The sequence below is a fragment of the Vigna unguiculata genome, chromosome 7, assembly GCF_037176805.1.
Source record: "Vigna unguiculata cultivar grain cowpea cultivar isolate G323 ecotype 2 chromosome 7, ASM3717680v1, whole genome shotgun sequence".
Classification (NCBI taxonomy): Eukaryota; Viridiplantae; Streptophyta; class Magnoliopsida; order Fabales; family Fabaceae; genus Vigna; species Vigna unguiculata.
The window spans coordinates 24,581,522-24,653,610 of NC_140798.1; the positions used below are offsets into that span (position 1 = coordinate 24,581,522).

At 33.1% G+C, this 72,089-nt stretch overlaps 3 protein-coding genes and 3 pseudogenes across 3 annotated transcripts; 5 read left to right on the forward strand and 1 right to left on the reverse strand.

The window, feature by feature from the left end:
- The first annotated feature begins 3,531 nt into the window (after positions 1-3,531).
- LOC146884697 (autophagy-related protein 9-like) lies at positions 3,532-8,057 on the forward strand. Its single transcript, XM_085675374.1, has 10 exons — positions 3,532-4,082; positions 4,167-4,487; positions 5,466-5,688; positions 5,904-6,083; positions 6,184-6,393; positions 6,496-6,573; positions 6,677-6,747; positions 6,840-6,950; positions 7,025-7,688; positions 7,785-8,057. Exons 1-10 carry the CDS (start codon positions 3,532-3,534, stop codon positions 7,935-7,937), a joined length of 2,562 nt encoding a protein of 853 aa, XP_085531500.1. The 3' UTR covers positions 7,938-8,057.
- Positions 8,058-9,899: 1,842 nt separating this feature from the next.
- LOC114191237 (uncharacterized) lies at positions 9,900-12,383 on the forward strand. The gene is made up of 10 exons (XM_028080411.2): positions 9,900-10,040; positions 10,129-10,396; positions 10,491-10,566; positions 10,635-10,746; positions 10,836-10,909; positions 11,044-11,115; positions 11,495-11,618; positions 11,697-11,867; positions 12,142-12,201; positions 12,288-12,383. The coding sequence occupies exons 1-10, from the start codon at positions 9,900-9,902 to the stop codon at positions 12,381-12,383; spliced, it is 1,194 nt and encodes a 397-aa protein (XP_027936212.2).
- A 4,869-nt stretch (positions 12,384-17,252) lies between these two features.
- LOC114191238 (uncharacterized) lies at positions 17,253-22,155 on the forward strand (annotated as a pseudogene).
- A 3,937-nt stretch (positions 22,156-26,092) lies between these two features.
- Positions 26,093-30,459, forward strand: LOC114191983 (Tetratricopeptide repeat (TPR)-like superfamily protein). The gene is made up of 2 exons (XM_028081472.2): positions 26,093-27,836; positions 29,876-30,459. The coding sequence occupies exons 1-2, from the start codon at positions 26,212-26,214 to the stop codon at positions 30,084-30,086; spliced, it is 1,836 nt and encodes a 611-aa protein (XP_027937273.1). The 5' UTR covers positions 26,093-26,211; the 3' UTR covers positions 30,087-30,459.
- Positions 30,460-31,704: 1,245 nt separating this feature from the next.
- Positions 31,705-33,541, reverse strand: LOC114190880 (RING-H2 finger protein ATL16 pseudogene; annotated as a pseudogene).
- Positions 33,542-33,626: 85 nt separating this feature from the next.
- On the forward strand, positions 33,627-41,157 carry LOC114191239 (uncharacterized; annotated as a pseudogene).
- The last annotated feature ends 30,932 nt before the right edge of the window (positions 41,158-72,089 follow it).

Below are 72,089 nucleotides of genomic sequence, written 5' to 3' on the forward strand. Positions count from 1 at the left end.
TTTAAACTATTTCAAATTGTTTTTCAATTTAGTATTTATTTTTTAAATATTATATTATTGTAAATATCTATATCATTATCTAATAATAATTTAAAATATAATCACTGTAAACAATTATTAGTATTTAACACTAGAGAAACAAACAAAATATTATGAGAAAGTATATATTGTGTTAGGTTAAGAAAAAGAGAAGTTCTTTAGGTTAAGAAAAATATGATAAAAAATGTGGAAAATTAAAAAAAAAATCTAAAAATTTATTAATAATTTCATCGATGCAGAAATAATTTTTTTTTTATAAATGGAATTATAGAATTAGGAAATTTTATTTTATTTATTATTTTAATATTTTTATTTTAATTATTTATTTTATTATATTACAAAAATAATTACTTATATTAAAATTAACTGAATATATTTTTATTTTAATTGATTAGATACATTAAGATTTAATTATATTATGTATGAATTAAAAACTGTCGTCTCCTTTCTTTGCATTTTTGAATGGAAGGTCGATTTCGGTGTTTATTCTTTTCGTTTGTTGTGCTTTCTTTGTAATTTCTTATTAACAGTACATCTTTGCAGATCAGTATGTAGAAACAAACAAAAAACTGAAATTAAGAAAAAATATCTTGAAATGTTATAGATTTCTTTAAATCTTTAGGATTTGTCCGTAAATATTAATAATCTATATATTAATATTTGTTACCTTGTTTTGAATACAATGTTTAAATTATTGATATACAACTATATTTATAAATGCTTTTACAGAATAATAATGTATTTAATGTTTAATTACCTATTTAAGAAGATATTAACGGTATGAATTGTAATTTTTTTTTAACTACGTTATTTTGCTGTCATCACCGTCTAGATTTAAACTTATTTTAATATAATACACTACTTTATTCTGAAACTAAAAATATTGAAACTAAATATAATTTTAAACTAAAAACAGCTTGTAATTTTCAAATAAAATATAAACCTTCCAACAAAAAATAAGTTTGGAGGAGAAATAAATGAAATTAGAAGTTGTTATCATCTTCCCTTAGAAGTCGAATTTATGATTTATAATGCTTAAAATTAAAATAACTTTAAAGTATAAATTATTAATAATAAGATAATTGTTAAAATAGAATATTATATATATATATATATATAACAATATATAAAAAGATTTTCTCTTCACATTTCAAAATAAATATATTCTATTTTATTTTGTATAAATATAATTTTATTTTATATATTAACTTAATCAGTGACAGATCTCGACTAATATTTATGAGGGAGCCAAAATAATATACTTAAAATTTATATATTTAACATTTTTGTTACTCATTCACTTAAAACTAATACATAGTTATAACTATAATAGAAAATACACATTTCTAAATGATTGTTATTCGTTTTTTCATATTCTTGAACTTATCAAATAATTGAATCATAACTAAATCTTTTAGTTATTTTATGTTCAATGTAAATAATCATATTATATGTAAAATATTCATTTTCCATTTTACTAATGTGCACATATCAATTCAAAAGTCATCACAAACTTTTATTTCATCATTGTTATGCTTATGCGATGAGCAATCTTATTGTCTTGTTCTCATCTTCCCTTCTTTTTTATCAATTTGAAAAAAATTAATTTATTCTTTTATTTTTTATCAATATACCTATCTATAAAACAAGTTTAAGACCAATTTTTTTATTATAATATAATAAAAAATTGAGAGACATAATTACTAAAAAAATTATAATAATTGAGTTACAATTAAAAATCCTCTATAAAAATCACATAATACATTACTTGCTCTTCTATATTCATAAAAATGAATATACAAAAGGGTAATGAGATAAAAAAAAATAGGGCTAAATATTAAACAATTATTGCACTACCAAGTGAGACAAGATAAATTTATTATCTTTAAGAATGAGAGAAGATATGAAAAAAAAGATGACAGAAATAATGAATTTCTGTTTAACTTCTTTTTTATTCAATAACAAAAAATATCTGGTAAAGATGAGAGATGCGTACAACGTAACAAAAAACTCAAAAAAAAATGTGAAGAGAAAATAAAAAGTATCTTAACAATTTTATTTTATTGTATTTAATTTTATATTGTACTATTTATTAACATTAAATGTTGTACTTTATAAAAGAAATAAAAAAATACTTAATTTAATTTTCATTTATTTCCGGTGTATCATTATCTAATTTAAAGTGATAAATATAATTTAAAAATTAAAAAATATATAATTTTAAAAAATTAAAAAAGTTTGGGGGACCGTGGCCCTTGCCTGGTCCATCGTGGCTCCGCCACTGAACTTAATAATATTACAATATCATCACCTATTAATATAATATTAAGTGTATGTAAAAAATTGCATACACACAAACGCTATCGTGCCTGTGTTTATGTAGTATATATATATATATATATATATATATATATATATATATATTAATTGAATTTAGAGAAACCGTTTCCGTTAAAAAGCAGATTACCGAATAATATTATCAAAATTATCGTAATATTTTTGAAATTTATTCATCTACTTCATAAATATTTTATATAAATTAATTAATATTATAAATGCATACCAATTGGAAACTGAAGAGAAGAGGAAAAAGAGGTAATAGAAAAATTAACATATATTTGTTATAAAACTATTGCCACTTCAATTTGTTTAACCAACAAAAAACAATCCATCTTTGTTTGTTTAATTGCTTCTCCCCTTTCAAATTCTTCACAACCATTGACATTTTTGGCCTTTTTTTCAAACTCTGTTTCTGATCATCCTGACTTATTAATTTTCCATTATTATTTTTGCAAAAGCATATTTTAATGCGGTTGTTTTAATATTTTATAAGGTTGAGTTGATGTACTTTTGTTTCACAACAAAATTTGGTGGTGTTGCCGAGGTGTAGTCATGTTTCATTCATCATAGGTAGTTGTGTTAGTGTGATCATGCTGTTGCTCCGGTGCAATGCCGATAATGCAGTGTTTGTTATATATAGTATGACACCGCCACTCCCTATTCTGAATTTTCGTTGTTTTTTTTTATTTGCAAACATTAAAATCTCACTGTTTTTTATCCAATAAAGGGAAGATTTAGTTGTGGTTATACTTGGTTACCGAAGTTGAATTTTGTTATCCGCGTCTGCCTCTTGAAATTTGGAGTGGATATGATTGTATACAATTAGAGTTCACTGCAGTAGCAGTAGGATATATTGTGTCTCATTATATGTATATATATTAGCATGATGTCTCTTTAAAATTCCTTCATTTGGAAGGACTACTCCTCTGCCCTCCTTGGGCTTGTGAGAAGCTGATAATGAATTGTGATGGTAATGGTGGATATGATGCTTGTGGTGATCTGAATTTTAGCTTTTATCATATAAGATGGACCGAGTACATTGGTAGAAACACCAAGCTTTCATATGAAATACTTTCTCTTAATATCTCTTTCTAGACTGGAAGGCTAATATTGATTATGTTGTGTTTGTAGAAAGTCCCATCTGTCTCAAGAATGTTGAACTGGCTAAGAAATATAAGTGCTTCTAATGTATTCAATTGGAAGCGTCAAGGTGTTCAGGATGTTTCACCAGATATTGAAATGACGGATTATAGAAGAATTCCAAATACATATAGTGAGAACCCTTCAGGCCTAGTTAATGATGAGAGCATTAATGTTCAACCCATTGCCGATTTGGATTTCTTCTTTGAAAGAATTTACAGCTATTACTGTGAGAAAGGGCTTTGGTGTATCATCCTAAGGTGGATTGCTGAACTTCTGAGTTTAGGGTTCATCATATGCTTTTCAGGATTTATCTTTCTATATGTTGACTGGAATGGACTCCGTAATGCCAAGTGTGGGATGGCTGCAGTTGAATCTGGAAGAGAACCTTGTGATCTTGCTAAAGAAGCAATTCATCAACACCCTTTAATCCCATTAACAGTACACAGAGCTATTATTGTTGGATACCTGGGAGTATTTTTTGTCTATTGGATATTTTGCTTATTGAAATTCTTCCTTCAATTGAAGGATACACTGAAAATCCATCTGTTTTACTACAACAGGTCAATATGATAAACCAGTTAGATGTATTGATAGATTTTGCATGATTACTTTTTCTGCCATAATTTACCTTGATCTTCTTGCAGTCTCTGTGTAACAGATCATGAAATTCAAACCATGTCCTGGCCTACCATTCTTGAAAAGATTGTTCATTTGCAAAAGTCACAACAACTCTGTGTGGTAAAGAATCTTTCTGCTCATGACATTGTGATGAGGTTGATGCGAAAGGAGAACTATTTGATTGCGATGATCAACAAGGGTGTGCTTACTTTCCCCATTTCTAAATGGGTTCCAGGTGCTGGATCAACAGTCAAATATGGTACTGATGGAACTCAATATCGTCTAATACTACCCAGAACGCTTGAGTTGGCTTTAGATTGGTGCATCCTGCAAAGCATGTTTGACAGGTATGTTAATTATAGTACAAATGCCTTTTCATGCATAATCATTACATTCAGCATCACTTGATCCTGAAACTTGTAAAGGCAAGGTCTTTTCCGAGGTGTAGTTATTGTATTTTTTGGTTTTTCAAAACATCTCTTAAATGACAGTATTGATATCTTAACTTCTTATGGATTTTTAGAAGCTCTGACAGTAAACTTTTTGTTTCCAAGGTATTGAATCTTCATTAAATACTGGTTTTATTTTTTAGCTCCTTCTTGATACATGTTTGCATTCTTATAGGCTTTATTTAGAATAGTTGAGCAGTTTTACTAGAATGTCATTTCTCTAAAGTAATTGGGACTCAACCAGTTTAAAAGCAGTTCGACTGTATTCAAGGCTAAAAAGTTCAGTTTGTTTTAGTTATTTGAAAATATATTTCTTCCATTTTGTTTTAGTTACTATTTAAATTTCATCTCAATATTTAACAAAAAGCCTTACTCTTTTAGTCCCTCACTGTGGACAATAGTGGCTACATAGTTCCTACATTGCATATTTTGAGTAAAAGCAAATTGAACTTAATTAGAAATTAGTTTAAAGAAGACATGATCTGAATCTCCAAGGTAAGGATCATAGCTAGAACATTAAAGCTTAAGACTTAAGTTTTATAAGAAATCTCTATTAGATACTGATTTGATGACAGTCTTAAATTTAAGATTTTGGATGATAAAAATTTTGGTTAGGCTATAATTGCATTAAAATATATAAATAAAAATTAAAAAAATATGAATTTCGTGAGATCTTTGTGTTGGAACAAAATTTGAAAAAAAGTTTTAAAAGTGATGTGGTATGATAAGATTAATATAAAATAAAATAGGAGCTCATGATATGGTATGATCCTTTCATTGAAGATAATCTAAGCAAAGACAGGCTTAAGCCTAATATTGATTATACTGTTATGTTTTTGATGTTGGTTTCCTCCCTTGAATTTATTTTGTATGCAGAAACTTTTGTGTCAGAATGAGTTTTGTGTCAGATTCAAAGACACTAAAAAGAAGACTTATGGTAGTTGGTATTGCAATGTTGGTACTTTCTCCATTTCTTATCATGTTCATGCTGTCACATCTCTTTCTGAGGTATGCTGAGCAAATTTATAATCAACCAAGCACAATATCATCCCGAAGATGGTCAAATTTGTCACGATGGGTCTTTAGGGAATTCAATGAGGTGCTGTTTTCTATCCTTGCAATACACATAAAAGAATGGAATTATCGAAGAAATCTATGTATCGAAGAGTGACTAAACTATGTTGTATAGGACATGTTGGAAATTCTCTGTCTATGTTTTCTCCTGTAGTTTCACGCTAAAATTATTATATGTATTGACCATTAATATTTGAAGTTAGTGCATAATTCCGAGCTCAGAAGTAACGTGTTTTGTAGGTTGATCATCTGTTCAAGCATCGGACTAATAGTGGTGTATCTCATGCTTCTATCTATATGAAGCAATTCCCTTCACCAATGATATCTATCATTGAAAAATTCATCTCATTTGTATCGGGTGGCTTTGTTGCGATTCTGATCATCCTTGCTTTTTTAGAAGAGTCTCTGCTGGAGGGTCATGTAATATCTTTTTCATTCTTCTGTCAAAGAATAATTTATAAATATGTGATTACAGTCATTAATAATATTTTTTCTTTTTTTAAACACAAAATCAATGCAGATATTGGGTCGGAACTTGTTATGGTATGCTGCTATTTTTGGAGCTATAACTGCTCTTAAACGGGTTGCATTTACAGAGAACGAGGTTTTAGTCACTGATCCCGAAGGAGCAATGTCAATGGTAGTTGACCATACACATTATATGCCCAAAAGATGGCGGGGTAAAGAAAGTACTGAAATGGTCCGTCATGAGTTTAAAACCTTGTTCCAGGTACTCAGGACCATTCTCTGTTGCCATTCTCTTCATTATAAAAAAAATAGGTTTGAGATACTACGATACTACTTATGCTGATATTGTTTTTGTTGGTGCCAGTATAGTGGGATGATGTTACTTGAGGAGATGGCTTCAATTTTCGTTACTCCATTCTTGCTTTTGTTTGTGGTCCCAGAGGTTAAACATAATAATTTTCTCTGTTATTGATTGCAGAAGAATGGAATTATATCTTAATTTATACACCATTCAAGTTTTTTTTTTTCTTTTTTTCATTTCGCAGCGGGCTGATGATATCCTGCAGTTTATTGAAAACTTTACTGTATACGTTGAAGGTGTTGGTGATGTTTGCAGGTTGGCATGCAACTATGGTTTCATGATTTAATAATAATTTCTCTAGGGCAAGCAAACCATATTAATTATGTTTTATTCTGCGATTTTACCAGCTTCAGTGTCTTCAATTTTCAAGAGTATGGAAATAAGAGTTATGGCTCTCCATCTAATGTGCCTCGTAGCCAGAGAAGTTCCCAGGGAAAGTTGGAGAAATCATTTTTGAGGTATACAGTCATAAGATTGATCTTTTAAGAGTTCTATTACAATCTATTTTGTTTAAGTTTTGTTGTCATTGCAGCTTCCATAATAGTTACCCTTTTTGGGAACCAAATAATGAAGGAAAACAGTTTCTGCAAAATCTGAGAAGATTCAGAGACAAAAAATTAGCAGAGCATGTAAAGAGACATGGATTTGTCCCCATCAGACCATGGAGAGATGACAACAACATGGGAAGGAATGGAGACAAAAACAGTTTTACATCCAAGGAAATGTCACATGGTACTTTTGTGACCGGCAATCACTTGGGTTCATTGTTGGTAACTGAATCCAGCAATCGAAACAATCATCCCTATCTTCTAGATTGGTACTACATTTCCCAACCTCGTTATGCAACTCCTGGACACGTTTCAACAAATCGTTTCGAAGCAACTAAGCATCATTCCCATTCAATCTTGGAAGAAAATGAACATGAGTATTACCAACACATGAACGAGTTTTGCAATGAACGTGGTGCTTCCTATCTAGGTGCTTCCACATCATCTTTCATCTTCCGGGAAAGCCTAATTGAGGATTCACATTCCATTGATGTGTCTCGCACTACCAAGAGTCGTTGGTGGGATAGAAGTCAACCTCGGAATGAAGATAGTCACAAAAGCTTTCTGGAACCACCAGATTTCAATGACCAAAGAACACATAATTACCACGATAGATTCTCCGACAGAGGGTCAGAAGATCAAGGTCAGGAACACTTGTGTCAGGGTCAACATGATCACACAAGTTTTTCGGAGCCACAAGATTTCTATCACCAAACAACTTACAATTTTCACGATAAATTTTCTGATGAGGGGCAATACTTGTACGGGGGAGATTATCACGAGCTACCTAGTATGGCAGAAGCAGATAATTTAGATGCAGGAAAATTGAATCTTCGTTTTGGTGAGTCCACCCCAAAAAGTCCCACTGTAAATCCAAGCCTGCATGCAGCCTTTTGAGTAAAATGACTTTGCCCTTCCTTATTTTTTTTAGCTGCTTCTTGTTTCTGGAATGCAAGAGTTCCCATGTCTAACCATCATTTTCTTTTCTTCATTATTTGTGTGGAAATGGAAACTATTCTTTGCTGTTAATAGACACCTCAGATGTCTATAATTTTTTTACTTTAAATTTCTTATAAAGTTAGGATTTCCTTGATTATTACATTTAGGATTCATGTAAATTGCTATAATATTCAGTATTATTTTATTATCTTATATTTTCTTTGTTACTTTTTCCACCTAACAATTCCAAAGAATTCTCGTATGAACTTTATTTATCTCTAATTTAACATACAGTATAAGTTGGATTGAAAAAGAAAAAAGGATTTTGTTCAGAGCATTTCAATGGGAATCACTTAACATGTTTTTTGTGTAGTTTTGTCATGGAAGTGATTGATGTTATAATTCTTATACTTAAACTTTAGCACAATTCTTATACTAAAACTTTAGCACAGTTTTTACGATTCTTAAAAATTGTGAAATGAATTAAATATTTCTTACATCGTAATTTTTAGTGGCCAGAATTTTTTAGTGTTAAAATATAAACAAGAATTGTACTTTGTTCAACGTATAAAATATGCCACAGGATTTGCTGCAGCATATATAGTTTAAATTTGTTTAGAGATAAAAAAAAATGGACTAATTGAAAATTTTTTAATAACAAAAAATGTTATATCCTGGTTTGGTCTTGATAATTCTATAGTTTATTTCATACCCTTAAAAAATTATTTCTCTTTCTAAAATGATTTTTGGTTTTGTCTCTCAATTCAATTTTAAAATAAAAAAGTAGAAATCTGTGAATTTTTGGGTACATGATGAGATGTAATTTAGAATTGTTACTTAATTTTCTGTTAATACATAAGTTATTCATGAATGTCATTAAAACAAAAAAGTAATTTTTAATAATAAATTAATACGCACCAAAAATTAAAATTTACTAATTTTAAGTAGAAATACAATTTAAGTCTTTAAGCTTGAAACTACATTATCTGCTATAAATATAAGAACCCAAACTAGTAGGGATAATACTCTTCTACCCATGCTTAATTTCTCGACACGTGTCCATTAGGTTGGTTTTTTGGTCATTTTATAGATTTTCCGGATTCAGCTTTAACGTCCAAAGCTTTGCCGCCTGTTACTACAACTGAGTTGAAATCTTTCATTTTAAGTCAGACTGTATTCTTCGGTAGCTTCCATTACACTCTTCCATTTATTCATTTTGTAATTTCATTTCATTGTTTCAGTGGCTTTTCTCTCTCACAGTCTATCATTTCTCTCTTCTATCTTCCTCAAAGTGTATCACTGCATATTTCAGTTATGAAGTTGGTGCTTGGGTTGCGTTTTGCTTGATTAGGTGATGTTTTTCTTTTTCCTTGGTTTATATTTGGTTTGGTTCATTGTGAGTTCCGTTTTTTTTTCATTCAACATTCTTTGATAATGTTTGTCGATGCTGGTTCGTCAAACTGTAGGATTCAAATTTTTCTACGTCATCTATACCTTTGTGTTTTCTGTGCTTCATCATTTTTTTTCTTTTATTCTTCGTTGCCCTAGGTTTTCCTTTAGTTTATATGAAGTTGAACTTTAGTTGTAATTTTTTTTGTTGTTTATAAATCTGTCTTCTTTCTTCATATTTGTTAAAGTTTGCGTTTGCTGTTTATATTATGGTTACTTGATGATGTAATTTTTTTGTTTTTATTTTCGTTCGCCATAAAGGTCGTCTACTTTGTTGTATTTCCAGTATAGTTATGATTGTTTGGTTTTTTCTTGACCATTATGCTTTGTTCTCCGTTAAAGTTTTCGTTTTTATGAGTATCCTGTAGGTTATTATTGAAGTCTAGGTTTTCATTGTGTGATACTTGAATGTATTTGTATTGATGATATGTTTTTTTTTTTTTTTGATATTGTCATTTTTCCTAGGTTCTAATGGCAAAGAAGTTGGATATGATTAAAGATATTGATGGCAGGAGGGAGACCCTAAAACTTGGTGTGAGAGTGCTTGATTTGTGGTATATTCATAACCGTGAATCCAATGTGCACCTTGAAATGATTTTGATTGACCAAATGGTAATAATAATGTATTTTTTCTTTTATCCTTGATTGTGTTTGAGAATCTTGTATTTATTGGTTGTTGGTTTTGCATATCGTTTGTCAGGGGGACAAGATACATTGCATAGTTAAGAAGGACGAATTTGATATCTGGGATGGTAAGTTGAAGGAAGGCGATACATATCTCATGCACAATTTCAAAATTGTGAAAAATGATGGTCAATATAGAGTGTGTGACCATCCTTTTAAATTGTTGTTTATCGGAGCCACCTCTGTCCGTCCCCAAGCTATTGCAAATGTACCCAATAGTTTTTACCAATTTCGAAGCATAAAAGTGGTAGTGGCTGTTAATTTCTCTCCGGATTTGTTGATTGGTATGTACAATTAGAATGATCTTATTTGCTTTATTTAGGCAAGTATGATGTTGTAATTATTCTTGCTTTTAATTTGTAATCTTTATGATTTCAGATTTGATTGGTTGGGTAGATAACGTCAAAACTAAGGCACAATCTAAAAATGTTATTTTTAGTTTGATGGATATGAGGTAATGACGTTATAATGATTATTTTTATAGGACATATTATTTATTTTAACCAAATTCTTCATATGTAGTGGTGGTGTGGTTTCTTGTACGTTATGGGATGAATATTGCAAGAAAGTTTTAGAAAGGTATAATGACAATCCAAATACCGACAAGTTGGTTATGATTCTTACTCAAGCCAAGGTTAAAGCAGCTACAGGTACTTATGTCGTTATTTTATTATTTTGTCAAAAGATCTTTATTTTGTTCCTGATTAATTTTGGTTTGAATAGGGGAATGGCCAGTCTGTGTCCAATACATGGAATGGGACCAAATTACTTATGGATGATGATATTCCCGAAATTATGCAATTCAAATAACAGTTAAATGAGTAATTATCGTATCTTTGTTTCAAATTTTTGTAAAATATGTACATGATTAGGTATAAGTCATATAATAATTCAATTGTAAAGAATTGTTTTATGATTACTTATATTTCAGAATCTCTGCTGATGAATTAACAATTATGAGTCAATCTGGTACTCAGTCCTCCCAATACAGTGATGCTGAAAGGTTTGTTTATAAATGTTTAGTGAAGAGCATATATGAAATTCCATTGATAAAAAAGTTATGTTTATAAACAAACGTATCTATTGTTTTGATTATATAGTAGTTTTTTCGATATTTGACTAAATTATTTTTCCGTGCAGGAAATTATATGTGTAACTGTGGTGACAACCACTAAGTTTACTCTTGATAACGATGGGTGGTACTACTTGGTTTGTAATCATTGCAACAAAAGAACTAATGAAATTGGTCCTTTCAAATGCACCTATTGTGATCAAGAAAACAACATTTCCATGTTCAAGTTCGTATTTTATTTTATATTCATTCAACTTCATATGATCATGTTTTTGTATTTTATTTGTTATAATATTCCAAATGTTTGTAGGTATAAACTTCAGTTGCAAGTTTGTGATGATGCGTTTAATTGTGCTAACTTTGTGGTGTGGGATCAAGAATGTAGAAACATTATTGGTATTTCCGCTGAAGAATTGCAAAAGAAAATGATCAAGGTTAATACTGTCAGCATCAGTCTCATTAGTTGCTTTGTCATTGATATTAAATTGTTTTTATTTTCATTTTTTAATTAGGTGGGTGAAGATGATCCCAAGTGCTTTCCTGATGACTTGGATGTAATGTTAGGTTGTACTCTCGCTTTCAAAGTTCGAACCCAACCAAGGAATAGATGTGTCTTTGTCATTAAAGTGTCTGACTTACTTGAAATAATCAATTACATTAAGAAGCTTATACAACCCGTACAAGTAACTATTTTCAATAATATTTCTTTGCTATACTTCATATTTGCCTTTAAATTATACACTTTATTCAATATGCTATTATTCTAATTATTTTGTATTTCATAGCTTGCTGAGTGCAGTCATAAGAACAAATTGATGTAGGAGGTGATACTTCCAGTGGCATGGTAAGTCCTTTTAAATCTGTCTTTAATTTGTTCTATGTATTGATTGATTTTGTAATTTTCCATCTTCATAAAGTATATTTTAATATTATTGTTTGTCGATGTTATTTGGTTAGATTGCTGACTTTCGTTCAAAAGGGGTTTGTAATTTAGCAGCAGACACTGATCATGACTTGGTAATTATTTTTGTATTTATTCAATTGTTTATTTTGCATTTTTTTTAAGTTATAATAATATACTTGTAATTTATAAATTGATGCAGATGAGTTTGAGTGGAACAACTGACAATGATCCTGATATTTCTTCTTTGGGTACTCCATCAAAGAGAATCCTTCCAAATAGTGGTGTATCTGTATAATCGTCTCAGGACATAGAGTCTGGTGAACTATCAGCTACCAAGCCCATGAAGACTATCAAGCAAGAGATCGAGTGATTGGACTATGTGTTTTGGTTTTTTGTAATTTGATGAATTAATAATTTCATCACTTTTGATAAATGTATGTTAATTATCGTAACGACTGATAAACTGCTTTATTTTTAATCAATCATAGAATGTTAGAAGAACTTTTGTTGTATTTACTTTCGTATTCCACATAATCTTATTATCATTTAAGTCACATTATTAGTGCAATTTTATCGTTCTTTTTTTATTAAGATTAAAGATAACATTTTTTTATTAAAATTAAGGATAACTTTTGATTAATAGAATTGTGATGTAATCATCATTTACATGATATAATTTACGTGACAAACAGTTAGTTTAATTGGTTTAATTATGATACTTGGAATGTACTATAAACAATAACACTAATTGGAAACAAAATAAGTAATGTACTATAAACAATAATGTAACTGAAAACAAAATATATAATGTACTATAAACAATAAGCTTCATTGGAAACAAAATAAGTTTTAACTTAGCCATTACTTCTAAATTCCATAACCATCCATGCAGAAGTACTCAAAAACATATATAATCCTCTAACATACTGTTACATAACAGTTTAAACTTAATCCTTCCTAACATTAATAATATTTGATCGATTTATATCGACCCCAAAAGTTATGACATCTCCGGCTTGGAATCCATTTTCAGCACAAAATTTCTTCCATCCACAACTTAAAAAGCATTCGTATGTCCTTTTCTTGGCCCATCTTACGGTGCATGACCACGAACAACCATTGGTATTGTGAATTTCATGATATTTCTTGTTCTTTACCAACGCTCTTGAAGCAAACTCGAAATCCAAATACTGAAAAATTAAATTAGAATCTATTAAAAAATTGAATAAACGACATAAAGGAAAATATAGAACATTAAAAAATCATACTAGTGAAGAAGAATGAACATCATAGTCGGTTAAAGTCTTGATCGTTGTGTAGTAAAACTCACTTTCTAAAGCATCGTCCTCATTTATGGTAGTTTCATCTTTGATCAATGGTTTGGAATAAATTATTTTATTTCCTATCAAAGAGAATATCCTAAACAAGAATTTGCGATCCCCTATAAAATTGAGACGCAATACCTGATCCTCACGTAGATCATAATTGGTTACCATTTTTTCTAATCCATGTCTAGCAAATATCCTTCCTGTGTAAGATCCCTCAATGAAAACTTCATAATTCTTGCCCACGGGGTCTATCATTTTAACTTTTTGGTACATGTTAGGATTTGAGGAGTCAAATATTGGTCCCCAGAAATGGGAAAAGGCATCATCGAAAATTATAGATCCCTGATTCACAATTGGAATATGAATTATGATCAAATTAATCTAAGTACAAAATTTTGTCAAATGAAAATTAGTAAAAATCAACAATTTATAAATGTTTACCGGTTGTAGTGGAAAATCTACGCAGAAACAGGTGAAGAACTTTACTGATCTCACAGGTTTAGGAAACTGAGTTTGTTCATTAGGAATATGGTAATTAATTTCAGTCTAATCCCAGTCGAAAACCCTAGAATGAAACAAGTTTCCTCCTACATAGCGGACATTTATAAAATATAGAAGCCTTAAGTTATACATTTTTGCTAAAAGAAAACCTGCAGGGAATTTTCTTTTAGCCAATAATGCTTCATTCAGTTGTATCTCGAATACATTTCCTTCTGGATCTATAAATCTGCAGCATTGCACACCAATTTCCTTCTCCCAATAAACAAAAAAGGGTTTCTCAAAAGCAACATAGTGCTGCGAAGTATCAATTACAATATACAAAATGTATCAACATTACATTTGACAACCATATTCCGAATACAAATTGACAACCTTATTCAGACCAAATTCGAAGAATATTAACATTATAAGTAATTATTTTTGGGGAATTTGTTAATAGCCGACAAACAATAACACATGAATGAAAAAAAAGGACATTAATTTATAATCTAACAACATAAATCGAAGATCAAACTTAAAAACCATATAAACTGAGCGCAAAAATGATGTTGAACAAGAAATCACTAAAAATACTGGAAATGACTTACCTTGATGGGATTAAGAACCGAAAGCCAACACGGGTGGAAGTTGTTAAGGCTTAGAGAAGAATACGAAGCCATTGCAATGCGAAGCTTGCAGAAGTTTTAGAGTCTGATTTTGGAAGTTTTGCTTGAAAGCTAAACGACATACATATATATAATAAAAAAAAACCCGACATCTTATGTAGATTCTCATCATTATTGTATATCAACTCCGAATCTGAACGGCCAATATATATTTTCTATCGATATAGTAATGTATATATATATATATATATATATATATACACACACATATATATATATATACATATATATATATATATATATATGTATGTATATATATATATATATATATGTATATATATATACATATATATATATATATATATATGTATGTATATATATATATACATATATATATATATATACATACATATATATATATATATATATATATATATATATTAGCATTTTCAATTGACGGCACTCAATAGGGTTGCATTAAATTAAGACGAATGTAATAAATGACATAATATATTATATATTACACTACAATGTACTTTTACTTTATAATCACGCTACTATACTCATTGCATGAACAACTTTTCATTAATTAGACAAGACATATTATTGAAAACCGTATAGAAGGGAAATTAATGGACTTTCATTCGTGCTATTATTGCTGCATACACAATGAACATAATTCATCGACAAAAACATATTCAAGTACCTTGAAACATAAGATTAATGGCAATGTAACGGATAAAAGCTATTCAATACAAGAACTCCAAACTTGCTATGAATCACAATCTCATTTACAAGATGCATACAGGTATGACTTTTTTAACTATTGATTTTTTCCAAAATGAATAATATATTATTGCTTCATTAATGAAGACTTTGATATTCAGTACATTGTAATATTTGTAATATTATTTTTCAAATACAGTTACTTCATATCAATTATCTTAATAATGGAGGACGAAAAGTCTTCCTACATTTCTTCTGCAAATGCACGATAAAAAAGGAAAACGATACTCAAAGAGAAGAGGATTAACAAGGAAAATAATCAACAATGCACACCGTTATTCAGCAATCAAGCCAAAAGAAGGATGTTTACCCCTTTTTGTGATGTGACAACTAATATTCTCAATCAAGAAAGTAGACAAAATTGTTATGTAGAATCAAATGAAGGAAATAGTCATACATATGCAGATCATACCATTTCACTGCGACATAATTTGTTACACAAGTTTCATATAGTTGGTTCAAAGGAGACAAATCAAAATCATCCCTACTTGTATAGAGGAACGTCTTCTCAGCATAATGCAATACCTGAGGCTAATTCTTCTATCAGTGAACTTCTTGAAGAAAATGCTAATACATTCTCTGATGATGTTACTGAAGCTATCATTGTCATATTATAACAAATAGAACTCAAATTTTTTGGTTAACTTAATTAATCATTATATATGTTTGGAATAATATTTGTAACGTCAATCATCAAGTTTGGTGTATGAATGTAGATGAAATTATTGCTACTGTTATGGCAACTGAGTATCCTAGTAGTTCACCAGACAGATATGATATCTAATTCTATATGAACATGTTATTACATTCCATGATTAAATTAAATTGTTGATGACCTTCTTAATGTTTCACTATTTATGCAGATATAGGTGATCCAGTTTTCATATGTAGACATTGTAAAGCACAAATGTGGTACCAAGAAAAAATAGACAAACATGCACACTATGCTAATCCAAAGTTTCAATTGTGTTGTGGTAATGGAAAAATTCAGTTTCCCCTTTTGAATGATCCCCCAATTGTGATGCAAAAACTGCTATTTGAATCCAATTCAATAGAGTTTAGAAATTTTCAACAGCATATCAGAACATATAATATGATGTTTGCATTTACATCACTGTTAGGACTTTGGCAAGTGTACCAAGTCGCGCAAGTAGTAACCGGTAAGTTCGGGATATCGTTTCCCAAGAAACTTGTGTATACTAATTAATTGCGTAATTAGTGACTAATTTAAACTAATGAATAAATCCATATTTTGAGTTTCAATGTATGAAATTAAACTTTGCATAAATAATTAAAATTGAACTTTGGAAGTTAAAGGCACTTAGTGAATGGAAAAGATTAGAAATGATATGACTTGATATTGTCGGGGCTAGAATTCACCAACTATGCTCTCATGCAACTACAATTTAACATCCTCTTCATTAATATGCTAATGCCAACCCAGAATATTACTCAAACCCTAATTCCTTAATAGATTGAGCCTAAATTTCCTTATTAAAAGTCAATTCCTTGAACTCTTAATAAGCAAATTTGCTTTATGCACAAAGGTTTAAGACAACCAATGGGTCAAGCCCCATTCCTAGGTACAAGCTCCATTGAGTTTTCTTATTTCAAATCTAGGTTTCAAAAGATATTTCCACACCCAATGAACCAAAAATCATGCAAGAGATGGCTAAATCAATGCAAGCTTTAAGTGAAGAAATAAGAAGACTAGCAATTAATGAAAGAGTCATATATATAATCAAAACATTTGCATTTACACAAGAGTTTCGTGGCTACATCTAACCCCAACAAAAATGGGTTTAGCTCTCCATTGCCATGGAGAGCTCAAGCTTAAAAATGGAAGAAAAGGAAGAGAAAGAGATACAAAGAGGAAGATGGAGTTGTTCCCACAAGCCCTAGCACTCCTCCAAGCTCTCCAAATGTGTTCTTCGTGCCTCCAAAATGCGAAAGATCTGTTTCCCTTTGCAAAAACAGAAGAAAAAGAGCCAACTTGCCACATCAGCGAACACTGGCGCTTGGCGGAAGGGTCTCACCGCCAGGCGCAAGCCACCAAACAGGGGGCAAACTTTCACGCTACCGCCCGACGGTGACCAAGTGCCGCCAGGCGGTGACCAACAGTGGCGCCTGGCTGGCGCTTTTCTGGCGCTTGGCGCTGGCGGCCCGTTGCGCTTGGCGCTGTCTCTATGTCGCTGGGTGCTTCCTGTTGATATTTTTGCTCTTCTCCTTGCTATTCCGGGTCACTCATTTGTCTGGACTTTTGGAGCAAAGCTTCCAATCTACAAAAAAGACACAAAAAAATGGGGATTAATGGTATATTTAGATCAATGTGACCCACAATGTATTTATTTACAAAAGTAAGGTAAAATTGAGGATTAAGTAGGTTAAAAGCTTTGGAAGAGATGATTTTGCTAATGAAATATACCTTGGATAATGGTAAAAATTAACATTATCAATCACCTGGAGCCAAAATTGATAACAGTTACAACAACGAACATGGTCCTCCTAATTTACGAATACAAGGCCAAGCTTGTCATAGAATTGGAAGTCTTTTACCACCTGTTGGAGAAGTACCAAGATTTGCCCAACTCTACATCTACGACACTGAAAATGAAATTCACAACAGAATGCAATCATTAAGGTAATTGTACTTAACCAATATACTTCAATCGAAAACTTATACAACTTAAGGCAATTTCAAATTATTTTTTTGTTTCAGGAATGACAACAAGGTTGATATCGAAATTGTAAAGAAGCTAACGAACATGTTAGATGAACACAATGTTCATGCAAAATCTTTTAGGATGGCAAGAGATCGCTATCGAGAGAAAGAATTTACGAATCTGAAACTAAGACTTATTGCTGATAGAACTAAGGATGGAAGGATATACAATACTCCTAATGTTTCATAAGTAGCAGCCTTAATTGTTGGTGACGTTGACAATGCTTCTCCAAGGAATATTATAATGGAAAACAGAAGTGGAAGGCTGCAAAGAATTAATAAGTTGCACACCAGTTACCTAGGATTTCAATATCCTTTACTATTTCCATATGGTGAAGATGGATATAGACATGATGTTAGGCATCGTGATATCAGTACTGGGAACAATACAAAGAGGAACCACCTAACAATCAGAGAATGGTTTTGTTTCAGAATTCAGACAAGACAAAATGAAGCCCAAACAATACTTAGATCAAAGAGATTGTTTCAACAATTTGTGGTTGACAGTTATACTATGATAGAATTTGAACGATTGTCCTTTATTAGGAATAACCAATCAGAGCTTAGAGTGGATAAGTACAATAATCTTTGTCAAACAAGTTCAAATATGCATGAAGAAGGATCAACCAAGGGCAAAAGAGTTGTTCTACCATCGACTTTCGTTGGAGGCACAAGATTTATGAATCAATTATATTTTGTAGTTATGTTGGTTTTCCAGATCTGTTTCTAACTTTCACATGCAATCCCAAATGGCCTGAGATTCGCAGGATACTGTGTAACCTAAACTTGACACCATCTGATAGGCCAGACTTGATCTCAAGGGTATTCCGAATTAAATTCGATCAACTTCTTACAGACTTAACCAAAAATCATTTCCTTGGAAAGGTTATTGCATGTGAGGATTACAATAAAACTTCAAACCTCCTATATATTAATAATTCCTAATTACATGTTATAACTTTTATAGGTTTTCAATGCAGATATGTACACTATTGAATTCCAAAAACGTGGTCTGCCACATGCACATCTACTTCTCTTCTTGCATTCCAGTTGCAAATATCCAACTACGGAAGATATTGATAGGGTTATTTCAGCTGAAATACCATGTCCTAAACAAGAGCCAAAACTTTATGAATGTGTGAAAGATCATATGATTCATGGGCCATGTGGATTAGCAAACAAATCTCTGCCTTGCATGAAAAATGGAAAGTGCTTTAGGTTTTATCCAAAGATGTTTCAAGAGACAACTACTATTTCTGAAGATGGATTCCTACACTACCGCAGACGCAATAATTCAATATCTATTGTCAAGAATGACATTTGCTTATACAACCGTTCAGTAGTTCCATACAACTCCAAGTTGTTGCTTAAGTATCAAACTCATATTAATGTTGAATGGTGCAATAGAAGTACCTCGATAAAATACTTATTCAAATACATTAACAAGGGTTATGACAGAATTACAACAGCTATAATGGATAACAACAACCAATCTTTCGCTTCACATCAAGCTGTAGATGAAATCAAGCAGTATGTTGACTGTAGATATATACCTCCCAGTGAAGCATGTTGGAGAATATTTTCATTTCCTATTCACGGAAGAAATCCAGCTGTAGAAAGGCTAATTTTTCATCTTCTTGGTGAGCAGTCAGTCTACTTCAAGGATGACGACTATATTGACAATATACTAGGAAAACCTACAGTTGCAGAATCTATGTTTACAAGCTGGATGGAATGCAATAAAACGCATGAAGCTGCAAGGAGTTTAACATACCCACTTTTGTTTCAAAGTTTGTATATGTAAAAAAGGATAGATGCTGGAAACCAAGGAAAAAGGGCAACACAATTGGAAGACTGATTTGGGTGCCACCAATAGCAGGTGAACTTTTCTATCTTAGGAGAATGCTAACAGTAATCAAAGGGCCATCATGTTACGAAGACATTAGGACAGTCAACAACATAGTGTATCCAACTTTTAGAGATGCCTGTCAAGCTTCTGGATTCTTAGCAGATGATAATGAATACATAGAAGCTATAACAGAAGCCAAAGATTGGGGATCTGGTCACTTCCTAAGGAAACTATTTGTAGCTATGTTAGTTTGTGATAGTCTTAATAGACCAGATCAAGTATGGGAAAAGACGTGACATTGGTTGTCTGATGGTATACTGCATAGAGAAAGAATAACAGCTGCAAATCCAGGTATATTTAAAATACTACCCAAAGTAATTTTTTCATTGAACACCAAAATACATGTTAGTAATTCTGATATTATTTATGCAGAATTGCAACTTAGCAATGACACCTTGGAAAATTTAACTTTATTTGAAATTGAAGACCTTCTTCTGAAAAATAGGAGAAGTTTGAAATAGTTTCCTCCAATGCCTTATCCTGATGCTTTTGCAACAACTAATTGTGGTAATAGATTGATATACTCTGAACTAGATTATAACGTGGTGGAACAACATAATCTATTTGAAAGAAACTACAATTCAATGACAGGTGAATAGTTCAAATATAATTTTATAGTAGATGATGAATGAAATAATTACAATAACCTGTGTTACAATAATTATATCCACCATTAACTTATTTCATGTTGTAGTTGAACAAAAGAACATATTTGAAAAGGTAAATGAGGCTGTTATGAAGAACAATGGTGGAATGTTTTTCTTGTATGGATATGGGGGCACATGAAAAACTTTTATGTGGTCAACATTATCATCAGCACTGCGATCAAAGGGAAAAATCATGCTGATAGTGGCATCAAGCAAAATAGCATCACTTTTGTTACCCGGTGGACGAACAACACATTCTAAATTTAGAATTTCGATTCCTATACTTGAAAATTCCATCTGTAACATTGAACAAGGTTCTGATGCTGCCCACCTATTAAGAGTAGCTCATCTTATAATATGGGATGAAGCACCAATGGTACACAAATTTTGTTTTGAAGCCTTGGATAGAATATTGAAAGACATTATGAAAGATGATCTAACATGTAATTCAGTTTTTGGAGGAAAAGTGGTTGTATTTGGAGGTGACTTTAGACAGATTCTACCTGTCATTCCTAGAGGAACTCGATCAGATATTGTCCATGCTACAATTAATGCGTCATACCTATGGAATCACTATCAGGTATTGACATTGTCCAAGAACATGAGACTTATGCAATCAGGACTCCCAAAATCTACAGCAACAGAAATTCAACAATTCTCTGATTGAATTGTTAAACTTAGAGATGGAAAGTTGTGTAAACCAAATGATGGAGTGGTTGAAATTGAAATACCACATGAATTTCTGATAACATAATTCAATGATCCTTTTCAAGCAATTGTGGATTCCACTTATCCAGAACTAATTCAAAATTACAGTGATGAAAAGTATTTAAAGAGCAGAGCAATATTGGCCAGTAGAATCGAGACTGATGATGAAATCAATGACTACATTTTGTCATTGATCCCAAGTAAAGCATTTGTTATTCGCCTAACTCCATTATCTACTATAATACATGCAACAAAAAAAACATAACACTAATACTATTTTACAGGAGAACCGAAAGAATATCTTAGTGCAGATTCCATTGATAAATCTGACAATCTCACAAATGATGACATGGATATCATTACACCAGAATTTCTAAACTCATTGACTATTTCAACATTGCCAAGCCATAACATCAAACTCAAAATTGGATCACCCATTATGTTATTAAGAAATCTGGATCAGTCTGAGGGTCTGTGCAACAAAACTAGATTAATTATTATAAGATTGGCAAATCATGTCATTGGTGCAAGACCTATTACAACGAACAACAATTGAAATGAAGTATATATACCCAGAATGTCTATGTCCCCATCCCAGTCTCCATGGCCATTCAAGCTAATTAGAAGGCAATTTTTAATTATATTATCTTATGTCATGACAATAAATAAATCTCAGGGACAATCATTAGGTTCGGTAGGATTATACCTACCGACACCAGTATTTAACCATGGTCAGTTATATGTTGCAGTTTCTAGGGTTCAGAGTAAATCAGGATTAAAGATATTAATCCGTGATAAAGAAAAAGACCTTTGTCTCATACAACAAATGTTGTCTTCAAGGAAGTCTTCCAGAATGTATAACAAGAAGCAACCTATATCTTAATGATTGTATTATGTCTCAACATTATATAGTATATGCACCTCTCTATATCTATTGCAGATCTACAATAACCATACATATTACATCTCAACAAATATAAAAAAATAAAAAAATACACAATTTTTATACAACATTGTTGCTCTTGCATTTTTTAAAACAAAAAAAAGACATATCGTTAATTATTAAGAATGAAAATGTCGAATGAAATCAAAACGAAAAATTACATGTTCTTGCTGCTTACACTACAGTTGCTGTATTCTTGCTTTCCCCTTTTCGTTCTCTCAATCTTCATCTGTTAAATGATATAAAACAATGATACCCAAAAAAGATTCTCCATCATTTAAAACAGCACCAACCAACAACGCAACAATGAAAATTACTATTTTGAACCTAATGACACCTAATTAATTTCTATATACAACACCACTATTTGAATACCCGTATTAATACTACTAATACGCATGCCAAAATGTCGTACACTTGGATATTCGAACCATATTCTGCATCAAAGACATTGCTCTTAAAAATGGTCATTTACGAAAGCCACATTCAAATAACATTATGAGATTAAAAAATGTAATATTCAACTTATATTGACATGTAATCTAAGTAAACCATTACAGATTCATTTGTCAAAATACATTACGTTTGTTGTTATAATGAATCGATTCATCTATCTATTCATCATTGATCACTTCATCTATATATTCTCTATAACATTCTAATCAATTATCGTAACGCCTCATTATTATAATAAAATAATTTAATTATTTCATTTTTAAAAAATCAATACTTTTTATACAACATTTGACAAACAAAAATCCAACCATTACGTCTCACAAACGAAATTATGATCGATTACTATACATCAAAAATTCCAAATTTCAGAAACCCATTACTTCATCCACCAAATTAAACATATCCATACATATCAAACCAAAACTGCAAACATAATTAAAAGTACTTGCGCCACACTTGCACCAAAATGTTACCACATAAGTATATATTTAGCGTTACCAATCTAAAGTCAAAAAACACCCTAAATTTTCTTAATTATTATTGTTCTGTCGTCATCTTTCTGAACTTCCAACTTGATAGAGTCTCCCACGCATAAGTTATTTTCACTGACAAATCTCTTACATCCAGATCCCAAATAACATTCAGATTTTGATCTTGCAGCCCATCTAATTGAACATTCCCAACTGTTTCCATTGCCATTTGATAGAATATACTCCTTCTTAGACCTCGACAATGCAGATCCAACAAAAGAAGCATTAAGATACTGAAAACAACAATTCAAAATGTTAACAAATTAACTGAACAATAAAATGCATACTCAAAAACAATACTGCCATTAAAGATATACATAATAGTAGCAGCGACGATGCACCAACATCATAATCAGTCAAACACTTAACCAACGAATAATCTGCACCAGGGTCAGCAACATCTGAACCAACATTGCCACTACCAGAACAGGACACACCATTTCTGCTATAATCAATCTCCATTCCTTCTAACGAAAACAGCCTATACAAGAAAACATTCTTCGAAACATAATTCAGATGCAAGTACACTTCATCTTTCAAATTATAGTACTTAAACATCTTTCCAATACCACCACGAAAAACTGTTGTACCATTTGCTTTCACATCAAACTTAAACTTAAAAGTTTTATAACAAGGATCTATGAACTGCATCTTTTCACCATAAATTACTTTCTTCTCCCAGAATAAATGAAAATATGCATCCAAGCAAATCATAGACTGCATTCCGAGAAACAGTAAATATTAGATTGGAATAAAAATGTACTAGAAGACAAAAGAATTTAATAAGGTTGGAAAGTTAACCTCTGTGGGACATAACTTCACCCGAAATGAAGACAAGAACTTGGACCACACTAAATCTTCCTTTGCAATGTAACTATTACCTAAACCAGGGTATTCGATCTCAGTCCAGTTTGTGTCGAAAATTCTGATTCGGAAATATCTATCACCACAGAACAAAGTACATATATAATGCAATTCATCCAGTTCGTAGAAATCTTCAAAATGATATGGAACTCGAAATATCCCCTTCCTAATCAAATCGTCATCGAACTCTAAGTTCATAACATTTCCCATTGGATCGGTGAAATAGTTCGTTCCAATAACCAACTTCTTTCCCCATTCAACCATAAAACCTTCTTCAAAATCTCCAAAGCCCTGTAATGCCCGTACGTGCAAGAACACATCCATATACAACATGCATGTCAGAAAAATTAACCAAACTATGCATCAATGACATTATCACAACCATTAAAAACACAACGAAAGAATTCATCAAACCAATAGAAGGTATTGAAAAACATATATATAACCAATATTCATAACGCATATGAACAGCAAAAGTTCAAAATTACTTACGTCACTCGAAGTTAGCAAGCAGATGGAGTTCTAGAATAAGTTCTTGAAGCTGTATCTGCAGGAAGACGACATCTTCTTCCACAAAAGAACCAGCCGACCAAAGAACAAAAAAATTCTAACGGAGAAGCTCAAACTGAAAAATAAACCTATTGCTTTTTCAATTATATCAAAGTATTTGAAAATATAAAACTGTTCCTGAAAATATCTGACCATGTATTAATTACTGATTAAAATATATTTAAAATATATTTGACAAAGCATTAATTAATGACTAAAATATATATTAAACTATTTCGCAAAAGAGAAAAAAAATCTCGTGCATACACGAATCTGATGCTAGTTGAGATAAAACATGTAAGGTTAAAATACCTTTTTAGTCCCAATTTTCGTCAAGTTTTTTCAAATAAGTCCTAATTTTGGTTTTGTGTTCAAATAGGTCCAAATTTTCGTCAATTTTGTTTAATTGGGTCCTTTTTTGTTAACACCGTTTAAATCATTAACGACCATGAATAGTGACTGCCACGTGTCATTTCGTGATTTTTTTGAATTTTTTTTTTATTTTTATTTTTATTTTTGAATTTTTTTTTAAATTTTTTTAAAATTTTTTATAAATGTACACGTGTCAACCCAAGAGTGTGCCACATGTCACTTTGTGGTTTTTTTGAATTTTTTATTTTATTTTTTTGAATTATTTTTGAATTTTTTTGAATTTTTTTTTAAAATGTCCACGTGTCAATCTAGTAGTGTGCCACGTGTCAAAGTTAATATTCTATATTCAATTTGGTCCCTATATTTGTTATTTTTGTTCAATTAGGTCCTAATTTTTTTTAAGATTAACCAATTTGGTCCCTATAGAAGATATGACCAAATTTAATTTTTATATCAAAGTTATAATGATGTGAATTTTAATATATTAAATAAAGATATTTAATAAAAAATATGAATTTTAATATAAAAATTAAATTTGGTTTTAATTTGGAGAGGGACCAAATTGGTTAATGTTAACAAAATTTGGGACCTAATTGAACAAAAATAACAAATATAGGGACCAAATTGAATTTAGAAGACTTTGACACGTGACACGCTACTAGGTTGACACGTGGACATTTAAAAAAAATTTAATTTTTTTTTAATAAAATTCAAAAAAAATTCAAAAAAACCACGAAATAACACGTGACACACTCCTAGGTTGACACGTGTAGATTTAAAAAAAATTAACAAAATTTAAAAAAAAAATTGAAAAAAATTGAAAAAAATAAAAATAAAAATAAAAAAAATTCAAAAAAACCACGAAGTGACACGTGACAGTCACTGTTCATGGCCGTTAATGATTTAAACGGTGTTAGCAAAAAAGGACTCAATTGAACAAAATTGACGAAAATTAGAACCTATTTGAACACAAAACCAAAATTAGGACTTGTTTGAAAAAACTTGACGAAAATCGAGACCAAAAAGGTATTTTAACCAACATGTAATAATAAGAAGATACGAGAAAACGACGACGTTTGCAATGTTTTCTTCCCCTTCGTTTCCTTTTACAGTCTCGCTTTCTCTCTCTTCCCTTCAATGGAGGGTTTTACGAAGGTTTAACCCAAACTTGAAGTGATCGAGAAAGCTCCACAATTCACCAAGATGAGAAAACTTTGGCATTCGCTGTCTCACCTCGCTTGTCGGAGATCAATTTCTTCCTTCTCCAAGTCGTACGCTTGCGATGCACCCTTCAATCGCTGCACCAAAACCCACGAGTTACTCCTTCAACCCAACAAATTTGTCACCACCCCATTTCGAAACATGGGCACCCTGGTGCAGAAAACATCTCCAGTCCCCTCTAGGCAGCGCAAAATCATGGAAAAATCGCAGCTTGAGGAGACTTTTGAGTCCGCAGAAACCACCGAGGAAATGCTCAAGGCGTTCAGTAACATGGAAGCAGTTTTCGACGAGAGAGAGCTTGGTTTGGCTTCTTTGAAAATTGGCCTTAAACTTGATCACGAGGGTGAGGATCCTGAGAAAGCTCTTTCCTTTGCTAACAGAGCTTTGAAAGCTTTGGATATAGATAATTCCAACCCTTCTCTACCTGTTGCCATGTGTTTGCAGTTGTTGGGGTCTGTTAATTTTAGGTTGAAAAGGTTTAGTGATAGTTTAGGATATCTTAATAGGGCCAATAGGGTGTTGGGTAGGTTGCAGGATGAGGGTTTTGGTGTTGATGATGTTAGGCCTGTGCTGCATGCTGTGCAGCTTGAATTGTCCAATGTTAAGAATGCCATGGGAAGGAGGGAGGAGGCTCTTGAGAATCTTAGGAAGTGTTTGGAGATTAAGGAGATGACTTTTGAGGAGGATAGTGGGGAGTTGGGTAAGGCCAACCGTGAATTGGCTGAGGCTTATGTTGCGGTTTTGAACTTCAAGGAGGCGCTTCCTTATTGTTTGAAGGCGTTGGAGATTCATACGAAAGGGTTGGGGCAGAACTCAGTGGAGGTTGCCCACGATAGGAAGCTTCTTGGAATTGTGTATAGCGGGTTGGAGGAGCACGAGAAGGCGCTGGAGCAGAATGTTTTGGCTCAGAGAATTTTGAAGAATTGGAATCTCAATGCAGATTTGTTGCGCGCTGAGATTGATGCTGCAAATATGATGATTGCTCTGGGGAGGTATGATGAGGCTGTTGGTACTTTGAACGGTGTTGTGAATCAGACGGAGAAGGATAGTGAGACTCGAGCACTTGTGCTTGTGTCAATGGCGAAAGCACTGTGTAATCAAGAGAAGTTTGCGGAGTGCAAGAGGTGTTTGGAGGTTTCCCTTGGGATTCTTGACAAAAGAGAACGGATTTCACCTGTGGAAGTAGCCGAGGCATACTCGGAGATATCAATGCAGTATGAAACCATGAATGAGTTTGAAACTGCAATTTTGTTGCTGAAGAGAACACTAGCTTTGCTTGAGAAGCAGCCACAAGAGCAGCACTCGGAGGGGAGTGTTTCCGCAAGAATAGGTTGGTTACTGTTGTTGACAGGTAAGGTGCAGAAGGCTATTCCTTACCTAGAAAGTGCTGCTGAAAGATTGAAAGATAGCTTTGGTCCCAAGCATTTTGGAGTGGGTTATATCTACAACAACTTGGGGGCAGCGTATTTAGAGTTGGATAGACCCCAGTCAGCAGCACAAATGTTTGCAGTAGCAAAGGATATCATGGATGTATCTCTTGGTCCACATCATACAGATACAATTGAGGCATGCCAGAATCTTTCAAAGGCTTATGGCGAGATGGGAAGGTATGGATGGTTTTATTGTTTTAACTTCATACGTTGATATCATTTCTCTTTATTTGTTGATTATAAGAACAATTTGTTTTTTTGCACACCTATTATGGTTGTTATAATTGGTTCGGAATAGGTTAAGTAGGCTTTATTCAAAAACTGCTTTTAGGTAGTACCTAGTACCTAGGATTATTTGTCTTTTGCTCTTTCCTTTCTCGTCATCGTGTGACATATATTTGTCGAAAGACATGAGCACGTATGGGAGACAATTTTAAGATCTGTTCTCTATTTCTTTCTTTTCTGAAGTTGGTATTAGAGTATTATTTCCTTGCAAGATTTGTTGGATTTATTGTGTCACTTGCTATCAAATCATTCACAAACACCTAGTTTCATGCTCGAGATGTTCAGTCTTTGGCATGAGACCATGTGTTGAAGATCTTATATTAATTAGATATATGACTAAATTATAATATATCGGTGGATGCAAACTTTATCTTACAATCAGTTTTGTAAGGCTGAGTACACTTTAAGTCCCCTTTCTAAGAATATTATATGATGTTCTATGTCTTATGATATCTTCTTTGGTCTATCTAAACCCCAAACACACTTCGTTTGAGCATATACCCATCACTGTGCTATCCAGATTCCGTAAGAAAGAACTATTGTTTGGGACTTGTGAAATTCCTGGATGGCTGATTCTCAAAAATTCTCCTTTAATGATTTATTACTGAGAAGAGTTTGTGATGATTAATAAGTCTTGTGTTTTCACATTATGTTTATTGACAGCTTTCTTATTAGAATTGTCAGCCCTCAGTCCTTTACTTTGTGTCTGGCACCCACCCTGTTATTTTTCATCAAACTACATTTTATACTTCATTGGGCCCTCAAAATTTGTAACCACTATCCTGTGTTGTTTAATTAGCATATGATTCTGATTTGGGGCTGCATAGAGTTCTATTCGTCAAATATGAGGTAGAATGTAATTGAGTGGAAAGATGATATCCTCGAGGTTGGATCTTGAATGAAAGAGATTATGTCCTTCCATATAAGTTTTTCTTCTGTTTTGAACTTTCAGCCTAACACATTTCATGATTGAGCTTGGTCAATTTGAGCTCCATTGCCAATGTTATTTTATTTACAGTTTACAGAATTTTATTTTTGAAGTTGTTATATAATGATCATATACAGGGAATGTACGTTAGAATCATATCTATGTGGTGCAATTGTTGTTGTTTGATGAGCACACATTGGATGGTGATAGAATATAAATGCCTTTAGGGGAATCTATTTTTGCCACCGTGCTATTCCATATTTCTGCTAGTAAATTCAAAATGTCATGTTATTTGAAAAGATTGAGAAGTTAATTTCTTTTGGTAAGCTAGCTTTTATGCACAAAAGTTTCTTGGGTGGTTCAGTTGGATTTTGCTGTTTATTAAATTTAACCCAACCACCATGACTCTAGTTTAAAGGTTCTTTCACATAGCTTAAGAACAACAATAAATATACCACTTTATGAAACAATTTTATTAAAGTAATCTAACTTTTTCAATAAATGCATTATTTTAATGGAGATAGAGAAAATAATTAACTTGATGGAAAATTAGGATTAAAAAAAATTACTACTTCATTGGAATGTGAAAACATTAGTCAATTTGAGAAGTTTTTAAATGGCTAGAATTGCAGTCGTTGTGAGACGGAGTAATATGATTTTAGCTGTCCTACCTGATTACCTAAGATGCTTGACATTGTTTCGTTTTGTTCATTCATGGATATATTTTACCTAGGGAACTGATATTGTATATATAGAATTACGACAATTTTAGGAATTGGGAGGAAATGTGATTGTATTTGAACTTAGTTTTTCTTAGTTCTCAGCTTATCTATTATTGATATTAAATGTAACAATACCCTCCTATTAGGTCAATGGAATGCACAAGCTTGTTCCAGTAACTAATTTTTCTCTGTTGTTCCTCTCGGGTATCTAATACATCATACATATCTGACCAAAGGGATAAGTTCATACTTTTCTTAACAGCTGATTCCTGGAATTGCAGTTATGCCCTTGCAATTGAATTTCAACAGCAAGCCATTGATGCTTGGGAAAGCCACGGAGCAAGTGCAGAAGATGAACTTAGAGAAGCTCACCGGCTTCTTGAGCAATTGAAAAATAAGGCCCATGGTCCCTCTGCAAATGAGCTTCCAATGAAGGCTTTGCCGTTAGGGAAAACACCTGCAATAACCAGGGACTCCAAGCTGAAATCATGACATAAATCCTCAGCAGTTTAGAAGACTTCCCTTTTCAAACTGCAATTCCTTATCTGTTTACCAGTTTTGAGGCTTCCTCACAGATTTGTGGGGTAATTACTGAAATTAAGTAGTAGTTATACCCCAATCATATATATTTTGGATTTGCCATTATAAGATTTAGATTTTATTTTTCTTTTAAATTCTAAGTCAGTATTCAGTTGTTTGTCACTAATAATATGGAAATTCCTCTTCAAATAATGCACTCCACTCCCTAGTTGTTTTATAATGTTACTAGTGTAGTGTTCATGACTTATATTGGTTTTAGTTTGGAGTGAAGTTAAATTTGAATTGATGGTATTTAGTTGGATTGATTCGATTTGGAGTTTGAATATTTTTGTATTGATATGTTGATTGGTTCAAGTTATTGGATTGTGATAAAAGAAATATATTGACTTTTTTAAAGTTTTTATCTTTACTTATTGGTTGTTTATATACTTTTTAATTTTGTTTCAGTGTACGGTAAAAGTATCTCTTGTTCTTATAATAATTTTTTTTCCTGTAGTTATTACTTCATAGATTTTTTTTTTTAATATGATAAAATGTTATATAATAAATATGGCAAAATTAAGATATTTGGTATTCAATCTTAAAATGTTTTAATTAGAAGTTTGAAAATATTTGATCTAAATCATCTTCTTGGTTGAAGTTGAAGTATGATAATCAAATAAATTCTATTTAGTTTAGTTTGAATATAGAGATGAAACATCAAAACATGTCTGTTGCTATAAATAGTTTAATTTATCGAATCAAATTGATTTGATGAATACCCTTTTAGAAGGGTCTAGTGTCACTTGCGTTTAGAATATTGATTCCTATTTCTTCTACATTGCTGAATTGCGCCGTGGTTTCAACTTTCAAACGAGGACGATCTTAACATAGAATATGCACGAAGGATATACTAAAATGGACGAAATATTAAACATCAATAGGGTGTTTTTTTTACTCAACGTGTCATAATTTAAAATGGACGAAGCATTAAATAATGAAGAACAATATGGACAGTGACGTTTATGGAGATTGTTTATAGCTCTCTCAGAAGGTAAGTTTTACAGATGGTGAATAAGTAATTCCAAAACATATTGTAAATAGCAAAGCTTCATGTAACCATCCATGAGTACAATTTAGTTATTTTGTATCAGTATCCTTATAACAGTACAGTTGCAGTTTTTTTATTATTGGCTGCAACATTCCTGAAAAGTTGTGACATTACAAAAGATCAGTAACGAATAGCCACGGGGAGATAGTGGTTAGGAGCTGAAGACCAACCACAGTGTTGAAAATGAAGCCATTTAATGCTGTATCATGCAGTTGCCCTCTGTTCATATGATTGCAATGAGGCAAAAAGGTAGTATTAGTCATAATTTCCAGAAAAGACATTTCTCAGGCTGCTACTTATGCTTGCTCATTGCATGGGACCCTATACTCTCTGGCTTCCAATAAATAGCTTCTACTTATAGCACATGCTTGCTTGTTCTACCCCCATACACATTCTCTGGACCCAAATACAATACACCCAAATCAAATAAAGTAAATGAAATAATGAGCATCATAGCATGCAGAAAAGAAGGACCCGGAATTATAACTCTCAACTACTAGTTTACCCAGTGAAAAGAATAAGTATGAAACTCATACACTGCTAACAATCATTTACATTCATCTCAGAGTAAAACCAAACTTTAGAAAAGGAAAATACCCACGCCTTGCAATTTAAGCAAGGTACTAATTACTAATCCTAAAAGCAAAGCTTTTTACTTTTCTTTTTCACAACAATTCCACTGTCAGACTCACTAAGTCACTATCATTGCAAAAGTCACTCTACACACAGCATTTGCTTGCTTCTGCCAATTCTCACCACTGAGATTCAAAGATCTTTGCTTCATTTGGATGATGAGTAAGCCAACCCAAACTTGAAGATCTCCATTTTGATGACTGAAAGTAGAAAAAGACACAAACTCCAATTCTGATGCAAGAACAACATATTTTTATAACTGCATCTAGGTGTTGTCCACAAAACAAAAGAGATGAAAAAAATGAAAATCTTCTCACACTAAACATCATTCTCCAGAGGAAGAACTGCATTTTTGGACCCCTTTCCATAACAAAATGGGAAGAATGCTCTTCTACATCTGCTGTTATAGTACTCACTGGCACTAGCCTCATTCTGGTGCCTGTTTCGTTGTATTGTGACTTGAGCATCCAAGTATGTCTGTCTATCATGTGCTGAATCCATTGAGAAAGATCTTCTAATTGGCTGAATGAGAAACTGGTCATCTTTCTTTCTGATATCAATACACTCATCTCCCATGATGGAAACATGGTGGCACTTCCATGGTTTCAAGTGCTCCACCTTCCTTGTAGAGTGGTTTCTATGTGCCAAGCTTCCCCTTGAGTCATTCCTCTCTTGTTGTACCTGTGGAAGCATTGCTCCAGGCTCTCCCCCCAGTTCAATAACCACAAAATCTTCATCACTACCCATATTGGAGAGCAACTGAGAATCCTGAGGAGAAGAACTTGGAGCTATGATATGATCCAACGGACAGTGTGTGTTGCCTGAAATGCTTGATCTGCAAAGTGGGCAATTGGAATTGGCCTGAAGCCACACGTCAATGCAGTCCAAATGAAAGGCATGGTTGCAATTGGGAAGAACTTTTAGCACATCACGTTCCTTAAACTCAGCCAAACAAACCACACAGCCATACACACTTTGATCCTCACCTTCTTCTCCTTTTATGAACTGAAAAGTTGGGATTTCTCTGATGATAGACTCATCTAGCCCTCGGTTCCACATAGCAGGAGAGAATGCTATGAAGGGATCCTCATTGTGTCGTATTCTCAGGAGGGAAATCCATCTCATTGGGTTAACTTGACGCCAGTTTGAGCAGTATTTGGTTAAGAAAGTGAAGTAGCTGAGGAGCAGCAAAACAGTGGCCAAGATACTGAGCACAACAATGACAAATATTGGAAAAGCATAGTCTGAGGAAGAAGGTTGTGGTTGGTGTTGAAGTGTTTCAGCCAGGGCTTTCATAGGTGGGAGAGCTTCATATCCAAGCTTGTTGTTGTAGGAGTGATTCTTGTTCAGTGCCATAAGCAAAGATGTGAATAAGAGATGAGGAATGACTACATAAATAGGTTTGACTAACGTGGTTACCTTTTTTTTTATTTCGTTGAATGTAGTTTAGGATCAAAGATTAATGTTATCTGTTAATCTGTCACACCATATTGATACAAGTAAAGAAAAAAAATATTGTTGTTAAAGGTAAAAAAGTCATGCTAGCAAGTGAATTACATAAATAAGAGAAATGATAATATTATAATAGTAGATAATAGGAGTCAAAGAAGAGTTGAGGAAAGTGTAAAAGCTATGAAAGAAGAAATGGATTAGTTGTAAGTATCAGGCTAAGAAACATTTGGTGATTAATGAGAAGGCAAAGAAACAAGTTGTGACATGAAGAGAGGCACGAGTGGTCAATATTTGTAGCATGTTTTAGTCTCCTTTCAATGGGTTACTTACTCTTGGAGGTTTCTCTTTTCTCTTATATCAACTTTGCCTCCTCCTCAATCTCACTTGTCAGATCACATCTGATACGTGTTTTTTATGGCCCTACCACCTCACAAGTAATCCCTAATTATCAGCTCACATTTATCTTTTATTATCTCAATTTAACTTAAGTGCAAATTTTACTTTACATTTCAATTTTGTAAACTTGAGTTAAATTTAAAATTTACTTTTTAAGAAAATTTCTTAGTCATTCGAAATCTATTATAATAAAATTTATTGTTTGTTAATCTATTGTGTCAACTTCTATCGGATTATCACTAATATCTAGTCTCACATATGCTGTAGAGAGTATATTAAAAATTCTACATTAATTAAAAATAAGACAAAATTAAAATATTATAAAATTGAGTAGATCTTAAAATTTATTTCTTAATATCCTCAACATGGTATCAGATAACGTGAAAATATGAAAAGTTATGACACATCACACACAGGGATTCTCTTATGTAACTTCTTTTAACACAGTTCTAGGGGGGGACAAACTTTTTACTACATCTTTGTTTGGATTCAACGTTCCCACACTGCAAAATATTGTGTTATGGCTTAATCATACATTATTACATTTATTAGGAACAACTTCACACTGTCAATGGCTTTCACACTCTTCTAATGATGAGATAATATCTGATTGAATGGTAAGATTTGTAGTAATAACAGTCCCTGCTTTCAATCATTATCATTTTAACACAAGCAATTTGGTTTTTCTTTTTTTTCCTTCAATTTAATATGGGTTGGGCCGGCCAAACAAAAGTCTGGTGGCCTGAGAAACATCTTCTTCAGATAATTTTCCAAGCCTTATACAAAAATATTATATTATTTTAGGTATCAAATATCAATCGTGGACCCAAAAAAATCGGAGATATCACTCAAAAAAAAACATAGATTTTTAAAATTAGATAGCCGGCAAATGATTCTCTGAAATAATAAAGAACAAATCATACCAAGAGTTTACACGTTAGGTCTTAAAATATACACTTCATTGGTTAATCAATCGTTAATACTATGAAGTAGGACTAATTTAATTAAATAAGATACATATTAAAAATTGACTTGCTATTTTCGTTTCAAAGTATTAACATATAATCTAATATACATGACAGGATCAACATTTTCATCATGTAGAGTCAAAAGGATTTAGAAATTCACGACATGTATTTTTCTTGTTCCTCTTCAACATCAAGAGACCCCAATCCATTTTTGGCTTTAGTCTCAGTGGTGAAACAGAACCAAAACTACTAAAATTAAGACCATGTAGATTCAATCATGAATCTCTCCCTGGAGACTACATATTCCCACCAGAATTAAGACCAGGAGACCTTAAAATCCCCTTTGGCAGCAACATTTCTGTGATTGACCTCAGTGAAGAAGAAAATGGTAATAGAACCAACACAATTCAGAAAATTATCAAGGCTTCTGAGGAGTTTGGATTCTTTCAGGTTCAGATAATGATAACTTTTTTTTTATTTTTTATTACTACTATAATATTACTTTTGGTAAAAATTAAGATTTCTCCTATGCAGAAGTAAAACATTTATAGAGTACTCAACATGTTATATGGTAATGTTTTAACAGAATGTCATGTATGATTAGAGCAGGTTATGAATCATGGAATTTCCGAGAATGAAATGAACGAAGCAAGAAGTGTTTTGAAGGAATTATTTGAGATGCCAGCAGAAGAAAAGCAGAAACTGTGTTCAGATGATCCTTCCAAGACATGCAAGATGTTTCAGTGTCAATTTTGCAACTGAAAAGGTTCATCTGTGGAGAGACAATTTTAGACACCCATGTCATCCTTTGGAGCAGTGGCAACACCTCTGGCCTGAAAATCCAACTAGATACAGGTAAACGAAAGTGGGTAATTATAAAAGTTGTACCTTTTCATTTAAAAAAAAAGGAAGAAAAACTCTTTTGATTTGTTCAGATGAAAAACTGTCTTGTCTTATTTGAGTTGAAGAATTGTTTTTGCTGCATTCAAATCAAAAGGTTCTATTCAACCAACTAGTTACTAGAAGTGTATATAGGGTTGTCTTCCATAGTAGTCTTGTTCATCTTTTGCAGAGAGAGAGTGTTGGGTCGTTATTAAAGTATAATGCAAATTCTAGAAGAATCTAAAAAAATATAAGATAGAGTTATTGAAATGTAAAGAAATTTCTAGAGTATTGGAGAAAAGCCTAGGATAGAAAGAAAAATCAAGAACATTCAACTATGTAGAAAAATCTAGAAGTATTTGCATTAGTTCTAGCTAGGAGTTTCTAGAATAATCTATGGGTCTATAAATACCCATGTATCCTACCATTTTGTAACATGAAGAACAACTAACACAACATCCAATACAACTACTCTCAACTACAAATACACTTCTCCAACTACTACTTTCACACTCTACTACCTACACATTTTCTCTATCCCTTCAACTATCCCTTTCACAACCTTGAATTACTATCAGTGGTACCAGAGCTACGTTCGGTCATCTACTGGGCGTAGATAAACTTTTCAACTACTTCAAAAAAATTAGAACTTCATTCTATACTACTTCCAAAATATTTTCTAAACTTATGGCCACTACCAATCAAACATCATCAATTCCAGTACCTATTTTCACAGGAGAAAATTATGATTTTTGGAGTGTCAAAATGAAGACATTCTTTCGCTCCCAAGATTTATGGGACATTATAGAAGAGGGATTCACTATTCCAGAAGACACTTCCGCTCTTACTGCAGCTCAGAAGAAGGAGTTGAAGGAAAACAAACAGAAGGATTCAAGGGCTTTATTTTCTCTTCAACAAGCAGTTGATGACACAATCTTTCCGAGAATAATAGGTGCCACAAACGCAAAGCAAGCTTGGAACACAATACAAGAAGAGTTTCAAGGAAGTGATGAGGTACGCAATGTTAAACTTCATTCCCTAAGACGAGAGTTTGAATTAATAAGAATGAAAGAATCTGAAACCATTAAAGACTACTATTCTAGAATAAAGGAAATAGTTAGTCAGATGAGAGCCTATGGGGAAACTATTCTTGACAAAAAAATCGTTGAGAAAATTTTAATTTCTATTCCCCAAAAATATGATGCAATCGCAACTGCGATTGAACAAACAAAAGATCTGGCCACATTGTCAGTAACACAACTAATAGGCTCTCTTGAAGCTTATGAACAAAGATTGAAAAGGCATGAAGAAGACTCGGTCGAAAATGCCTTTCAATCAAAACTAAAATTACGGTCTCAGAATAAAGAATATGAAGGAAACAAAAGTAGAGGAGAAATTTCTAGAAATAAAGAAAATTCTAGAAGCTTCCCTATGACTCGTCAAGGAAAATATCCCCCATGTGGCATATGTAAAAAGACAAGTCACATGGAAAAAGATTGTTGGCATCATGGAAAACCTCAATGTCAATACTGCAAGAAATTTGGCCACGTAGAGAAGTATTGTCGTAATAAAAATAAGCATCAAGCAAACTTTGCTGAAGAACATAATCAGGAACAACGCTTATTTTATGCCAATCAAGAATCTCCTAACAGAGGAGAAAGTTGGTACTTGGATAGTGGATGCAGCAATCACATGGCCAAAGATCAAAGCATCTTCAAAGACATTGATAAATCTGTCAATGTCAAAGTTTGACTAGGAAACGGTACCATAGTGGAGTCTCAAGGCAAAGGAACTGTCATGGTGGAGACAAAGAAAGGTACGAAATTCATCAAGGATGTTTTATTGGTTCCCAATCTTAAAGAGAATCTTTTAAGTATTGGTCAAATGATGGAGAATGGATATTCTCTCCACTTTGAGAAAGATACATGCAAAATTTATGACAGTAGAAAGACAGAAATTGGCCAAGTAAAAATGGAGAAGAGAAATAGAAGCTTTCCCATAAGCTTCAAACCTGGAACTAATATTGCCATGAAGGCAGAAGTTGATGACTCGTGGCTTTGGCATAGGAGATTTGGCCACTTCAACACATATGCCTTAAAGCTTCTATATAAGAAAAACATGATGAGAGATCTTCCATGCTTAAAAGAGAATAATGAATCATGCGAAGGATGTCTCCTTGGTAAACAACATCGATTACCATTCTCGACCAACAAAGCATGGAGAGCAAAAGACTTACTAGAGTTGATCCATACTGATGTTTGTGGACCAATGAGGACACCTTCACATCACAACAACAGGTACTTCATCCTCTTCATTGATGACTTCTCTAGAATGACATGGGTTTATTTCTTAAAGGCAAAGTCAGAAGTCTTTGGAATATTCAAGAAATTCAAGGCCCTTGTTGAGAAGCAAAGTGGAAAACAAATAAAAGTACTTAGAAGTGATCGTGGAAAGGAGTATACATCTCGCGAGTTTGACAAATTCTGCGAAGATGAAGGCATAGAGAGACAACTCACAGTCGCATATACTCCACAACAAAACGGTGTATCAGAAAGAAAAAATTGCACAGTCATGGAGATGGCAAGATCAATGCTAAAAGAGAAAGGTATGCCTAACATTTTTTGGGCTGAAGCAGTCTACACTGCAGTTTACATTTTAAACAGATGTCCAACTAAGGCGGTCAAAGACAAGACTCCTATTGAAGCTTGGAGTGGAAGAAAGCCATCAGCCAAACACCTACGAGTATTTGGATCTATCTGCTACATACATGTTCCTGATCAAAGGAGGCACAAGCTTGAAGACAAGACTATACGAGGAATATTCTTGGGATATAGCACACAATCAAAAGGATATCGAGTTTACAACCTACAAACAAAAAAGCTCGTCATTAGTCGAGATGTTGAAATTGATGAAAATGCTTCTTGGAATTGGGAAGAAGAAAAAGTTGTTAAAAGCACCACTTTAGTTCCAGTGCAACAATATCAAGAAGAAATTCAAGAAGATGCAGAAGCTTCAGGTACGCCTTCTCCACCTCCATTAGAAGATTCTTCACTAGAGTCCACTTCAAGACGAGTAAGATCTTTGGTAGACATATACGAAACCTGCAATATGGCCATAATTGAGCCTAACTGCTATGAGGAAGCATCAAAGCAAGAAATATGGGTCAAGGCTATGGAAGAAGAGGTTAAAATGATTGAGAAGAATAACACTTGGGAGCTCGTAAACTATCCTCAAGGAAAAGACATCATTGGAGTGAAATGGGTATATAAAACAAAGCTCAATCCTGATGGAACTATACAAAAGCATAAGGCCAGATTGGTCACAAAAGGATACTCACAACAACCAGGAATCAACTACAATGAGACATTTGCTCCAGTCGCACGACTAGATACAATAAGAGCTCTAATAGCCCTAGCAGCACAAAAAGGATGGAACATCTATCAACTAGATGTCAAATCAGCCTTCCTAAATGGAGTGCTCGAAGAAGATATTTATGTTGAACAACCTCAAGGCTTCATCAATAAAGGCAATGAAGGCAAAGTACTAAGACTAAAAAAAGCCTTATACGGCTTGAAGCAAGCTCCTCAAGCATGGTATAGCAAGATTGATCAATACTTCATCGATCAAGGATTCAGGAGGAGCAAAAGTGAGCCAACACTATATATTAAAGCACAAGGTCAGTATCACCTCATTGTCTCCTTATATGTCGATGATCTTATCTATACAGGAAACAATTTGGAGATGATGAAAGAATTTAAAGAAGACATGATGAAGACATTTGAGATGACCGACCTTGGGTTGATGAACTATTTCCTCGGTATAGAGGTGAAACAACAAGAAGACGACATATTTATCTCTCAAAAGAAATATATTGAAGCCCTATTGAAGAAGTTCAAGATGTATGATTGTAAACCTGTCGCTACTCCATTGGTGGTAAATGAGAAACTACAAAAAGATGATGGAGCACAAGAAACAGATGCATCACGCTATAGAAGTTTGATTGGAAGTCTCTTATATCTCACAACCACAAGACCAGACATTATGTATGCCACAAGTCTTCTATCAAGATTCATGCAAAAGCCAAGTCAGATTCATTATGGAGTAGGGAAAAGAATTTTAAGATATCTACAAGGCACAAAGGAGTTTGGAATATGGTACAAAATCATGACTAACTCAAGGATCATTGGCTACACCGATAGTGATTGGGCAGGATCAATAGATGACATGAAGAGCACCTCAAGCTATGTTTTCTCGCTTGGATCGGGAATATTCTCTTGGGCATCAAAAAAGCAAGCAACTGTTGCACAATCAACAGCTGAAGCAGAATATGTGGCTGCTGCTGAAGCAACAAGTCAAGCTATATGGCTTCGAAAGATATTCAAAGATATGGGAGAGAAACAAAGTGGACCTACTACAATCAACTGTGATAATAAATCAGCTATCGCAATGACGAAGAACCCAATACATCATAGTAGAACAAAACACATAGCAATTAAATACCACTTCATCAGAGAAGCGGAAACAAATATGAAGATACGACTTGAGTACTGCCCGACAGAAGATCAAATTGCAGATATCTTCACAAAGGCCTTACCAAGACCAAGATTTGAACTACTACGCGCTATGCTTGGAGTTACCGAATTTGCATCAAGGAGGAGTATTAAAGTATAATGCAAATTCTAGAAGAATCTAAAAAAATATAAGATAGAGTTATTGAAATGTAAAGAAACTTCTAGAGTATTGGAGAAAAGCCTAGGATAGAAAGAAAAATCAAGAACATTCAACTATGTAGAAAAATCTAGAAGTATTTGCATTAGTTCTAGCTAGGAGTTTCTAGAATAATCTATGGGTCTATAAATACCCATGTATCCTACCATTTTGTAACATGAAGAACAACTAACACAACATCCAATACAACTACTCTCAACTACAAATACACTTCTCCAACTACTACTTTCACACTCTACTACCTACACATTTTCTCTATCCCTTCAACTATCCCTTTCACAACCTTGAATTACTATCAGTCGTTTTCAGTTGAAGTGAAGAAGTTGGCTTCTAGGATCTTGAGTTTGATAAGTGAAGGGCTTGGTCTATGAGCAAGACTGAACCTACTGGTGGTATCAGAGTAAATATTTCGTCTTGGTGACTAACTTAGACGACAACGTCAATTTTTGTTGATCGGAATACAGGTAATAAGTAACGGAAAGTTAATAAGTGGTGAGCACCGTGTTGTGACAAATTCACATGATATTTGACAAATTCACGTGATACATGAGTGATAGAGCCAGCACTTTCAAGTACAAGGATTTCAACTCTCACTACTTTGCCAAATATGGTGATACAGAAACAGTACTCAAATCATTTGCAGCACAAAAGGGTTAAATGAATTGTAGAAAAGGTAAAGGTATATTGAATGATGTAATAAAGGGAAACTTCAATTTCGCATCTTTCTTATTGTTGCCTTTGCTTAATGGTTGAAAACATACTTCATGAAATAAATGAAGTTCCTCAGTTTGGTATACTAAGAATTTCTCCATTTTCAATATTTCCACTTTGTGCAAATTTATACCAAACTATTAATATTATTGATGAATATACTTAACCATGTGATATTCAGTGCTATTAAGTACTATCCTCCACCTGTAAGTTCTCTCTATCAGTAATATATTTGGAACTCTACCTTTCAATTGCAAATTCAAGATAGAATTTAACTAAAATACACAGATAATGTAAATACATAATAGTTTATTAACCTTTATAATAATTATTTCAGAAATTATACTTAAAATATTTTCTAAGTGATTGCGAAGTATACAAAATTTAACACGCACAGGAAATAAAAATAGATCTTTATACCAAATTGTAAAAGCCATCTAATGCTAAGGTATGTAAATAATGTCGTGATCATGTGCCATACTAGTCCAATATATCACAATTGTTGATGCATTTAAGATTAAACGAGTATTTGTATTAGTGATTTCTTTGGGGCTTAGATAAAGCTCTCAATAATCGAAATTTTGTCTGACATAGCATAGTTTGACTTTTTCTTACATAGCAGACTCTGCACAATATTTACAGGATAACATGGTTTTTTTTTCAGGTTATTTTAGAACTCGGTTTTCATGAAGTCGAATTCTAACCTCCAAATTCGATGCTGATGGCAAAAAAACCAGTCAAAATTTAACGTATAATGATAAGGAAGATTTTGTTATATATATATATATATATATATATATATATATATATATATAACATACCATACCAAGATAGCTCTAAAAGAAAGAAAGGTTGAATAAAGTTTTTGAAAACTTTTGAAAAACTTACTAAAACATTTGTATTGATTAGGTCTAAAGGAATATTTGACATTAATGAATTATGAGTCAAACCTGCATAAGAAATTATGATTCCATTTCTAATTAAATTAAGATAATAAATATGTAGGGGTGGCATTACGGGCTGAGTCCAACGGGCCAGCCCGTCAGCCCGTTATTAAAGGAATGGGTTGGGTCAGAATTTTCAACCCGTGGCCCGTTCTAACCCGGCCAATCTGGCCCGTAAGTATGTCGGGCTGCATGACGGACAAGCCGCAGGCTGACCCGTGTGATGAAAGGCTGACCCGTGTGTGATGAAAGGCTGGCCCGTGAGATTAAAGTTTTCTTTTCTTTCCTTTCGTAGGGTTTTTTTCTTTTCCCCCAAATCAGTGACCCACACTTCACTTCGCGTTCGCACCACTGAACCACCCCAAATCAGTGACCAGATGCACACCACCACGCACTCACCACCGATCCACCTCACACCACTGACTGGCGACGGCGTGAGCCATGGAGGATGACGGCGACGACGCCCCAAATCAGTGACCAGACGCACACCACCACGCACTCACCACCGATCGACCTCGCACCATTGGACCACCACGCATAGGTGACTGGCGACGGCGACGGCGTGAGCCATGGAGGATGACGGCGACGACGTACAGTGACCCACTTCACATCTAATCTCCGACACGAGCAACGATCAACACGAAGAACGATCTCTCCCACTTCGCGAAGAACGAGCAACGATCATCTTCGACAGTGGAACAACGATCAACGATTGACGCGAGCAACGATCATCATCACGATTGACGACGACGCAGGTTCGTTCCCGATTTTCAATTTTCGATTTTGTGCCCTAATTTCTAGTTCTGCTACTGCCATGGTGATTTTCAATTTTCAATTCCCCTTTCTGCCCTAATTGTTGTGTTCTTCTGCTATTGCCAATGACATTGAATTATTGTTTGTGCTGAATCTGATTGGTCTCTGTTTCTACTATATATTTTTCGATTCCTCAATTCTGCCATTGTTATATTTTTGGTACCTTGGAATTGGGTGGTGACGGCACTGCGTGCATAGGATCAGATGGGAAAATATTGCTATTGTTATTTGTTTATTGCATTACTGTATCAGTTTGGTTTGGACAATTTTTGATTGTGGCAGTGTGTATTGTAATGCTTACTATTGTTGTGTTGTGTTGTGTTATATTGTATATGTCATCTTCAGTTTTTCAGTTTGGGTTTTGTGTGATAGGAACCTCATAAAAATAATGGATGATTCAGTTAGCAAACCTAATGATGGGGATGTCCATGAAAAACCAAATACTGTAACCGACAGTGTGACTGAGGATAACAAAACTGGTGAAACTGATAAGAAAAAGAAGAAGTTATCATCCTTTGATGTTTGGAAATTCTTTACTAAGATTGGGGTTTGTGAGGATGGAAAAGAAAGGGCAAAGTGTAATGGGTGTAACCAAAAATATATAATTGGTGGTGTAAGATATGGTACTTCCCATTTAAAGCGTCATATTGAAAGGTGTACCAAATGTAGATTTGATGATGTGGGTCAAATGATGGTGGACATGCAAGGAAAATTGAAAGCCAAAAAAATAGACCAAATGGTGTATCGTGAATTGTGTGCTAATTTAATAATTCGACATGGTTTACCATTCAAATTTGTTGAGTACCCTGAACTTAGGACTTGGATAAGTTATTTGAATCCTGAAGCAACTCTTGTTTCTAGGAATACTATTAAGAAGGACATATTGAGAATATTTAAGAGAGAAAAGATCAAGTTAAAGGGTGAGTTGCATAACATTACAAGTAGGATTTGTTTAATCTCTGATCTATGGACATCTTGCACTACTGAAGGTTATATAAGTTTAACAGCACATTATGTTGATTCAAATTGGAAGTTGAGGACCAAAATTCTTAACTTTTGCCATTTCCCTCCACCTCACACTGGATTTGAGTTGTCTAAGAAGATAAATGCATGTTTGCATGATTGGGAAATTGAAAAGCGATTATTTTCTATCACGTTGGATAATGCTTCTAGCAATGATGTATTGGTGAAAACTTTAAAAAATTAGTTGGTTTTAAATAATTCATTGGTTTGTAGTGGAGAGTTCTTTCATGTGCGTTGTTCTGCTCATATTTTAAATTTGATTGTACAAGAAGGGTTGAAGGTACTTGGTGATGCTCTTAATCAAATTAGAGAGAGCATCAAGTATGTGAGATGTTCTGAAGCGAGAATGATTAAATTTAAAGAATGCCTTCAACAAATAGGGAACATTGATTCATCAAGTGGATTGTGTCTAGATGTTCCTACAAGGTGGAACTCAACCTTTTTTATGCTTCAAAGTGCTGTTAAATACCAACGGGTTTTTGAAAATTTACGCTTAGTTGATGAGAATTACAAGTATTATCCATCTGAGGAGGCATGGAAAAGAGCAGAAAAGATCACTGTTTTCTTGTCCCCATTTTATGAAATTACAAATTTGATGTCTGGCTCAAGTTATCCTACATCCAACTTGTATTTTTTTCAAGTTTGGAAAATTCAATGCCTTTTAATAGAGAGTGTGCAAGATGGAGACGAAGTTATAAGAAATATGGTTGAAAAGATGATGGTGAAATTTGACAAATATTAGGATGAATACAGTATTGTTCTTGCATTTGGGGTAATTCTAGACCCAAGGATGAAATTAGTTACATTTGGGGAAATTCTAGACCCTCTTTGTTGGGAACAAAAGGTGGAGAAGATAAAGGACAAATTGTACAATATATTCTCTCAATATTCTTCAAAGACTTCAACTTAAATGCTCAAAAGCGTTCCCTGAGTGATGCATTATCCTCATCTTCTACAAAGCCAAACCTATTTGATGTAAGTTATTTACTTTCTTCTAATTTTATAATAATTATTGTTCATATTAATATTCTTTTATTTTGTTTATCATGTTAGGAATTACAACAACGTAAACTTCAACTAGTGGCTAAAACGGGAAAGAATCAACTTGATACATATTTGGATGAGCCAACATTGGATATTCATTTTTCAGTAGCTTTAGATGTTCTTGAATGGTGGAAGAGTAACATTGAACGTTTTCCAGACCTTGCTTTGATGGCTAGGGACTTGCTAAACATCCCGATTACTACTGTCGCATTTGAATCAACATTCAGCATTGGTTCTAGGATTCTTAATAAGTATAGAAATTGTTTGTTGTCAACAAGTGTGGAGGCAATTATTTGTACTTCCAGTTGGAAGCATGGTTTTTGTGATGGTAAATTGTTTATTATAGATGTCTTCAGTTCCTTTTTATTCTTATACATAATTGTTTATATCGTAATTTTTTGTTTACTTTATTTTGTTTAAAGATTATGAAGATGATGACAATGATAGAAAAGTAGAGGAGACTTGTTCCAATGCTGCCTCTAATGATCCTGGAAGTGATACAAAATGACAATTGGTATTTGTTTCTAATTTATTGAATTGTCTTTTCATTGTAAAGCATCCTCACTTATTGAATTGCCTTTTTTTTAACATAAGTTGGATTGAGTTCAGATTTGTTGCGTTGGAATCAGATTACTGGCCTGTGAATTTCGAATGAGAAGGCTGATTGCAATTGTTCCAAAAGAGTTGCAGTTGAACAGATTACTGGCCTGTGAATTTCAGCATTGTTTTAGATTTTATTTTGTTTCTTGTAAGGGAAAATTTGTAATTTCCTTGGATAGTCAAATTAGTTAGTTCAGATTACTTTGTTAAGAGCTTTATTTGTGAAACTACTCTTCAATGCATGCATTTCTGTTCTATTTTGAATCACAGGTATTGCCATTTTTTTTTCAAATCACAGGTATACGGGCTGGCCTGTTAGCCCGTCACGGGACGGGGCGGGCTGAGGTTTCTGGCCTTTTTTCTCTTAACGGGCTGGCCCCGTTTTGCCACCCCTATAAATTTGTGAGTGTTTTTTGTTATATGTGAACTCAAACTCTCATTTAACCTAAAAAATTATTAGAAACATTATTTGATGCCGCGTATGTCTTGCGCTAAGTAGTGAGAACCAATATTAATTATCCATTTATTTCACCTAAAATAAAATACAGTAGTATTCTTTAATACTAGGCCACTTTTGGATTTTCTTAATACATTATATTTGTCACTCCAACCTTACAATAAAAGTTGTTTATAAAGAGATTACAAGAACAATTCTTAATATAAAAACATGATTCATAAACACTTATTATTGCAAGGGCAAAATAATTCATGAATACATAGAAAAGTCACTCTTTATATCATCTAGTAGATTACTTATATGATTTTACACTTGAATTTTTTTAAAATATTATTACATGTAGAGAAAATACACATAGAAGGATTAACATTTTCTTTTCATTTTCGGGAAGACTTTTAGTTATAAACCTCTTGTAAAAGACCATTGGAGCTTGTGGTTAGATTTTTCTATCTTTATGTCCATGTTTTTTGGTAGTATGATTGTCTTAGATAACATTTTTGTGTAGCACTCAACCTTCTATGCAAGAAGACAACTTTTTCACTATATTACAAAAAATTTATATATTAGTTACGGAACATTTCGTAATTGATCCGTAGCTAATTGTAAATGTTTTGCGACAAATTACCTATCAAATTGCTAGAGAATTTTTCGTAGCTAAATACAAGTAGCTAATTAGAGAGGGATATAATTCGTAACTAATCTGTAGCTAATTCATAGTTAATCCTTCTCTATTCCCTCTCTAATTGAAGTGAAAAAGTTTTAAAATTTCTAGCTAATACATAGCTAATTCATAGTTAATCCATCTTTGTTCCCTCTCTAATTGAAGTGATGAAGTTTTAAAATTTCTAGCTAACCGTAGCTAATCTGTCGCAATTCTGTTGTCGCTAATCCGTAGCTAATTTATCGCAATTTCTTTGTCGCTAATCCGTAGTTAATCTGTCACAATTTTGTTCTCGCTAATCCGTAGCCAATCTATCACAATTTTCTTCTCGCTAATTCGTAGCTAATCTGTCGCAATTCTTTTCTCGTTAATTCGTAGCTAATGTCGCAATTCTCTTCTCGCTAATCCGTAGCTACTCTGTCGCAATTTTTTTCTTGCTAATCCATAACTAATTTGTCGCAATTCTTTTTTCGCTAATCCGTAGATAATCTGTCGCAATTCTTTTATCACTAATCTGTATCACAATTGATTAGCTAATTTATTGCAATTCTATTATTCTCCTACAAATATTATTTTGTTAATTACAATTACTTCACTGTTATTCACTCTCTATTATAAGTCATGTCCACAAACTTATGCCCATAATAAAAAAAGAAAACAAAGAAAATAAATGATTCACAAAAAGTGTCTAAATACATCTAATATTTGCAATACCTAATTAAAAAGGAGAGATAATCAATCGTACAATGATCAAAGTATATCCATCAAACAGTACAAAACAAAATAAAAGTTTCCACCAATGTATAATAGTTTTAGGACACAAAAGTAGGGTATCAACAAAAAGGTAATGCATCAACACAATTAAAACATAAACAATGTTTTGTATTCTTTGAGGCATGTCTTCATTCTTGTTTCTTTAAAGTAGACAAAAATTCTCTCTTAAAAGATTGCATTTGATCTTACATCTGTTGTTGCATAATTGCTTGCATTTTTGCTTGTGCCTTCATTTGTGTTTGCATTAATGCTTGCATATCAGTCTGTGCTTGCAATTGTGTTTTCACCTGCTCTTGCAAATTAAATATATGTGTAGTCAATGGTGTTTGTTGATTGATAACCATTGGTTGAATGGCCAACATCAGCTGATGGTTCATGGATGGAAGTAGCACCAAAGAAAAAAATAACGAAATAATACCTTGTATTTAAAAAACTTAAAAAAAAGTTAATAAATAAGACATCATTAAAATATTTGTAATAACCTGGTGAGTGCAAAAAAGGATCCATGTCTAAAGAGTTAATGAGAGATTGAGTAGGATGAAATGAAGTAATAAAACCTTGACCTCGCCCTCTTCCTCTTCCTTGGGGCATTTTGATATTATCAATTGAACCAAATGTAACTTAGCTGAAAACATAACATAAGGTAAGTAGTTGTTGTAGAAAATATTACATAAGTTAGTAGTTATAAGCATTATACATTTCATTAGATGAATCAGATAAGAAAAAAAATCCAATGACGATGTTGTAAAAATAGAAATGTTGGGGTTACGATTGGTAGTGACAATAAATATAAATGAATGAAGCTATGGTTGTGAAGAACCTGTGACCTATAAAGGATAAAGCCATCATAAAGTCCCAACAATCTATTTAAATATTCCTAATCAAAGAAACATCTTGCATGTGTGTGAGTATTATAATATCAAGAAACAACAAACAAATGCAATACACACCTTTTAGACATTATTATAACATTTGTTTTTACCTTTTACTTTTACTTTTACTTTTACTTTTGTCTTAGAAAAATCCTAAGCTCATTAGCCACCCTAAAAGTCTATATAAAAACAACAACAAAATAAAGCCATTATTGAAAATTTTCAAAAATAAAATAAATCTAGATTAAAATAAAGTAAATATAAGTAAACACTAATTGAAGCAAGATATTATATCTGCCATATTTATGTTTGCATGATAAGAGCAACCAGAATTTGAACAATATTATAGTATTGGTACTCATAAAATTGAACATATAATTGTCATTTAATTATTTAAGAGAATATGATATTCATGCATCAGTTTGTCAATTAATACAAACACTCGAAGTCTTTGTTAATAATCTAGTCTTATTATTCAAGTAAATATAATGAATCTTAAGTTAAGCTTTATTTTATTTTTTTTATATGTGCTTAATATAATTGTGTGTGCGTGATAAAATTAGATCTCAGTAGAGACAATAAATATTCGAAGTGAGGAACAATGAGATGTTAATAAAAACATTAGATAAAGGATAATTTATTAATTAAATATTACTTTGTTTGCTAAGTTAATCAATGAAGAGACTAACTATTTCTACTGTTGCTTCAAGTGGGTGATAAAGTGAAGAAAGTGGAGGTTATTTGCATTATTGAGGCCATGAAACTGATGAATGAAATTGAGCTATGTGTATTTGTTTTCCTATTTGTTCTAGTATATCATTACATTTTTTTTTCTCTATCACTATATTGTTTACTTTATGTTTTCCCATAATACTGATACAAAAATCTGGCAGTTAACAAATCTAAAGGCATAAACCTGTTGAACTTTTCAAATCTGCTTATGTTTTAGCTGTTGACATGTGAAGCCAAGGTGGTATGCTTCTTGAAGATTTGACAAAGATTTAATGAAGCCCTTTTAAACTATCTTGAAGCCATTACCATTGGAGTGAAGCCTACATTGATGAAGGAAAGAAGATTTGATGATATTCATGTTGATCAAGGCTAGAACGTGTGCTCTCCACATAGTTACATCACTAAGAAAGTGTATTTGAAGTTTGTAATTCATATTGTAGACTTGGTAACATTAATTTGATGTATTTGGTCTTTGGTGTGTCTTTTAATCTCTTGAATGGTTTTTCAACAGGTTAAAATGTCTCTTTTAATTTGTTGAATGGTTTTTCAACAGGTTAAAAGGTTGGCAGGAGTAGTCTTAAACTGCAACAAATTCAATCAGTTCATTTATTTTTTAATCGACTGATTTCACTCAAGTCAAGTGAAATCAACCGATTGATTTGGAAATCAACCTGTTGAATTTCGTAACAGTTTGACTATAAAAGTTATGATTTTCGAAAGAGAGTTAATTCTGATCATTTTTTAGCGTGAAATTGTTCTAGAAACTTGTGGAAACTCTCTCCTTCGTGATTATTAAGACTGCAACAGTTGAAGATTAATCTTGGATCAATTCTTGGAGCTTTTGGCTTGGTTTGAAGCTTGGAGAAAATGGATTGTGGTAGGTTGGGTTGTGCTACCATTGAGGTTTGATCTTTCTCAAGCTTTGTCTGTGTGTTTGGTGGTTTTCCAAGTCTGCAAGAGGGTTCTTGCTGTGCTGGTGTGATTCTTGTGTGATTCGAGAGTCTTTTGTGTGGTTTTTGCATATTTTGAAAGTGTAAGGGTGGATACTTTGTAAATCTTTTGAAATAGTGCAAAGTCAAGCTCAGGTTGCCTTGACAAACTGGATGTAGCTCAGGTTTGAGTGAACTAGTATAAAAATCTCGTGATCTCATCTCTTCTCTAACCTTTCTCTCTTGCATATTCATTTAAAGTTTAAAGAACTTGTGTTTTAATCATCTTTTTCGGGTTCTTGCATGTTTTCATGACATCTGTAGCATTGAGCATGTTTACATAATCATTTAGAACCTGTCTTGATCATTCTTATGCATTGTTCCTAGTTTAAAACTCAAATCTGCATTTCTGCATTTTTCCTAGTATTTTAGTCGACTATTTTTCTGTTTCAATCGGTTGATTATACCAAAACAGAATCTGTTTAGTAAAATGAATCGATTAACTCTGATTTTGACCGATTGAAAGTATATTGTCCAGTAGCTTTTGCATCCTAACTTGGTGATCCAATTGATTCAATTAAAGGTGGTTTTTATCTTTCAAAGATAGCTTAAATTTTTAACTAGCCAATTCAACTCCGCCCCCCTTCTTGGCATTTCAACCATTTCAAAACTAACATTAGCTCCATTCACATATAACTCACTAATCATTTGGAAAAATAATTAATGCCACTAAATTTATTTAATTTGGAGATGACTTGTTATTGACGTATTCTGGTTTGGATTATTAGAGTAGAGGTATTATGGGGTTGGGAAATGATAATGATGGTTGTGTTTTTGTTTGCTGCAGCTACCGGACCAACTACTTCCTTTTGATTATGTCTCTTCTCAGTAAGTGGGCTTCCTGGATACTAGTTATTGAAATTATGATAATTGGAGATGGATTCTCTCGTTATTAGCATTTTGAATTGTAGTTTTGGGTTTTCTTTGGATGTCGCTTGCCATTGTAGCCACACTTTTTACTGCACTTAGCATTGCTTTTCTGAATGACAGGTAAGAAGTGTTAATGGTTATTTTTATCTATTATTGTAGATGATTGGTTTTGTAGTTTATTTAATTTTCAAACATTTTGGTAAGGTTTGTGCTATTTAGGGGGCATGTTTTATATGACTTTAGAGCTTAATGCATTTGATGCCATTCAAAAAACAAATTAATCTAAACACTTTCAATTTATATTTTTCCCTCTTGGCACACTGTTAATAAGAGCCTCTAATAGCACACTAACAATCTACTACTATATTGAATCAACCCATTTAGTTTTAGGCTAATATGATAAAGATGCCATATTTTCTGGGTGGTAGTTGTGTTAGGGAAATTCTGAGTTGCCTTTGGTGGAATATTAAATTATATTCTTTGCAGTGTTCATATTGTTTCTCTATGCAGCATCATACTTATTAGAAGCATGGTGTAAACCGGTAAAGTTTATTTATGGTTTTATTTCTAGATGACATAACTTGACTTTAATTGCACTCCCAGTATCCATGGGAAATCTTGTCACAAAGCTAAGGTGACATGAATTGCGTGATAGTTCTACTTCTAGCTTTTGTTAAGGTTCTTTCATCCCGTGATTGTAATAATGGGTTAGTGACTTTCTTTGGGAGGCACATTGGATTTTCTTTCCCTTTGTGACATGAGCAGACAAATGAATAGGTCTTATAAAGAAAAAGTTATGTTCTCTAACATTACACTAATCTTGTATTTAGAGAGGGAGAATAGTAATGCAAAATTATTTCTGAGGCTGTGATATTTTCATGGTTACCAAAAAGAGAAGGAAAAAAGCTCCAAGGGGGTTATAACTTATAACACAGTGGCGTGAGTCCTATCACCCAAATGACCCGTTTCTAAGCATGCAGTGTTCTTATTTCTCTATTTCTATTTTGAAGTTTCATATAGCACGTGAACAAACAAAAACTTGTGTTAAAGACAGCAAACATTGCATTAAATTTGGAACCACAAACATTGAATTGCTTAAAGTCCCATGTTCATACTTAATGTCAAATAGGAAAAAAAAGTTTGATCTGACTATACGACCATTGAATTGAAAAATACATACTTATTTAATTGCAATAATTTCCTCCAAAAACTTACAAGAAATCAATTATTATATATTCATGAAATGGAGTTAGAACCGAAAGCTAGGTTTGGGAACCAACAACTTTGAGACCGAATGTCCATAAAGAGGATGACTCAAATGAAACCAAATTATTGGGAAACATCATACGTAATTGAACTTGCACATGTAAAACTACAATTCAGATGGATTAGAAGATACCTAATATTGAAGAAAATGGTCATAAAAGGTAGCTACCAACTTATATTCACAAAGAGGAATTATGGGAGAACAATAAATCATACAAGCCTCAACGAAATTTCAGATTTGGAGTGGAAGATTAATTCAACAAAATTTCAAACCCTAAAAATCTAACAAAATACCTGTTTTGATTAATTGAATCAAAGGCCCCAATGAATTTTAGATTTGGAGTGGATGATTGAAACCTTGGACATGAACCAACATCGTGCATAGATTGAACGATGTAAGACCCGAGAAATTTGAATAATTAATTAAATAATTATTTAATAAATGTGGGTAGCATGAGCCTTTAAGGAATTTAATGCGGATTAATATCACGTGGAAAAGTATTAGCTTAATTGGTGAGAGTACTTTGATTATGTGAGAGGACTTGGGTTCAAGTCCTAAGTATGCCAATTGTATGTTATTTATTTGTTTTTATTTTTTAAATATATGTTGAGCATGATTATGAAATGATATAATCATTTAATTATATTAGTCATCATGAAACATGAATTGGTTAAATGGTTGAACATTGATTTGACATTTGTATGGTTATGGGTTCAAGCCTTGGAAAACCCAAATTAAACATTATTTTTGCTATTTTGGGTTTTGGCTTGAATTTGAAGGGTTAAGGGAAACCTAGATGCATGGGCAGCCAAGGGAGGCTGAAAAACGGACCATAAAGAATCAATGAATGATAATAAAGATTCCCATTAAATCTTAAATTCGTTTTTGGTAATTATCTAGCTTTAAGGCACCTTTAAAAGGCCAATATGAGGTAAGAAGAAGGGTTTTGGCAAGCTGTGAATGTGCTCAGAAAACAGAACACGAATTTTGAGAGTAGTAAGGTTGAAGTGAAGCTTTGAAGCTGAATTGGGAGAGAAAGCCAAAGGGAGATCATTGAGGATAATAGAGAATTCACAACAATTCCAAAATTAAGCTAAGGGAACCAGGTTAGGGGAGCTGAACAACGTCCTATATGAGTTTTTATGCATAATTGTATGATTATAGAATGTGTATGTTTGGTTTTTGTTAAAATTGCATTGAAATCTGAATTTCTGAATTTTTCTCCAGAAACCGCCTGGCGGGCTACTCATAGCCGCCAAGCGGCACATGCCAGTTTAGTATGTTTCTGGTTCCCTGAGGAACCGCTTGGCGGTGAATCCCTGTACTGTCAGGCGCCACGAACCTACAACTCAGTTTCTGGGTTTTGTGATGAACTGCCTGGCGGTGATGAACACCCGCCAGGCGACGTAAACCTGTTCATTTGATTTTGATATTTTTATGTGTGCTTGAGTGATTCTAATTGAGGAAATGGGAAGTCCTTATTGGTTCTGAGTGTTTGGGCATCATACATAATTGAATTACATGTGAGTGGTGGTCAAATTGGACGAAAATTGAATTAATATTATTTGGGGTTGAGATTGTTATTGTGACACTAAGTTAAACGAAATAATGTAAGGGTTTTCGTATAGTGGGAGCCATAGGAACGAACCATGATCTTAAACCTATGAGTGTGGCCTTTGAATCGAAAAATCAATGGAAAACATAGTAGTTGGGAATTGGTTAAAGCTCGCTGGTGCAGAGAAGAAGGTTGGGGTTCCTGGAACAGCAGGAACCACCTTGCGGCACAATGGTTACCGCTAGGCGCCATATAAGAGATGGGAGGGGTGCTCTGGTTCACGAAAAACGTTGTTTTTCATACTTTTCGCGCAACAGGGACCGCCCGACGATAGTACAGTCCCGCCAGGCGCCACCTCCTCACTTTTGGGTGCTAAGCGCCGCCATGTTTTTTTAGTTTGCGCAATTTTCGTAAAATGGCATTTCCCAGTTCGTTAACCGTCCTATTTAGGTGAAATTTTGGCAGGTGGTTCATAACATGTGGTTCTTAATTTTGAACGGTGGAGATTGGATTTGGAGGTCAGTAGCTAGAGATATACATTACTTAATATTGCTGATTTTGGAGTCTGTAAAATACATGAATAAGCTCTTGATAAGTTCAAGTAACTTCTAATGAAGCATGATTGGGTTATGTGGTAAGTCTCTATCAATTTGAATGTTCCTTTGGGTTAGTCACATGTGGAGAATTGGTTTGGTGAAGGCATGGGTGTCAATACTAAATTACATTGGTGCATAAGATCATGTGCTTAAAATTGTTAGAGTGCTGCTACTTATATTTTGTTTAAGCATGCTTGGGATGGTCTATATGACTAGGGGATGAATGCACATGTGAGGTGCTATAAGGCCTAGAACATTATAGATGGCAATGCTTTTCATTAGGGGTACTCTGGAATGAGAGCAAATGAGAGCAACCTATGTGAAGTGTGTTTGAACTTGAACTAAAGCCAGTAATGTGCAAGTACTGGTGTAGCAATTGGCGGTACGTGTCCCCCGCCAGGAAATCTGTAAGCGATAGCGACTGGCGGTACGTGTCCCCCGCCAGGCAATCTGGAAGCGGTAGCGACTGGCGGTACATGTCCCCCGCCAAGCAATCTGGAAGTGGCAGTGCTTAGCGGTACGTGTCCCCCGCTAGGCGATTTTGCTGTAGCAGATTGGTGTTATGCTTGCTATGATGTGCGTGATCTACAAGACTTCTAGGATATCTTAAAGGTCGGCTTGCTGGTGTTCCTTGAGTTGAGCTCGGAGCATATCCCTTGAGTTGAGCTCGGGATAGGGGTTAAGCACGTGGCATTCCTCGAGTTAAGCTCGGAATGACATCCCTCGAGTTAAGCTCGGAATGGCATCCCTCGAGTTGAGCTCGGGATGGCGGATGAACACGAAGAACCCTTGAGTTGAGCTCGGGTTGGCGAGTGTTGCCGGTGTGAGTGTGTTGGTTGTGGCCAGTACGGATGGGTCCATATAGATTGCCCTCCTCAGTAGTTGACTGACGAGTTTGGTAGTCTTGGGACATTACGAATTATGTTCGTATATGGGAACTCCACCTGGCGTTACGGTGTATGATCCGTAGCATGGTTATCCGTACGTGCTCTATCGGTTGTGGCTGATAGGTATGGCAGCAAGACACCCTGAGGTACCCACTAGAAGATGTAAAAAACGAATAACATGGTGGTGCTCTATCGATTGTTAGCTCACCCTATCTGCTTGTGTTTGGCGATGATCGTGTACGCGATACACGGGAGCAGATGATGTTGCAGGTGGATCTGGTGAGGCTTAGCAGCGGGAAAAACTCATGGGAACAGTTTTATAGAGTTTTATCATTTATGGTTTTGGAATAAAGATGTAATCTATTATGAAACCGTTTTGGTATTTTATTGAATTTTGAGAAGATTTGAACTTAGAGTTATATTTATTATGAAATAAATCCTTTGAAATTCTCGTGTTTTTGGGAAATGGATTTATAATAAATGTGATTTTATTTTCTTATTTTATATTATATTTTAAACCCGTAATATCCGACAGGGATGTTACAAACGACGCCATGAGCTCTTAAACAAAAAAGTATTGTTATGAGTGAGTGGAATATTAAAGATGGAATAGCAAAGAGAAGAGTAAGTTACCGATTAGGAGGAAGCGAACCCACAGTGAGATGCAACTAACTGGAACGGTGGTGAGAGGTAGAACCACAGTGAACAATAATGAGATTCGGATACAGGATGAGAAAATGGCAAAGGAAGGAAAAGTTGGGAGTAGAAGAAGCGATGTATGAGCGGATTCAAATGGAGGAAAGATGAATCGAAAAGTATCACAGAGGGTTTAAATGCTGCGTTTGAGGAGATTGTAAGAAGCAAAAACAACTCGAAAATAATCACTTTTTGAGATCATTTCATTGTTGCTGATTCCACCAATTATCACGTGCTTCTTTTTTTATCTAGAACTAGAAAGCCTAAAGTGCGTGAATCTGGGATGTTTAATCATGGTGTTACTGTGCGAATTGCAAGTTTTCACATATACTAATTTTTAATTTCTAAAAGTATTGTATTAGGTAAATGTAATTTTTCATTTAAAAAATGATATTTATAAATAAAAAAATTAACTTATATATAATGAAGTATATCTTGATAATTTGTTAGTATATTGATATTTTTTTTATTTTTTTAATAAATTTATTTTCTTCAGAATAATATTTTAAATATAATTTGTATTTGTTAGTTATGGATTACTAACAAAATCATTTTATGTCTTATTTTAATTAATTTATTAATATTTATATTTATCATTTACATTTCAATATATAATACTATATTTTAAAAAATAATTTTGAAATGTTTAAATTAAAAATAATTTATAATAAATAAATTAAAATTAATTTTAAAATATTTAAATTTAAAATAATTTTAAGATATTTAAATTTAAAATAATTTTAAAATATTTAAATTTAAAATAATTTTAAAATATTTAAATTTAAAATAATTTTAAAATATTTAAATTTAAAATAATTTTAAAATATTTAAATTTTAAATAATTTTAAATGTTCAAATTTAAAATAATTTTTAAATACTTAATTTAAAAATAATTTAAAATATTTAAACTAAAAATAATTTTAATATTTAAATTAAAAAATATATTTTTATACTAAAATTAAAAATAATTCTAATTGAGAAAGATTAGCTACAAACATATTTTCTAGTAAATTTGTAGCTATTTTGCTACCAACTGACTACAATTTTATTTCTTCGCTATTTCATCGCAAATTTGTGAGTAATTATTTACAAATAGATGTTTAGGTGAATTTGTAGCTATTTTGCTACAGACACTACAATTTTATTCTTTCGTTATTTCTCGCAAATTAGAGAGGGATTAGTTACAAATATTTTTTCTCGCTAATTTCTCTAGCTAAATAGAATTTTTCTTGTAGTGATAAAACCGAATTATTAAACATATAATTCAAGAAAGGATTGGTTAATTTTGCCAAAATCTACTTGAAATTTTGTAGGTAAACTTTTACATATAGTGGACGAGCTAGAAATTCAAAATTTATATTGTGTATTTGTGTATAGTGTCTAATTCTTATCGTTGATGTTGTGTAGCCACTTTATGCTTATTATGTTCATTATCTAGTCTTTGTTGTTTAGACTTCTCATTTCTTTATGTTTGCATTGTCTAGTCTTTGTGTAGTAATTTATACGAAAATGATATTCAGACATTCTTTTTGGACTCAAATTTGACATTGATGACGTGACACAATGGTTTTAATTTTTAAATGAATTTTCATTAAATGAAAGTAACCGGTGCACGTGCGGGAGTTAGAGAAGTTTTTAGGCAAAGGCAAATGACGCAATGATAGAGAGAGAAAATTGTTGGAGAAGCAAAGAAGCACTTGACGGTGGGTTATAGGAGACACCGACGATGAGAAGTACTCGACGACAACGATTCCACCGGAAGCCACTTCCACTATTCCTTACGAGCATTCATCCACATTGTTTTATTGTAAGTTTGTTGTGATTCTGTTACACCTCTTTCCCCCACCGTCTTCGTTCATCATTAATGTTTTTTTTGTAAAGTTTTGATGGAAGTTTGTTTATGTGATTTGGTTGTGTTGTCCCCAATGTTATGTGCATTTCTAGTGGCCATAGGTGTAGTTTGCTATTGTGGTTGTGGGGCTTTGGGCAACAAAATTTTTTTGAACAAAGCACATTTAGGGATTTTCGCATTTTGGTGCTTGTGTGTTGTTGTTTTTATTCAAATTTTGTGGTCTTTTGATTGATGGTTGTGGAATTTGTGGGGTTTCAAGAAAAGGTCATGTACAATTTGTGGTGTTTCACGAGAAGGGCATTTGTGTTTCATTGGTTCTAATTTGGTGGTGTTATTGTGTGTTGTGTAAAGAATGTTCTTTGCTTTATGTTACTATTTTGTACAATCACATTGAAGGCTATTTTTTTTTGTAGTAGCATACGAAAACGTTATGGCTGGTAAATTACGATGTAATAAGAAGGTATTGACATGGTGTTATTTGTATATTTTGTTGGGATTATTTGTGTTAAAAGTTAAATGAAGTATTACTTTTTGGCATTTCATTGATTGTTAGGCTCGGTTGCGTACATTTTGTTACACAAAGTGCATTGCCGAAATGAATGAATTGATCTTGGACAGCCATCGTGCAAGGATTGAGGATACATCATTCAAATGATATTTGCACATAGAAAAATCATTATAAATATGTAACCATCTTTTGTTGGAGATGTTGAAGCGTTGGTTACCTGCTCACGAATCGTTTCGTGTGATGCAACAATCTATTCCATTCAGGTGTGATGACATTTGCATGTCTTTAGGATTGGGCATTGTTGAGTTAGATGTCAAATTTGATAAAAATGTTTGTGGGGTGTGGTGTAGAGTAAATAATAACAATTGAAAATGTTAATGAAATGATTAAGAATGTGGTGCAAAGTGACTTTGATGACGTTGATAATGTATGTCGTTTGTATATTTTTGTTTGTTTTGCGGTCATTTACTTTTCCTAGGAATTCAAAAATTGTTAGTAATATTCATTGTAGTGTTTTATATCGTATAGACAGTTTGTCAAGTTACAATTGGGGTAAAGCAGTTCATAGTTATTTGATTAAGAGATTAAGTCGTGTGTTTCTAGCACTCAGGCAGACAAAGATTTGTCTAAGCGGGTCAGTAGTAGTTTTGCAGGTACACAATACTTTATGTAATGATTATTTGTTATTTGTACTATATTTAAAATGATGTAATTTACAATGTTGTTTGGTGTAGATATAGGCTATAGAAAGACTTCGTTTGTGTGGGTCAAATATAGAGTTAATGTTTCCAAAATATAGGCCTGGCCGGATGTTCACTTAAAGTCAAGATGCATTGAGAAGTTGTTCGAAGAGAGCCAAGTACAAGTCCCTATAATTTATGCTTTATAAAAATGTTTACTATTTTTTAACAATAAGTTGTTATGTGTTGTGTTCATTTAGATATTTTGGGAATGGAGGTTAAGAGAAGAAAATCATGAAAAGGAAATGATTAATGAAGTGTTGCAACTTCGTGAGGAACCACAATCCAAAAAAGCGCATGTCGATGTAAAGTTTGCGTTGACGAAAGATTTGTTAAACAAATTGAGAAATCATGGAAGACGCCTACGGAAGATGAAGAAGCACCTGACATTATTGCGTGAGGAAATATTGTCTCGATGTCATGTTGGAGATGAAAAAGGTGGGCAAAATATAGAGGAAGAAGGAGGTGATGAGGTTGAGGTTGAAGTTGGTGACCATAAGGTGAAGTTCGTCACGAGGCTTCAATTGTTGTTGAAAGAATGAATCGAGACAATGTTGGGAAAGCTTTTGATTTGAACTCGGAATCCGATATTGGCCATTGTAGGGACCTTTCAGCGCTTCAACAACTAGTTCCATATGTTCCAGACAACCATCAATTCATGCATTTGAAGTTGACTTCATAAAGTTGTATAAAATTGTTACTTATTTCGGTGTACCTTACTGGTATTACTAATGTTGTGTTTATTAATGTTATGAAATGATTAAACAAACAAATATATTTGTAACTAACATACTTAAATTATAGGGTGGTGGCCAATATAAATAGGCAGATTTTGGGTACCTCTGAGTGCTAGGGTTTTGGTTCGGAAAAGAAGGTTGACAATATGGTAAGAAGTCTTTTAAGATGTATTTAATGTTTAAAGTTTTTGTTAGCATGATTTGTAAATCATTTTCTATAGACTGTTCTATTTGGTGGAAGCACAATGATGTACTTTGAACGACGAAAATATGGTCATGTGAAAAGAATAACTTTCAATTCGTTATATACGGTATAAAGAATGTTTGGTTATGAATGACTTAAATTTAGCTTACTTACAAATAACTAATATCTGTTATGAATGTAGACTCATGTTCTGCATGACTCATGCAAGATGAAGGTTAAGAGACGAGAATGGACATTGAAAGACTATCAGCCTTACTTTCGTTCAGGACTGATTTTGTTAGAGGATATTTTAGATGCAAATTTTGTGAGATTCTTATGTTATCTATATTTTTTTTTTATGTATTCATTATTCGCAAAGTTTATGATAATATTAATTATGTTTTGTAGTTTTTTGCCTGATGAAGGCGTGACCCACCATACCACCTCCTTAGAAGCTCCCTCAAGAAGGATCACTAGAAGCATGTCTAGAGGGGAGTCTTCTATTCAATCACCTTTATCTTTGTTTTGCATTACTTTAGTTTGAATTCCCTAAGTTGATTTTTAGTTGACTTATTTTGGTTGACTTGTTGACTTTGACCCAAAGTTGACCTTGACCAAGATTAGATTAACTTAAACCAACATACTAATCCTTGTTAGTCTTGTTTTGTAGGTAATTAAGAGAAAGTAGAGCATGTCTAGGTGGCACATGGTGATTGGAGCACATGGATGAAGTGGAAGAGAGAGGAAAGCAAAAAGCATAAAGTAAAAGCAAAAGTAGACATGTACTTTTTTGTTTTATTCCTTAGAAGGCTACTTGGTCTCCTTCCTCTTTTGGCCTAGAATCCTCATGGGAATGCATCCACCAATCATCTCCCTTCACTTGGCCGAGCATCACTCTCACATTAGGTTTTGGGTTTGCTAGTTAATCATTTGCATGTTTTTGTATTTACTAAAGGGCCCCTATGAACTCCATTTAAAGGGTGCTCCTTGTCTTGTAAAAGGGTTGATCATTTGGTTATAAACTTTGTACTTTCAACCACCATTTTCGTGAGCTCTCCTTCCTAGAAGTTAACTCACATTTGCCTTATCTTGCTTGCAAGTGGTGGCACCATCACTCATCTCTAGGGGTTGGTTGGCTTAGATCCCCCCTATGAGTGGCGTGCTTCTTCCATTATTCATCTTCTATGCTTTCCATTTTTATTGTTTCTTCTTTCATTTTGCTCTTTAAGTGTTGTTATTGTCGTGTGTGTTTTAAGCTTGAATCCAACTCTCTCCTTCCTTTCATGAGCTTGAGAAATGAACCTTCACATCTAGATAGCTTGCTATCTTAATGTCCAGTGGGAATTTTTAAAAAGCTTTCTTAAACAACTTCACCATATTCATAACTCTAAAAGAAAGCAAGATAATCCTTCATCATTTGGTATCTAGAGCCTAAATGATCTTGAATATGGTGTTTTTCTTGTGCTAACCTTTGTTTTGGTGGCTTGTTTGGCTTGGAGACCTCTCGGCCTTTTGATGTTCAAAGATGGTGTGCACATAAATTTTCCACTTCACTTGAGGTTAAAGTATCCAAAAACTCTATCTTTTGATATATGTTGCTTGGTGAAGTGAAAACATGACATTTTGGTGCTTATTATTCCTTTGGCCGAGAGCTTGCTAAGTTGTTACCATGCCAAAAATTTTCTTCACATGTTAAAAGTCTTCTTAAAATGTTCCTAGCTACTTTTGAGTCTCTTGTCATATGCTTCTTTGAGTTTTCTTGTTCTTGTTTTTAAGTATTTGAGCTATTGCATGAGATCTATGCCTTTTGTTGTTGTATGTTCCTTGAAATTGGTTTTGACCTAATTTTTAAGGAACTAAGTGTTCAAGACACCCTAAAATATCCTTTTCATCATCTTAAGTACCTAGTTTTGAAAAGAAAAATTATTTTCATGACCAAAAACAGTTTGGCTGAGAGCTAATGTGTGGCTTGGTGAATCCATTGGGCCATTTTTACTAGATGTTATGTTACCAAATTTTATACTTTGATTTTGGGTGATATTGGCAAATTAGTTCCATGATTTAACTTGGTTATGATATTTGTTGGTGTATGCATGATTTGAGGTATAATCTTGGCTTGTTCGAATGCTTTCCATAGAGTTTGAGCTTTGCTTGTTTGTCTTTAGGTAATCTTTGTTTTGTGTTAGTTGTTTTCATTTCCTTGTTTTCCTAGAGTTTTGTGGCCGAGCCACTTGTTTGGAAGGATTTTGAGTGCTAGCCTTGCTTGTGTGCTTTGGGAGTGTGATCAAAAACACTTGGGTGCTTGTGAAGACCACACTTGGTCTTGGGTTTGGCTTGTTTTATTATCTAACATCTTGCTTGTCTCAGTTTTTGGTGAGTTTTGGTGTAGGAACATGAATATTGATCCAATCTTGGAGGTAGAAGAGGAGGAGGAATCGACTTCACCTTATTCCCCTCCCATGGTGAATCCTATTGCCCAAGAAAGTGAACAAATCACCCTTGCCAACATCCTACGTGAGATGGAAGTGAGTAGAAGGGAAACTTTTGATCAATTGAGGGCGGATAGGAGACAAAGTGAGATCTTCCTACAAGAGCACATCCAAAGACTTGAGCTTAGAGAAGATGAGAGGAGAAGTAGGAGGTCCTCTTCCGAGGACTCTAGCCATGGTGGAAGAAGAAGAAGGCACGACCATGATGGTGGTGTAAGGCACAATATTCAACTCCTACAAAGACAACCTCCACCAATCAAGATTCCAAAGTTCAAGGGGGAGAATGATCCAAACCTCTACATTAAATGGGAGCAAAAAGTGGACCAAATATTTAATATTCATTTAGTTAGTGATCAAGAGCAAATAGACTTAGTAGTTTTAGAATTTGAGGATTATGCCATGACATGGTGGCATCAATTGTGTATGGACAATATTAACCAAGAGCCACCCGCAGCCTCTTGGATGAACATTAAAACTTTGATGTGCGCTAGATTTATTCCTTCCTACTATAGGAGGAAGACTCTTTTGAAGCTCCAAAGGCTTCAACAAGGGTCCATGTGTGTGAATGAGTATTTTAAAATGATGGAGTCCATGCTTCTCAAAGTAGGACTCCAATTTGAAAGTGGAGAAGAAAAGGTAGCTAGATTTGTGAGTGATCTTAGAAGAGAAGTTCAAGATGTAGTTGAGTTGTATGAGTACTCTACTCTTGACAAAATTTTACACTTGGCCTTAAAAGTTGAAAGTCAATTGAAAAAGAAACAAGAGGCCAAGAGGAGTACTCCTTACAATGACTACTACTCTAGAACTTGGAAAGGAAAAGAGAGAAAAGATGAGAAACCTCCTTCCAAAGACCACCCACCTAGGACCAATTCGTCTAGAACCTCTCATGAAAGTGCAAACTCTTCCCAAGGTTCAAGAACTACTTCCATAAAATGTTTTAAGTGTTTGGGCTATGGTCACATTGCTTCAAATTGCCCAACAAAAAGGAACATGATCTTGAACCCTAAAGGAGAGGTTGAAAGTGAACATTCTTCTCCCCCCTCCCCCAAAAGTTCTTCCTCCCACACTTCTTCCCAATCTTCAAGTGAGGATGAAATCAAACCTAATGAAGGAGGTTTGTTGGTGGTTTGGCGCATGCTAGGCCAAGTGCCTAAAGAATTTGAAAACTAAAGAGAGAATATTTTTCACTCAAGGTGCCAAATCAACAACAAAACTTGCTCCCTCATAATTGATAGTGGAAGTTGTGTCAATGTGGCAAGCACAAGGGTTGTGGACAAGCTTGGCTTGAAAACCATCCCTCATGCCAAGCCCTATAAGCTTTCTTGGCTTAGTGAGGAAGGTGAGATCAAAGTGGACAAACAAGTCCTTATTAACTTCTCCATTGGAAACTACAAGGATAAGATGTTATGTGACTTAGTGCCTATATGAAATTGTAGCCTAGGGAAAACATCTGGAATTGTTTTGAGAGCATAAGAGTTGCGTTCAAAGAGGATTGAAGGTTGTTGCGTAAGCTGTTAAAGGAAACCATTGTTGATCAAGAAGAACATTGGAATTTTTAAGTGAGCAAGAATTATCCAGGTTAAGGGAGTTGCTTTAATTGTCTGTATGAAATTGTATGATTTTACGTTGTATGATGTATGTTTGGATGCCTATTTCTGCGTTAATTTTCCATTAGTCGAGTTTCTGGAAATTTTCCAGAAACCGCCTGGCGGCTTTGGAGGCCCGCCAGGCGATGTTTGAGAGTGACACCCATTTCTGGGTTTTGAGATGAACCGCTTGGCGGCAAGGGTGACTCCGCTAGGCGATGCGAACCCTTGTGTTCTTGTTCAACGATTCAGTATGGATTCTGTGATGGTTGGATATTGAGCAAGGTTCATATGCATGATTTGAATGTATAAACTTATGAAATCGATGATTATCACTATGTTTGTATGAATTCAAGTGATTAATGGGGAAGCATCAAAGTGAAAAGTGGGTCGTGTTGGGATTGGGGTCGAATTGTTAATTTGATTCTTGGAATTTAATGATAACGAAGTTGAGATTTATGGAATTATTGAATGCATATGCATGAAGGAAATCAATTTGTTTGTAATTTATGTGCTTGATTGTCTAGAACGAGATTTGGGGGTTTAGTGTTCATCACGAGTGCTGGAAAAATTTGGGGTTTGCCCAGAATTTGATGTGTCGCCTGGCGGCAAGTATGCGCCACCAGGCGATAAACACTGCAGCAGTGGAAATTGCATTATGTGACTGTTCGGGACGCGTTTTGGTATTTTGTGAAGGTGAGGCTAAATTCTACATGTGATAATTATATAAAAATAATCTGAATTGAATAAATATGATGTGGGAACAATATAATTATGTGAAGACGAATGCTAGAATTGTTGATTTGGGGTTTTAAGGATTACATAGATGCAGAACAATTTGGGACTTTTCCAGAACTGTATGCACCGCCTGGCGGCGCATGAATTGCCACTAGGCGACTCATGTTAAAACAAATAAGTTTCTAGGTTATTGTTAAAAAACCGACTGGCGATGAAGAGCTGCCGCCAAGCAACGCGTAGGGTGTTCTGTTTACAAAAAACGTTGTTTTTCGTACTTTTCACGCTACAGGAACTGTCGGGCGCTAGTTTTGTATCGCCAGGCGCAACCTTCTTGATTTTTGGGCGCTAGGCGCCACCATTTTTCTGGTTCGCGCAGTTTTCGTAAAACTGCATTTCCCGGTTCGTTAACCATGCGATTTAGGTGAAATTTGGACAGGTTATCCACAACATCTGGTTCTTCACTTTGAACGGTGGAGATTTTATTTGGATGTCAGTAGCTAGAGATATATGTTACTCAATATTGCTGATTTTGGAGTCTTTAAAATACATGAATAAACTCTTGATAATTCCAAGTAACTTCTAATGAAGCAGGATTGGGTTATGCGGTAAGTATCTATCAATTTGAATGTCCCTTTGGGGTTAGGCACATGTGGAGAATTGGTTATTGGTGAATGCGTGTGAGTCAATATTAATTTGCATTGGTGCATAGAATCATGTGTTTAAATTGTTAGAGTGTTGCTGCTTATATTTGTTTGAGCATGCGTTATTCATAAGTTAGAATTGAATGCTAGCATGGATTTAAAGGGGGAATATATATATGAAATGTGAATGGATTGATTTTACTTTGTTCTGGATGTTTAAAAACTAGTACTGCACAAACACTGGTGTAGCGTTTGGCGGTGGTGTTTGACCACTAGGCGATAGCTACAAAACTAGTAGAGAATTGAAGCATGTAGCGTTTGGCAATAAGAGTTGTCCCACTAGGCGATACTTGTATAAACAGTGGCATCAGAGGCGCTTGGCGCCTGGCAGCACGTGTCCCCCGCCAAGCAGTCTGGAATCCTTTTGCGCCTGGCGACTCGTGTGGAGCGCCAGGCAATTTTTTGAGGAAGCAGACATTGTGTTTTTCTTGCTTTGGAGGTGCGTGGTCTACGAGGTTTTGGCGATATCTCAAGGGTTAGATGCTGGAGTATTCCTGGAGTTGTGGCTCAGGATGGAGGGTAATACGAGCATTCTTTGAGTTGTGGCTCGAAATAGCGAGTGTTCCTGCATGTGTTCTACAAGTGGTGGCTTGTAGGTTAGATAGCAACGATAACTTTAGATTATCAACCAAAGACGTAGAACATGGATTACATGGTGGTGGCCATGTGTGATGAGACCAAAGGATGGAGTTCCTTTAATGTGTGTGTTTTGTTATATAAATTGTTGCACATGTTTATATTCCTTTAGCTCACCTTATCTGCTTGTGTTTGGCGATGATCGTGTACGCGGTACACAGGAGCAGATGACGTTGCAGGTGGTTCTGGTGGAGCGTAGAGCCGGAGCGGGGCTAGACTTGGGAGAAGGATTTTCTCGGAGTTTTATATTGTTTTTATGATTTAAAATAAATTGTAAACACGAATATTACTAGACTTTTGAACAATTATAATAGTATTTATTATCATGGATTTTTGGATTATTGTTGAGGTAATAAAAGTTTTAAAATTTCCCGCGTTTTGGGGAAATGATATTTCAATAAATGCAGTTTAATTATATTTCTCTATTTTAATATTTAAATCCATAATATCCGGTCAGGATGTTACACAAACCATAAAATGAATCACTTAGGATGACTTAACAATGTGTCAATGCCGGTTTTAGTCCCTAAAAAGTTACTTGTCTTAGGTTTTATTGCATGTCCTATCTGTGTGTATTGTGCCTTTTGAAGTACTTTTTACTTATCCTAGTTAGTTGCTTGTTTGTATACTTATTTCAAGAACCAAATAAGCACAACTACAACCTCAATTGCTAATTTAATTTACACCTCTTTAGTGGCACCCATATGCTATGCTCACCACACTAAAGCTCCAATTTTTGAATCTTAATGATTTATCAATCAGAAATTTATCAGAAACGAGCTTAAGTTCATGACATAAGAATATCAGGAGCTCCATGTTTTTTATTGATATATAGTGTAGGGTTCATATGATCAAATCAAATGTAAATGTACATTTGGTATATTACATACATGAAGTCCAAATTTTGTTTGATAGAAATAAAATACTTTTTTTCTACTCCCTTTTCTTAAAATGTGATTTTAACTTATGCATTAACTAATGAGAAAAATTAATTCACTTTTATGAACTAAGATAATTTGGAGATGAGAAATTACACAATAATTACATTTAATTTAATTAATATCTTTAGTTAGACAATATAAATAAATTAGATGCTAATTATATTTATTTTAATTAATATCTTTAAAATAATAAATAACACTTAAAATATGTTATCTAAAAAATAAGCAACATTTAAAATATGTTGTCTATAAACCAATAACAACATTTAAAATATGTTGTCTATAAACGACAAGCAACATTTAAAAATATGTTGTCAAAAAATAATAAGCAACATTTAAAAATGTGTGGCATATTCTAAAACTATAAGGAAACAATTTTGAAAATTGTTGTCTATAAATAATAAGCAACATTTAAAAATGTGTGGCATATTCTAATACTATAAGACAAAAATTTTTTAAATTGTGTGGCCTTAGTAAAAAAAAACTATTGCCTATACCCTAAGCCCAGAGCCATATCCTCCACGCCTACAAAATTGTTGTCAAAGTGTTGCCTAAAGTTTAGGCCGCACTTTTTAAATGGTATAGTGTGTCTGCAATTTTCGTTTTACATTATTTTATGTGCTTTGGGCTTTCTTTTAGGGTTTCTAGGTTTTCTTAAACTTATGGACCTATACATAAAGGTATCATAAGCTGATGTAAATACTTTTGAGTCATATTTTATGCTTTTGCATTATTTGAGAGAGGATTCTCTTAATTCTTAGATTAAAACTCTTATTCTTATCCAAGATTAACATCTTTGTGGCGTCCCTCATCTCTATTTTTTTTTTTTGCATTCTTCTTTGATGTATTTTTGTTGCGCCTCTTAAGGATTAAAAATTCATAAACGCTCGTACTCTTTTCTGGATGGAATCATATCAATTTATTAATGCTTGCTTTGAAATTGAAATTATAAATTGTACAAGTAGGTCTAATATGGAATTTAAATCATAAATAACAAGTGTCATTGAAGTTAAAATTGATTTCGAGTTGAAGTTCATAAGCAAGTGCTATATATTTAAATAAGACTTTTGTTTTGAATTTGAAATTGGTTTGTAGTTGTTATAATTTAAATTAAATTTTCATTTGATTTTAGTTTAGAATTGAATTTTAAAAACTACATGTTATAATTGAAATTCAGTTTTCATTTGGAATTGGATTTAATTTGTTGGTGTTATATTGATATTAGAATTGAAATTGTATTGAAATTCAATTTGGATTCAAATTTTTTACTAGGTATTATAATTGAAATTGCATATTGATTTCAAATTGAAATTTGATTTGGAACTTCAAAAGATTAGTAGGTCTTATTTTATTATTTAATTACCATGTCTGTCATATAAAATTGGACTTGTAACTGAAATCGTGTTTGAATTGAAATTTTGTTTCAAATTTAAGTAGATAAGCATATCAAATTTGAATTGGAATTTGATATTTTAAACAACAAAATGATAGTCGTACACATAATTCTCAACTAAACACGATTGAACATGAATTTAATTCACTACCATTAGTCATCAATCTCAACAAACCATAAGAAGATAAAAACCAATTTCATGCAAGGGATCCACATTTTCCAAATATGACCAATATCATACCCATGTATTCTCGGTTCTATAGAGAGTCATGCAGGTAATGTGAGAAGAATATTATGCGAATCAAGCGCCTTTACCTTCACCATGAAATATAGTAAGGTTCATTGTCAGGATGAGCCAATATTAAGAAATGCATAAAATTTGGACCTACACTGAATTCTATACTTAATGCACAATATAACATATCATTTAAATAACCCCAACACCCAACTCCCTTTCACATATTTTTCGCGATATACAAAATATGCGTATATAAACAAAAGGGATCGAAACAAAACATATATGCCCTATACTCCAATGACCAACCGATAATGGTTAAACCTCACCACTTATATCTATTTTGAAACCAAATCTATACTTATACACATTTGAATACACAATGCACCAAATACCCAAATACTTGTTTCAGCATTTCCGCTAGTTAAACATATGAAAATAACAATAAATTGAATACCTTCTATTTTACCCAAAAACGCATACAGTGCAAGGTCGTACAAACCAAAACAAATGATTATGATATCTTCCTCATGGCTGTTCATGTAACATATGTAGTATGTTTGACAAATTTTTTAAAACATTTTCTAACTATAATTATTTTAATAATAAAAAGATATACTAAATTAGTTGTTGAAATAATCAATGTAGTATTTGTTAAACTTTTTTTCTTACATAACACAAACTAAATTAGCTTTTTAACCGATGCGATTTCGGTTATATTACACCGGTTATTAAGAGAATCAATTTAAAATATACTTTTAACATTATAACTATACCATTGTTACTTCTCACAATAATTTTGTTTTAACTAATATAAAATTATGATGTTATTTATGTACTTCACATTAGTTAACTATCCTTACTTGAAGGTAACATGCTTATTAACAAAAATTTTGCATTTACACTTCTAGAAATCCAACAACACTCTAGATAATTCACCAAATATTAAATCCTACATCAACAACATTTTTCCTTTACAAACCAACCAAGAGAAGAAAAAAATGGAATAAAAAACTTAATATGGATTAAACTATTTACAGAGATTACAACTTTATCATGATCTTGTTGTCTCTTTACGTGAGTAATATGAAAGGATAACAAGTTTATATTTATTCTCTTAACCTAGAGAAATTTAAGAAAAACAAGTTTAAAAGAGATAAAATTATTAATAAAATAAAATTTTCCAACAGGTGTTTTAAAAAAATATAAATTTTTATTTGAAAAAAAATATAAAACAATATTTAAAATTATAGAAATATAAAAGACAATTAGAAAAAGTTTAATTTATTAAAAACATAAAGAATAGAAAATTAAAAATATACCAAAATATTAAATTTTTTAATTGAAATTTATAAAATTTATAAAATATGAAAATTATTAAATATTTAGAAAAAAAAATTAAAAATATAGCAAAATATATAATTTTTAATTGAAATTCATAAAATTTTTACAATAGAAAAAGTATAGAAATTTATTTAAGAAATTTTATTTTAGAAGAAATATAAAATTATAAATTTAAAAATATAGCAATTTAAGATATTTGAAATAAATTTGATTATTTTTATTGTATTTAAATATGAAAATGTAAAGAAGTATTTTTAAGGATTTAGTGTTTTTATATTTAACTATTTAAATGTGAAGATGTTTTTTCTTTTTGAATTTTTTTTTCTTCATTTATTTTATTTTATTTTTTGACATAAAATAGTTGGAGTTTTTATCCCAACATAGTACATTATGCGTAACATTAACAAGAATGCATGACTTTTTTTTTTCTACATCATATGGTCTCTTAATAGTCCAATCCTTATCTTCAATGTGACCATTTTACACATGAAAACCAGTCAAAATTTGGTTCTCAGGGAACCAAATGCAGAGTTGAATTTTCAATTATTTTTATTCAACTCTATTTTAATATAAAAAAAAATCTATTATCTATTATCTAGGATATACTAGAAAATTATTTTATTACTCATGTTTAATGTTTATTTTGTTGACAAATGTACTAAAAGTTGGTTTTTTAGTAATTTGACATTTTTATTTTTTTTATTTATAATTATTTTTCTGCTACATTTGTATAAAAGTTATTTTACTTTATTATCCATTTATTTTATTTTTTCTTTATATTTATTTTGCTTTTACATGTGCATAAAATTTATTTTGCAATTTTATCAATTTATTTTTATTTTAAACTAATTTGCCTACACTGTTTTTTTTTCATTCTTTTTTTTTTTCTTTTATAACTTCTAATTAATTAATTGGTCATTTAATAATTTATTAAAGAATATCTTATATTCAAAGTATTAATTTTTTACAGTATTTTTTTCATTCTTTCTTTTTTCTATTTTTGTTTTTTTTTTGCATATGTGAGGTTTTTTTATTTTTTTGCTTTCATGTGTCTTTTTAATCTTCTATTTGAGTCTTTGCTGATTGGTAATCATGATATGGTATGATCGTTCTTATGATGTTCATATATGTAAATAGAGTATCCTGTGTGGTTGGAGGTAGTTTGGAGTTCTTAGAACTGTTTGAGTTGTCTTTTAAGGTAAGGGAAGCTAGTTTTCATCTTTGTGCGTGAGTTTTATCAATTTGATGTTTTACATGTTGATGATTGATTTCATTTTGAGGATGGAATTTGGCTGTTATGTTGAATGTGATTTGGGTGAAATGGGATTTGATTTGTATGGTTGGGATGATTGATTCTTGCTTCTTGAGTGTTTTTGTTGATTTTGTGTTGATTGAGAGAATTTAGAATTTGAGCAATTGAGAAAATTGGTACAAGCTCCCATGTTTTAAATTTTTTTTTGAACCAATATACTAAGAGAGGAGTACTAATGTGAGAAATTGAACAAGTCTAAGTTCCCTCAAAATCACAAAATGCATATGCTAATATCTGATACAACTTTGAACGGTAGCAGAATGGCATTGAGCATCAACCTCGTTGTGTAGGTTTGGGAGCACTTTAGCTTGAGGCCGTTAATCGCTAGTTTATATTGTTGAGCACCGTGACTTTGTGAATACTTTGGTGCTAAGCGGTAGTAGGGCATCGTTGAGCGCCATATTTTTGAAAGGAATGACGCTGAGTTCCAGAAATGTCGTTGAGCGCCAAAAATGTCATTGAGCACCACAAATGTCGCTAAGTGCCATTTTTTATGAGAGGTTTGATGTTGAGCGCTAGTTTGTATGTTGACCTTGTTTTCTTCAGTGGTTGTAACGTCCTAGCCGGAAATTACTTATTTAAAATTACAATGAGACAAATATTAATAAACATCATTTATTAATAAAATCCTTTCCCAAAACGTAGGAAAATTTAAGTCTTTATTTCAAGTGCAAAAAAACCAAAATCCACAACGGTGTTTGATAGAGGTTGTACCCCACCAAATTAAAACACTTAAATGCAGTATGTGACAGTTGAACCAAGTCGTCTCCCAACGACCAATATTCTTGTTCAAAGCTCCAATTTCCATATTCAAACACAATGGGGGTTTGGCAGATTCAGAACACAACAATAAAATGTAATTGCAATTTTTTTTATTAAACAGCCTTAAAGATAGTAGTGATTCCTTGCTTCGAATGAA

Bases quoted from the DNA above. Each gene is read 5' to 3' on its own strand.
- LOC146884697 (XM_085675374.1), top strand. From the start codon at position 3,532: ATGTTGAACTGGCTAAGAAATATAAGTGCTTCTAATGTATTCAATTGG. The intron at 6,394-6,495 runs GTACTCAGGACC...TGTTGGTGCCAG, and splicing joins AGTTTAAAACCTTGTTCCAG to TATAGTGGGATGATGTTACT. The intron at 6,748-6,839 runs GTTGGCATGCAA...CGATTTTACCAG, and splicing joins GGTGTTGGTGATGTTTGCAG to CTTCAGTGTCTTCAATTTTC.
- LOC114191983 (XM_028081472.2), top strand. From the start codon at position 26,212: ATGAGAAAACTTTGGCATTCGCTGTCTCACCTCGCTTGTCGGAGATCA. The intron at 27,837-29,875 runs GTATGGATGGTT...CTGGAATTGCAG, and splicing joins GCTTATGGCGAGATGGGAAG to TTATGCCCTTGCAATTGAAT.
- LOC114191237 (XM_028080411.2), top strand. From the start codon at position 9,900: ATGGCAAAGAAGTTGGATATGATTAAAGATATTGATGGCAGGAGGGAG. The intron at 10,567-10,634 runs GTAATGACGTTA...CTTCATATGTAG, and splicing joins TTTAGTTTGATGGATATGAG to TGGTGGTGTGGTTTCTTGTA. The intron at 11,619-11,696 runs GTTAATACTGTC...TTTTTTAATTAG, and splicing joins TGCAAAAGAAAATGATCAAG to GTGGGTGAAGATGATCCCAA.